General features: G+C 50.7%; 2 protein-coding genes across 2 annotated transcripts; one reads left to right on the top strand and one right to left on the bottom strand.

Annotated features, from left to right (window-relative positions):
* Positions 1–35,236: 35,236 nt before the first annotated feature.
* On the bottom strand, positions 35,237–40,525 carry MBLAC1 (metallo-beta-lactamase domain containing 1). Its single transcript, XM_075346674.1, has 2 exons — positions 40,465–40,525; positions 35,237–36,521 (listed from the first exon to the last, which is right to left on the bottom strand). The coding sequence occupies exons 1-2, from the start codon at positions 40,468–40,470 to the stop codon at positions 35,760–35,762; spliced, it is 768 nt and encodes a 255-aa protein (XP_075202789.1). The 5' UTR covers positions 40,471–40,525; the 3' UTR covers positions 35,237–35,759.
* Positions 40,526–40,976: 451 nt separating this feature from the next.
* On the top strand, positions 40,977–63,421 carry TAF6 (TATA-box binding protein associated factor 6). The gene is given in 16 exon segments (XM_075346673.1): positions 40,977–41,098; positions 42,623–42,783; positions 43,746–43,832; positions 43,942–44,058; positions 44,060–44,096; positions 44,698–44,754; positions 44,834–44,953; positions 47,212–47,354; positions 47,439–47,516; positions 47,785–47,886; positions 47,964–48,146; positions 53,055–53,129; positions 53,219–53,344; positions 53,449–53,622; positions 53,758–53,973; positions 63,054–63,421. Coding segments are annotated over 15 exon segments (1,887 nt in total). The 5' UTR covers positions 40,977–41,098; positions 42,623–42,633; the 3' UTR covers positions 63,276–63,421.
* Positions 63,422–72,089: the final 8,668 nt, after the last annotated feature.

The following is a 72,089-nucleotide window of genomic DNA, read 5'->3' as shown; positions in this document are numbered from 1 at the left end:
TCAGGAGGATAAGATAGCCGTCAACCGATACGGAAAACTCTCTCCAGAGACGCAAGAAGACAATGGCGTAGGAGTTCTCGGTAGATTATGACATCTACTGTATCTTTAGTATAGGCCATCCATAATTGATTGGTGGGATCTTCAAGTAAATGGTACAACAACTCGTATGAAGAGGGCCTGTGCCTATGTAAGCCGTGAAGGAGACTAGGTATTCTGCTGATTGGTTAAGAGTTGTAATGAGCAATCTTCTGGACTCTCCACTAGTGATAAGCGAGCACTACCAGGCTCGAGGGCTTGATACTCAAAACGAGCAGGTTGGATGATTGGATGGGCATGACTCAAATACCAAGCATTATGAAAACTAATGGGCAACTCAAGCATTTTTCCAGAAGATCTTCCATTGATTGACTTCCATTAAGCTCAGTACTTGAGTCGAGCCTATCTGAGCATCCAACCTGCTCGTTTTGAGTAGCAAGCACCCAAGCATGGAAGTGATCGGTCATCACTAGTGAAGAGTCCAGACGTCAGACCACCAACAGTCAAATATTGATGGCCTTTCTTACAGATATGCCATCAACGGTATGGGCCCATGGAAGTCATCTTCCACTCTTCACCATGTTCTGTCCAGTTTGTGGTGCCTCCTCAAGAACAAAGCTGCCTGGTTTGTGGTTAAAAATGGTGGAAATCAGACCAGACGTGTCCTTTCAGCCCTATGGATTTTTATTTTATATTTGGCTTGAGGGACTCTGTTAATGTCCTTCTTCTCATAATCATTTTCCAAAATGGCAGCTGATATTGGGCAAATTAGGCTAACAGAAATAACTATTTTAGCAGCCTAAATAGCTCATGGAGGAACCTTTACCCATCTAGGACTTCTTCCTTCATGGGTGGTGTTACTAGGTTGTCTAAGGCTAAGTTCACATGAGGTTTTTTGAGAAAGAGAAAAATTAGGTTTTTTTTCAAGTAGAAACAGCTTCAAGCATTGCTCCTTTCTTAGGGAGTCTTTCTTTTCTTGAAAAAAGTTTTTGCAGCCTTCTGACGGGGCAGTTCCTACTGTAGATTCAATCAGGAGCTGCTCCAAAGAATTTTTTTTTTCATTTTTCGACCTTGCATTTTTCAAAACTTCATGAAAAAAAATGTGAACATTAAACTGGATTTTCCATAGAAATATATAAGAAACCTTTTCAGTAGTTTTTAAGAAGGATCTGCTCCAAAAACTCCTCAAGAAACTCTACTTAAACATAGCTTTATAAAATGTTGACAGCGCCTTTACCTAGTGTTTTTTTGTGTGGAAAACACTGGAAAAGTGTTGTTATGCGATGTTCGGCTCTACACACACCTGCTGGCATGGCGTCAGACTCTGTTCACACTGCTGAGTCTGACAAGCAAACTGAGGGTTTTTGATTGTTCAGGCAGAGCCGGATGTCGGCTGTTTAGGTTGAGTGGTCTTCAGCTCTGCAGGAGTTAATTCCTGCAGACTGGTGAACAGGACCTAACTGCTCAGGTTGATAATTGCCTCGTGCAGCTATCTCCTCCCTATTTAAGGCACTGCCTCCTTCCAGGAAGTACTGATGATAGCTTCAGGTTTAGTTCCAGTGGTCTTGGTGCTTTTGCTGTGTATGGTGATCCATTCTGCGCTTCTGAGTGATGTGAGCGTTCCCTGTTGTGCGTTACTTCCTTCCCTTTTTGCTTTGCCCCCCCCCAGTACACATATTGTCTCTCCTGTGTGTTTTGAGTGCTGTGTGTACGAGTTTCCGTTCTCCCTTGCCCTTATCATTTTGTGGGGTTTTGTCACTGTGTTTTCCAACCCGCCCGAGGGTGGATCAGGGCTTGGACAGGAGTTAAGCAGGCTTTACATGCTACAACATCACTAGCAATTGCTAGCGATACCGAGCGTGTAAGCACCTGCCCCCGTCGTGTGTGCAATATCGTGTGTTCGCTGCCGTAGCGAACATTATCGCTACGGCAGCGACACATGCACTTACCTGGTCGTCATCGTCACTGTGACTGCCGAACAATCCCTCCCTCAAGGGGGAGGGACGTTCGGCACCACAGCGATGTCACCGCGACGTCACTAAGCGGCCGGCCAATCAAAGCGAAGGGGCGGAGATGAGCGGGACGTAACATCCCGCCCACCTCCTTCCTTCCGCATTGCGGCCAGCGGTAGGTAAGGAGACGTTCCTCGCTCCTGCGGTGTCACACATAGCTTGCTTCCGCAGGAGCAACGAACAACATCGATAATAAACCATTACCGATTTTTGGTTTTGGGACGACCTCTGAACGATTTTCACCATTTTTGCAGTCGCTTAAGGTCGCTGGTAAGTGTCACACGCTGCGATACCGTTAATGACGCCGGATGTGCATCACTAACAACGTGACCCCGACGATAAAACATTAACGATATCGTAGCGTGTAAAACCCCCTTTAGGGTCACGCTGAGGGCTCAAACCTGGTTACCATAAAACCTGCTTTCAAGATAAAGGATAGTGCAGGGTCACAAGTCTTAGAGCCAGCCTAAGGGCCCCTTTCCTGTCTCCACATACTATACTCCATGATAAGTGTTGAGAAAATGCTCAAAAGAAGGTACTAATTTGGGAAATGTTCCTTGAGAACATGATATTTTCCTCTTTGAAACCCCTCTGGATGGTTTTGGTCATAGAATGGCTTGCACTGGGCTGATTTGATAAAGGCTTATGCCCCCAAAAAGTTATGGAGAGGGGATAAATCACTGCTGGTCCCATGACCCTGTAAACTGGGCAACCCAGTGCAGGATGAAGCAGCCTTGTTTCCACCATTCCCATTGACAGTAAATGATGCGTGAGTCGTGCATGTGTAGCGCCCCATGGGGCAGGTGGTTAACCTACTCGTTGCCGGGCCATTACGGGTCGAGTCAGGCAATGTCACGGGTGGCCTTGCCTGGTTCCATTGCCCCGAGGCGTACAGTAAATGGTGGGGAAAGTGGGGTGATGGGGAAAGTTTGCTGTGACGCCACCTGTGGTATGCGACCAGGGAGTAGCCGCCGATGCAGAATTCCTCGCCAGGGCAGGTGTTATGGCAGTCAGGATGGTGATGCTCCCCACAGGCGGAACCATCCCCGGGTGGCTAATGGGGAAATGACAGTCTCCTGGTAGCACCGGAGCGTGGGGCGATGGAGTCGCTAAACAGAGTCTGAGTCGGCAACTGCAGTTCCAGGTTCTTTTACTCACTGATTTAAAAGCTGCACCCAGGTGCTGGTCTCTGCTGTCGTGGGCTCCGGTCAATCCCAAGCAAGCAAGAGGCCACCACCGGTGTTTGAAGAGAGAAAGACAGAGACTGTCCTTTTCCAAGGTTGTTCCTCTCAGCAGTTAGGTACCTTGGCCAAGCTCCCACTCCAAGCCCCGGGCTTAGTGTCGGGGGCGGGGGACAGCTTCCCCGTCGCGGGGTCTGCTTGGGGAGGTCGCGCTCGGATCCGGTGCCTTCTCCTCGGTGGCTCGAGCGGGCCGGACCCGGGGCTCAAGCAGTGCTCCTCGCCCACGAGTGAAAAGGGGAATTGGATTTGTTTTCTTTTTGGGATAGATAGAGTTCGTGACGCCACCCACGAGTTGTGGTGATGGTGGGCACCACCGCTGCTGGTGACAGGGTTCCCGGGAGCGATGGCGGGGAGCAGCTAGGTGTTGACCCCTCCGTTGGTAGGGGCTGTTGGTCCCGGGGCCCGGTAGGAGGGAGGATTCCGCAGGATGGATTTTGGCAAGGTGCAGGGTTGCGGTGCAGCGCAGCGTGGTGCCGGATGGCACAGGTGTACTCACTCAGACACAGATGGACAGAGTCTCTGGTAAACCAAACGGCTGGATGGATAGGGCCCACAGCTGGCTGCAGTGTTCTCCCTGAATGGGTTGATGGTGGCTGTCGTTTTCTGAACCTGTGTTGTGTATCTTGACTCCAATGCCTGGGCACCGGTAGTCCGCTCCACGTCGTATATGTGTCGGAGGAGCCCGTTTGCCCGCAGACGCTGGCCCTGTGATTCTCTGACCCTTGGCGGTGGCGCTTATCCGGAATGGTTGGGCTGTTGCCTTCAATCGGGACTTTGGTGGGAATGAACCCCTGAGGTCCAGACCGCAATCAGTAAATTTGACTAAAGGATGGCTTCAAGCCTAATCGGTCTGAGTAACCTGCCTGGTGCTTGGCTCCAGTCGGCTCCCCGGTTCGGTACTGGCGGGCCACCGCCCGACCCCGGTCCTACGGTTCCGCTGACCGTCACCAACTCCTGCAGACGGCCACCACCATCTGCCGACCTTGCTGGAAGTGCTTGGGCTCTCACCCAGACACAAACAGTTTCACTCCTCACTCTCCACTGACCACAACTCGACTCACTACTGTGTTTTCCCGCCTCCAGGTCTGTGAACTCCTCGGTGGGTGGGGCCAACCACCTGGCTCCGCCCCACCTGGTGTGGACATCAACCCTGGAGGGTGACAGCAAGGATTTAATGTTTGACTGGTGTAACCTGTCCAGGGAAGGGGGGGTGTATGATGTTGTGTAGTGACCTGTGACCCCTGGGGTCCAGGGCGTGACACTAGCAAAGTCCAAGAGTTCCAGAGATGTCTTGTCAAAACTATGCTCCCGACTTGTCAGTCTTGTGTGAGTGTGTTGTGCCTCCTTCTACCCCAAGTGGACCTCCTCCCCAGGTGGCTGGTTTCAGTGACCGGGGAAGTCCCATGGATCGTGATGGCCACTCCCCTGCCTACCCTGAGCCATCCCACCCTGTGTGAAGGTTCCTAAACTGTATGTAGAGTGTTAATGTGGAACACCGGTGATTAACCTCTCCTTACCTGAGATGGATACCGCACCTTAACTGAGGTGCAGTACTCTGTGGTGACCAGAGCCTCAGGGGTGCCACACATGCGCACCTCTGATTCATTCTGGATAGATTCTCAAGGCTCCAGAGCCCCAATATCTGAATTGCTTGGGGTCCCAGCAATTAGCACATCTTGTGATTTAAGTAAGGAGCTTATACCTCTTCTGGAAACAGCGTAGAGGTCCTGAGTAGAGATGAGCGGACCCATGGAAGTTCGGTTTTGCAGGGTCAGCCGGACTTTAGCTAAAGTTTGGTTTGGAACCCGAACTTGACCTGAACCCCAATGGAAGTCACTAATTGGGAGGTTCGGGTCTCCGCCCACATGTACCCCACCATAAACACTTCCAGGGGCGGGTTGGCAGGATTTTTACATTTTTGTTTTCGGGTGTGTGACGCCCTGGCAAAACCAGGTAGTCACAAATAGGCCCCTGCATAACACCTTCCCTCATTAGGAAACACACAGCCAACCAAGAAAACCCTAGTCATCCCCCTTAGGGACAGACAGACACACCAGTGGGCGTGACCAGGCAATGAAGTTCAAGTTGAACGGTACCAGGGTAGGAGCCCTGGTGCCTTGGCTAGTAGGCAGACGGTGATCTCCGTCAGCAGGAGACGGGAAGACGGCTCGGCAGAACCGAGGTGGACCGGGCCAGGGTTGTAGCCCGCCGGTACCGACACGGGGAACCGACCTGGAAACCGTAGCATAAAGGGGGGTACTTGGACCCTGAAGCCAGGACCAGAACCAACTGGAGCTGGTTAATTAACCGATTGAGGCCAGGACTAGAGGTCCTGTCCCACCCAAAGTCCCTCATAGAAGACAACAGCCCACCGATTAGGGATCAGAGGTTACCGCCAGGGCCCATAGATCCCACGGGCCAGAGTCTGCGGGCACGGCTCCTAGGGCCACATCCAGCCGGGAGCGGACTCCTGAGTTTCACACTAGGAAAGTCCACCTTACATACCGCAGTGCAGGAAAAGGATAGAGACCACCAGCTGGGTGGGGGACCAGAATGCAACCGGCCGTGGCACCGGCCACCATCACCTTGGTTTACCAGAGACTTGTGTGTTTTACTAACTGTGAGTACACCCGCACCCCCTGCGGTCGCCATCCCCTGCACGCACCAACCGAGTCCCGGGGCCATCATCCCTGCCCACGGAGGGGTTAACAACTTGCTGCACAACATCTCCCCCGGGTGCTCTGTAACAGCAGCGGTGGTGTCCCACCTCACCACACACCGTGAGTGGCGTCACGAACTTAATACGGCCCAGCCCGTACATATACGTCCCCCCATTTATTCGGCGTGTCTGCAAGACCCCCGGGTCTGGAGACCCTCGAGCAACCACCCCTGAAGGCCCGGATCCGAGCAGCGCCGGCTGTTGGCACGGGGGCGGCACAGGTGCACACTGCGTCCAATCACGCTGTTGTTACCTCCATTGCAAGCCATTCAAACACTGCAAGTGGCTCGCACTGGGCTCCGAGCGTACCCGAGCACCGGGCATACCTGATCACAGCGATGCTCACAGGAGTGGTCAGCATACGTAAAGCACCCGAACTTTGTTTTTTTGTAAAGTCTGTGTTTGCTATGAACACCGAACCTCGGATTCACTTGTCTCTACTCCTGAGTAGCCTGCACTGCACCCGTGGGAATATTGGAAGGTGAGTATACATCCGGTTATTATTTTTCAAAAAATTCATGTAAAAAAAAATAATTCTTTCATTGTTGGACAACCCCTTTAAGAACACCATGCCACCGTAAGAGCTGTCCAACTGACCCTTTAGGAGAGTGCCTCAATGACGACTGTCAGAGCACTGGATCAACCTCTTGCGACATCATGTATTCTTGAACTGTGAACCACAATTGCTGTTGGCCTTTGTCTCGTTATGTCACGGTATGAGAGTTGCACCATGTGACGCCACACTGTATGTATGTGCTATTTATACATTTTATTGCAGGCACGCTGCCTTTATGGCTGTAGTGTGTAGTAGTGGGCATATATGCTGGCCGGGTCCGAGGTCACACGTTGGTGCGCAGTACCATTCTATCACACTGACTCTGTTCTACGTAGATCACCTTGTCGCGGTGGTATAGCTTATGATTTTTAGATAAAAAAGTGTTTACTAAGTACCCTATGTTTATTTATATGCATTATTGCTTTTTACTTATTTACAACAGGGTATACTGTATGTCCATAAATATTTTTATCCTAGGTTTTATTAGAGCAAGTATGGGATTAGATTGGGCAGAGCGTTGGAAGTTAGTAGCGAGCGTTGTAACCGTCACGGCCGGTATAGTGGCAGCAAGTGGGATTAGTTGACCCACTGGACCACAGGGGGGGACCCGGGCTTATCCTTTAGTAGGAGGAGCTTGACTAAGTGCCCACCGCAAGGTGGACGCCAGGTATCACAACTAGGACAGGAACCGGGACTGTGGCAGCTGACTCCTACGACAGGGATGGACTCAGGGTAGACACAGGTACAGGCTTGGTGACTGAGGCTGGCTGGACAGGCGGGTTTGGACGGAAATGGTGGGAATTACAGGGACAGACAGGTTCCGCAAGGCAGGTTCTGGAGACGGATACAGATAACAGGACAGGAGCTCAGGATCTAACAACTAGCTAGGTAGCAGACTGGAACACTGACTAACTAGAAGTGTTGCGCAGGCACCTCCCCTAATGGGAGAGTGTCTTCTTAAATACACAGTGCCTCTCAGTCATAGGCTGAGAGGTATTTCCTCGAAATAGCGTGCCAGACCTTTAAGAGGAGGGCTGGTGTGCGCTCCAGTGCGAGCCTTAAGTGCACTCCTGGGAACCCTGTGCAGCATGCGCAGGGCCCGGGAGAGAAAGGAGACAGCAGTACACGTGTATGGCCAGGGAAGTGCTTGGGGAGGACGCAACCTGGCCAGGGTGGTGAGTAAGTCGGCGTCTCTGCAGAAACGTTGGTGCTACAAGAAGCATTCTCGCCACTGCTCATTACTTGATAGAATATCACAGGTGCTTGACCCCGCCCCACGTTTCGCGGCTGGTACACAGCCAATTAATGTGCAGTGATTGCCTGCCATACATAGTAATGCCATAGCCATGATGGCTACTAACATCACTGTGATTGGTCAGCCACATCGGGCCTTATATGATACCTGAACCCCAATGCTCGGCACACTGCGCTCTGGAAACAGTTCAGGTAGATCTGACCTAGGAGGGAGAGCTTAGATTAGAGTAGGCATATAACCAGTGTTTAACTCTTCGAGCCTGTTTTCACCTTCCTGACTGGGCTTTTTTTTTTCAATTCTGGCTAGTGTCATTTTATGAGGTTATAACTCTGGAGCTTCAACAAATGTCTGTGATTCTGAGACTTTGTTTTCATGACATATTGTACTTTATGATAGTTGCAAAAATTAGGACAATATTTTTTGCGTTTATTAGTGAAAATATCAGAAATTTTACAAAAAATTGGGGAAATTTTGCAAATATCAGAAATTTTTGAAAATGTTTGAACTTTTATTTTTTATGCTTTTCAACCAGAGTTACATTACAGAAAATAGTTAATAAATAACATTTCCCACATCTCTACTTTACATCAGCGCAGTTTTTGAAACATCATGTTTTTTTGTTAGGAAGTTAGTCAGCAATTTTTCATTTTTCCAACAAAAATTACAAAACTATTTTTGTTTATGGACCACATCACATTTGAAGTGACTTTGGCAGGTCTAGGTGACAGAAAATACCCAAAAGTGACCATTCTAAAAACTGCACCTCTCACGTTGCTCAAAACCACATCCAAAAAGTTTATTAACCCTTTATGTGCTTCACAGAAACTGAAGAGACATGGAATGAAAAAATTAACATTTTACTTTTTTCCCACAAAAATTTTACTTTAGACCCAAATTTTTCATTTTCACAAGAGTATCAGGAGAAAATGCACTGTACACTTTGTTGTGTAATTTCTCCTGAGTACATCGATACCCCATATGTGGTAGAAATCTACTGTTTGGGCGCACGGCAGGGCTCAAAAGGGAAAGAGCACCATTTGGATTTTGTAACCCAAAATTGTCTGGAAAAGATAGCGGACGCCATGTCACATTTGCAGAGTCCCTGATGTCCCTAAACAGTAAAAACCTCCACAAGTGACCACATTTTGGAAACAAAACCCCTCAAGGAATTTATATAGATGCGCGGTGAGCACCTTGAACCTCTAAGTGCTTCATAGAATTTTATGACGTTGAGCTGTGAAAGTAAAAAAAAACAACTTTTTCAAACAAAAATCTTGTTTTAGCCCCAAATTTTGCATTTTCTTAAGGGCAACTGGAAAAGATGCACTCTACAATTTGTTGTGCAATTTCTTCTGAATACGACAATACCCCATGTGTGGTGGAAAACTACTGTTTGGGTGCATGGCAGGGCTTGGAAGGAAATGAGCGCCATTTTTGCTGGAATAGATTGAGGACACCATATCACGTTTGAAAAGCCCTTGACATGCCGTAACCCCCACAAGTGACCTCATTTAGGAAGCAACCCCTCTCAATTAATTTGTCTAGGGGTGTAGTGAGCATTTTTAACCCTTGAACAATTCACATAATTGTATAACATTGGGCAGAGTAAATGAAAATTACCATTTTATTCCACTAAAATGTTGCTTTGGCCCCAAGTTTTCAATTTTCAAAGGGGTAATAGGGGAAAACAAATGATACAATTTGTTGTGCAATTTTTCCTATGTACATTGATACCCCATATGTGGTTGAAAACAACTCTTGAGACACAGAGCAAGGCTCAGAAGGGACAGAGTGCCATATTAGAGTGCAAATTTACTTGGAAAGGCTGGTGGGTGCCATATCACAATGGCAGAGCCCCTGTGATGCCAGAGTATCAAAACTCCCCCACAAGTGACCTAATTTTACAAACTGCACCTATCAATGAATATATATTTTAGGGTGTAGGGGTCATATTGACACCACAGCTGTGTCAAAGAATGTTATACTATTGGGCATTGAAGAAAACATAATTACATTTTTACCACAAAAATTTTGATTTAGCCCTAGATTTTACATTTTCCCTCAGGAAAATGGGTAAAAATAAAATTGTTACGCAATTTCTGCTGAAACTGGCAATAACCCAGATGTGGTTCTACTTTATTGCTTAGCCATATGGCAACAGTCAGGAGGAAAGGAGCACTATTTGACTATTGGACAACACATTTTAATACAATAGTTTGCATAGGCAGAGCCCCTAAGTTGCCAGAATAGCAGAAACCCCCCAAAAGTGACCTCATTTTGGAAATTACACCCCTCTGGAAATTTATCTGTAGGTGTAGTCATGATTTTGACTCCATGGGTGTTTTCCAGAAACAAACAGCAAGGGATGTTGCTGAGTGAAAATCTAAATCTGCCATTGTAGTGCCCAGTACATTGTAGTGCCCATACATTGTGCCTAGCTCGTGCTTCTGGAGACACGGACCTCGTAAATTAGGCACAGAAATGTCAAACATGTGGATGCTAAATGTGGTTTAGGCACATTGTGGGGCTCAGAAGAGAGGTGAACATTTGGATTAGGGAGGGCAGATTTTTGCTGGTTATCTTTTTTTCAGGAGGGTAAGCCGTAGCGTTTTTCTAGACCCTTTGTGCTAACAGTAACATGACCCCCCCCCTCTATATTTCAGTTAAATGAGACTTGAGTGGGGACTTGTGTTTTTGTGGGTTGAGTTGAATGCTATTTTGTGGCAATTTGGGTACAGAACATTTTGGCTCATATTTATCCTGTGCTCTATGCTGATGGCTTACATCAGGGTTTCCATCAATATCTCCGAAATACGTGATTCAGGTGAAACCACCAATGGATCCAGTCACTATAATGAGGCAGCAGAGTTAAGGGGGTGTTATATGCAGCGATATCGCTTGCGATATCGCTAGTGAGCGTACCCGCCCCCGTCGGTTGTGCGTCACGGGCAAATCGCTGCCCGTGGCGCACAATATCATTCGGAGCCGTCACACGTACTTACCTGCCTAGCGACGTTGCTGTTGCCGGGGAACTGCCTCCTTTCTAAGGGGGCGGTTCGTGCGGCATCACTAAGTGGCCGACCAATAGAAGTGGAGGGGCGGAGATGAGCGACTGTAACATCCTGCCCACCTCCTTCCTTCCGCATTGCCGGCGTAGCTGTAGGTCGTCGTTCCCGAGGTGTCACGCGTAGCCATGTGTGCTGCCTCGGGAACGACGAACAACCTGCGTCCTCTACAATCAACGATTTTATGAAAATGAACGACGTGTCAACGATGGACGATTTGGGGAGTACTTTCCATCGTTAATGGTCGTTCATGCGTGTCACATACAACGACGTCACTAACGATGCCGGATGTGCATCACGGAATCTGTGACCCCGGCGATATATCGTTAGATCCGTCGTTGTGTGTGACGGGGCCTTTACTCCGGACTCTGTTCGGCCTCAGTTCAGCAGGTGTCCAGCTTTGCAAAGGAGCACAAAACTATTGATGACCGCACTTTTGTGCACACCTTTGTTTGCATCTGACTTTTTCAGAGGGTCATCAGTCAACCCTCGATCCAAATTTTAAGAAGGTAAACTGGTGGTCCTCACTCTTAATTTTTCCATGGTGTATATGATGCCCTCATTCATATATTTTTCTGTGTGTGTATGAGGCCTACCTCTACAAATCTCTTACATATATAAATGTATATCCCCTCAGGGGAAAATGTTTTTCAGCCATTGCAATTAGTGCATAGGCTTTACCAGGCTAGGAATTGTACTACTTAAAAATGTTCAATAAATGTAGTCTGTGGCCTTTCTTTTTGTGTCATCCAGCGGGTATTGCAGTTCCTCCTTCTCACTTTTGGCAGTTCTTAGTGCATAGGTTTTATTAGTGTAACAGTCCCGCTACCTAGGAATTTTAACAGAATGCGCATTAGTCCCTAATTTATGTCTAATACAGGGTGTAGTGGAGTCCTTCCTTTATGTCTAATACTGGGTGTATCGGAGTCCCTCCCTTATGTCTAATACTGGGTGTATCGGAGTCCCTCCTTTATGTCTAATACTGGGTGTATCGGAGTCCCTCCCTTATGTCTAATACTGGGTGTATCGGAGTCCCTCCTTTATGTCTAATACTGGGTGTATCGGAGTCCCTCCTTTATGTATAATACTGGGTGTATCGGAGTCCCTCCTTTATGTCTAGTACAGGGTGTATCGGAGTCCCTCCTTTATGTCTAATACTGGGTGTATCGGAGTCCCTCCTTTATGTCTAATACTGGGTGTATCAGAGTCCCTCCTTTATGTCTAATACTGGGTGTATCGGAGTCCCTCCTTTATGTCTAATACTGGGTGTATCGGAGTCCCTCCTTTATGTCTAATACTGGGTGTATCAGAGTCCCTCCTTTATGTCTAATACTGGGTGTATCGGAGTCCCTCCTTTATGTCTAGTACAGGGTGTATCAGAGTCCCTTCTTTATGTCTAGTACAGGGTGTATCAGACTCCCTCCTTTATGTCTAATACTGGCTGTATCGGAGTCCCTCCTTTATGTCTAGTACAGGGTGTATCAGAGTCCCTCCTTTATGTCTAGTACAGGGTGTATCAGAGTCCCTCCTTTATGTCTAGTACAGGGTGTATCAGACTCCCTCCTTTATGTCTAATACTGGGTGTATCGGAGTCCCTCCTTTATGTCTAGTACAGGGTGTATCAGAGTCCCTTCTTTATGTCTAGTACAGGGTGTATCAGACTCCCTCCTTTATGTCTAATACTGGCTGTATCGGAGTCCCTCCTTTATATCTAGTACAGGGTGTATTGGAGTCCCTCCTTTATGTCTAGTACAGGGTGTATCGGAGTCCCTCCTTTATGTCTAGTACAGGGTGTATCAGAGTCCCTCCTTTATGTCTAGTACAGGGTGTATCGGAGTCCCTCCTTTATGTCTAATACTGGGTGTATCGGAGTCCCTCCTTTATGTCTAATACAGGGTGTATCAGAGTTCCTCCTTTATGTCTAGTACAGGGTGTATCAGAGTCCCTCCTTTATGTCTAGTACAGGGTGTATCGGAGTCCTTCTTCCTTTTATTTTTTGGCAGTTGTTGCATTGTCCGCATAGGCTTTGTGATGTTCAGGGTCTCTCCTTCATAAATTACACAGGATGTGTCTGACCAATATGTCATTATACAGGAAAGAATAATGGAGTAAGGAAGGAATGTTTCCTCTAATAAGGAGCAATTTACATCTATCTCATGGGGATTTGCCTTCCTCTATATACCCACGGCAGACTATAGGTTGAACTCAATGGACTTTGCTACTTTCAATTTTAAAAATACGAAACTATGAAACTTTTATGCAGATCTTAATGGAAAATTAGGCAACAGCAAAAGCCAACGTATATATGTCAGAAGAAATTCCCACAGATCCCGGTGTGGGGACAGGGGGTGAGCCCCGGCCGGGGGATATATCCTACACTTACTGCCTTTATGGGACGCAGATGATGTTGGTGCCTGTCACTGACTGCTGCTGATACTGCGTTATCTCAGCCATAAACACATCAAACAAGCAATAAACCGTGAACTCCTCCACTACAGGGGTCATACACTGCAATACTCACACTGCAGCCTGTACACTACACCATGGGTCATACACTGTAATACTCACACTCTGGCCTGTACAGTACACCATGGGTCATACACTGCAATACTCACACTGCGGCCTGTACACTACACCATGGGTCATACACTGTAATACTCACACTCTGGCCTGTACACTACACCATGGGTCATACACTGTAATACTCACACTCCGGCCTGTACACTACACCATGGGTCATACACTGTAATACTCACACTCCGGCCTGTACACTACACCATGGGTCATACACTGTAATACTCACACTCCGGCCTGTACACTACACCATGGGTCATACACTGTAATACTCACACTCCAGCCTGTACACTACACCATGGGTCATACACTGTAATACTCACACTCTGGCCTGTACAGTACACCATGGGTCATACACTGTAATACTCACACTCTGGCCTGTACACTACACCATGGGTCATACACTGTAATACTCACACTGCGGCCTGTACACTACACCATGGGTCATACACTGTAATACTCACACTCTGGCCTGTACAGTACACCATGGGTCATACACTGTAATACTCACACTCTGGCCTGTACACTACACCATGGGTCATACACTGTAATACTCACACTCCGGCCTGTACACTACACCATGGGTCATACACTGTAATACTCACACACCGGCCTGTACACTACACCATGGGTCATACACTGCAATACTCACACTCCGGCCTGTACACTACACCATGGGTCATACACTGTAATACTCACACTCTGGCCTGTACACTACACCATGGGTCATACACTGTAATACTCACACTCCGGCCTGTACACTACACCATGGGTCATACACTGCAATACTCACACTCCGGCCTGTACACTACACCATGGGGCATACACTGTAATACTCACACTCCGGCCTGTACACTACACCATGGGGCATACACTGTAATACTCACACTCCGGCCTGTACACTACACCATGGGTCATACACTGTAATACTCACACTCTGGCCTGTACAGTACACCATGGGTCATACACTGTAATACTCACACTCCGGCCTGTACACTACACCATGGGGCATACACTGTAATACTCACACTGCGGCCTGTACACTACACCATGGGTCATACACTGTATAATACTCACACTCCGGCCTGTACACTACACCATGGGTCATACACTGTAATACTCACACTCCGGCCTGTACACTACACCATGGGTCATACACTGCAATACTCACACTCCGGTCTGTACACTGCACCATGGGTCATACACTGTAATACTCACACTCTGGCCTGTACACTACACCATGGGTCATACACTGTAATACTCACACTCCGGCCTGTACACTACACCATGGGTCATACACTGTAATACTCACACTGCGGCCTGTACACTACACCATGGGTCATACACTGTAATACTCACACACCGGCCTGTACACTACACCATGGGTCATACACTGCAATACTCACACTACAGCCTGTACACTACACCATGGGTCATACACTGTAATACTCACACTCCGGCCTGTACACTACACCATGGGTCATACACTGCAATACTCACACTCCGGCCTGTACACTACACCATGGGTCATACACTGCAATACTCACACTCTGGCCTGTACACTACACCATGGGTCATACACTGTAATACTCACACTCCGGCCTGTACACTACACCATGGGTCATACACTGCAATACTCACACTCCGGCCTGTACACTACACCATGGGTCATACACTGTAATACTCACACTCCGGCCTGTACACTACACCATGGGTCATACACTGTAATACTCACACTCCGGCCTGTACACTACACCATGGGTCATACACTGTAATACTCACACTCCGGTCTGTACACTACACCATGGGTCATACACTGTAATACTCACACTCCGGCCTGTACACTACACCATTGGTCATACACTGTAATACTCACACTGCAGCCTGTACACTACACCATGGGTCATACACTGTAATACTCACACTCCGGCCTGTACACTACACCATGGGTCATACAGTGTAATACTCACACTCCGGCCTGTACACTACACCATGGGTCATACACTGCAATACTCACACTCTGGCCTGTACACTACACCATGGGTCATACACTGTAATACTCACACTCCGGCCTGTACACTACACCATGGGTCATACACTGTAATACTCACACTGCGGCCTGTACACTACACCATGGGTCATACACTGCAATACTCACACTCTGGCCTGTACACTACACCATGGGTCATACAGTGTAATACTCACACTGCGGCCTGTACACTACACCATGGGTCATACAGTGTAATACTCACACTGCGGCCTGTACACTACACCATGGGTCATACACTGTAATACTCACACTCCGGCCTGTACACTACACCATGGGTCATACACTGTAAAACTCACACTCCGGCCTGTACACTACACCATGGGTCATACACTGTAATACTCACACTGCGGCCTGTACACTACACCATGGGTCATACAGTGTAATACTCACACTTCGGCCTGTACACTACACCATGGGTCATACACTGTAATACTCACACTCTGGCCTGTACACTACACCATGGGTCATACAGTGTAATACTCACACTGCGGCCTGTACACTACACCATGGGTCATACACTGCAATACTCACACTGCGGCCTGTACACTACACCATGGGTCATACAGTGTAATACTCACACTCCGGCCTGTACACTACACCATGGGTCATACACTGTAATACTCACACTCCGGCCTGTACACTACACCATGGGTCATACAGTGTAAAATACTCACACTGCGGCCTGTACACTACACCATGGGTCATACAGTGTAATACTCACACTCCGGCCTGTACCCTACACCATGGGTCATACAGTGTAATACTCACACTGCGGCCTGTACACTACACCATGGGTCATACACTGCAATACTCACACTCCGGCCTGTACACTACACCATTGGTCATACACTGTAATACTCACACTCCGGCCTGTACACTACACCATGGGTCATACACTGTAATACTCACACTGCGGCCTGTACACTACACCATGGGTCATACACTGCAATACTCACACTCTGGCCTGTATACTACACCATGGGTCATACACTGTAATACTCACACTCCGGCCTGTACACTACACCATGGGTCATACACTGCAATACTCACACTCCAGCCTGTACACTACACCATGGGTCATACACTGCAATACTCACACTCCGGCCTGTACACTACACCATGGGTCATACACTGCAATACTCACACTCTGGCCTGTACACTACACCATGGGTCATATGTCGCGGGCGGAGAGGAGGGTGTCAGCACACCGCGCTCACCCCTTCTGCTCGGGTCCGGCGGCCGCCGCTGCTCAGTGGTGGCTCGAGCTGTGGGCCGGATCCCGGGGGTTTCTCGAGCGGCACTCCTCGCCCGTGAGTGAAAAGGGGGGTTGTTGGGTGTGGGGATTGTTTATTGTCCGTGACGCCACCCACGGTTGTGGTGATTTCACCACCGCTGCTCAATACGGGGACCCCGGGGATGGTGATGCGGAGCAGCTAGGTGTTGTGTTGCCCCTCCGTGGGTAGGGGTTGGTGATCCCGGGGCCCGGTGATGGCTTGAGAGGTGCAGGGCCCGGTGGGCGCAGGGACGCGGGGGCAGCGCTGTGCCTTGCGGCACTGTGGTACTCACTCAGCCTGAGACGTTGACACAGTTTGTACGGTAAACCAAACGGCTGGTAAGACGGTCCCACGGACGGCTGCGATTGCTCTCCCAGTAGGTGACGGTGATGTCCCTCTTCCTTGCACCTTGGTGTACTTGTTGGTTGCGATGGGTCCCCACCGGTAACCCGCTCCCCGGCTTCAAGCTGGGCCGGAGGAGCTCTACTCTTTGCCCGCAGGCGCTGGCCCTCAGAAACTGGTGCCCTGGCGGTGGCGGTGTCTCTGTTGTACAGGTTGGGCTGTTGCCTTTACTCGGGACTTGGTTGTTGGGGGATCTGCGTCCCCTTCACTGACGGATTCGGCAATTTATGGCGACTCCAAGCCTTGCCGGGGTCCGAGAGGCCCCTGCCCTGGTGCTGACTGTCCTTCGGAACACTGCTCCAGACCACCGGGCACACAGCCTACGGGGTCCTTCCAGGAACTTCCAAATGGTCCCCCTCCAGACAGTCACCGCCGTTGCTGACCTTGCTGACCTGTCCTGCACACAGCTGGACTACTTCAGGCTTTTCTCTCTGTCACCACTCTTGCTTTCCTTCTTTACTACTTTTCTTTCCTCACTTTCACTTGGCTGTTTACTTTAGCCCTGGCTGGGCTACTCCTCCACTCCTTCCACTTCCTCCTCCAAACTCTATCTGCCTGGTTCTTCCCGCCTCCAGAGCTGTGATCTCCTCGGTGGGCGGAGCCAACCACCTGGCCCACCCCCTGGTGTGAATCATCAGCCTCTGGAGGAAGGCAACAAGGATTTTTGGTTCAGCTTTGGTGTTCCTAACTGGGATGTAGGGTGTGATGGTGTGTGACCTGTGTCCCCTGGCTTGCCCAGGGCGACACATTCCCCCTTAGCAAAACGCAGACCGTCCGCGGGCTGCCGTCCAACACCGGTTTTATTTTTTGTAAAAGATAACATGGTAATTCAACATATGTACATTTTTTAATAACTCTTCCCAAAACGGGAGGCACATTTCACTTTAACGTTGCATAACGGTTTACGGTTACGGTTTCCGCTCTCTCCCTTCCAAGTAACCTGGCCCTGATGCTGCCCCTAAAGCCCAGGCAGCACCCCTTGACCCACAGTCCAGCACACGGTACCCGAGCGGGATCTGTCCTTTCCCTCCAGAGGGTAGCCACCGGTTCCTTTGGTGGCTGGGCCCTAGCCTGCTCTGCTCAGGGCCCTCCCTCCAATCTGCCTCTCCGGAGGCGGCCTGCGGAAAACGGTAACGGTAAACAACATATTTACAAGCCACTAACGTCTGTGGTTGCCCTGCAAGTTCACGGGCTTGTCCATGGATAGTCCTCCATGCAAAACTTTGTAAACGGTCCCCACGGGGACAACGGTGCCGGCTCCAGCCGGTTCAATCACAAAAGCAATCAGGTAACTTCTTCGGTAATCATTTTCTTCATTGGCAGAACTTTCAAACTTTTCAAACAAACAAGCACTCTTTGCATTCCCTGACCCCTTTTACTCACAGAACGGTCTCCCTGTACCTAAGTGGAGGTCTACCTAGGTTGGAACGGGTGGACCTTCGGGGCCCGGTGTCAGTGGTGCTAGACAGTGGGGTAGAGGGAACAATCGGTTCCTCCTCCCGGCTATAGTGTGGAGCAGGCGGGGGCGTAGGGGAGCTGGATGCAGGTTCATCCCTGGGCACTGGCACTGGTTCTGGCTCACGGTTAACCGCTTCCACTACTTCTTCATCCACGGGTTGTGGGAACAGTATCACTGGAAGAATCACCGCGCCGTTCTGTGTAGGCCAGTTTGCTGGGAAGTCACCCATTACCGTGTGGATTACCTCTGCTGCCTTCTCCGCTGGTGGAGAAACCGGTACTTCAGCCTCTGCCTTCAACGCTGGAGGGCACCTTTTTAGATGGTCCCGGGAAACTGTGGCCAGGGTGCCCCCTTGGTCACGACTGATCTGGTAGGCCTTCCCATCTTCCCATTCTGTGGGTTGTATGACGTAAGGGACTTGCTCCCACTGATCATCCAGCTTGTGGGTTTTCCTCTTCCGTTTCAGCACTACATCTCCTGGCTGGAAAGGACCCGCGGACGCCTTCTGATTGAACCGGTGCTCCTGCTGTTCTCGACTTCGACTGAGGTTTTTCTCCACATACTCCTGGATTTGCCGGTATTGTGCTCTCCTCCGACTTTCCCACTCCACCGTCGAAGGGAGTGCTTCGGGGGCCTCCAACCCCATCTCCAGATCCACCGGCAGGCGGCCAGGCCGAGCCCTCATCAGATACGCTGGGGTGCACTTCGTCGAGCTAGAGGGGATATTATTGTACATGTCGACCAGGTCGGGTAACTTTTCCGGCCACAGGTTCCGTTCTTCCAGTGGTAGCGTCTTGAGAAGCCCCAGGACCAAGTGGTTCATTTTCTCGCACATGCCATTGGTTTGGGCGTGGTACGGAGTGGTCCGGATTTTCTTGCAGCCATACAACTGGCAGAATTCGTGGAACACCTCTGCTTCAAAGGCCGGGCCCTGGTCAGTCAGCACCTTTTCAGGGTACCCATGGGGTCGGCAAAAATAAGCCTGGAACGCTCGAGCAGCGGTTCGACCAGTCAGGTCCTTAACGGGGACTACCACCATAAATCTTGAGTAGTGGTCTACAATGGTCAATGCATAGGTGTACCCACTTCGGCTAGGGGTGAGCTTGACATGGTCTAGGGCGACCAATTCCAGCGGCTGATGGGTGACTATTGGATGTAAGGGTGCCCTCTGGCTAGTCTCGTCCTTTCTCCTTAGCGTACAAGGACCGCACTCTCGGAACCAGGCTTCCACCGATTCACGCATCCCACTCCAATAGCACCGCTCCCTCAACAGCATCTCCAGCTTCTTCCACCCGAAGTGGCCAGTACCATCATGGTATGCCCGCAGGACAGTGGCGACGTCAGCTTGAGGAATGACCAACTGGCATATTTTCTCATGGGTCTTCGGGTTGATCAGCTCACGGTACAGCCTCCCCTGGTGTAGGTAAAGCCGTTTCCGTTCCTTCCACAAGCGTTGGGCTTCGGCTGGAGCGGCAGGGTCTATTCCCATAGCACCTTGTTCCACCAGAGTCTTGACAAGGTGAACAGCCGGCGCTTGGTCCTGAGCTTCCTGCCACTCTTGACTGGGCCGTGGGTCCAGATCCACTCGTTGCTGATGTACTTGTACCCTCTCAGTAGGCGGCTGGTGAAACGCAGGCAACTCAATCTCCTCGAGGTCGTCATCCTCGCACCCCTCTTCTGACAAATGGGGGATTCGGGAGAGTGCATCCGCATTGATGTTGACGCGACCGGCTCGGTACTTTATGGTGAAGTCATAGTTGGCTAGCCGGGCTACCCACCGCTGCTCCAGCGCGCCCAACTTGGCCGTGTTCAGGTGAGTCAGCGGATTGTTGTCCGTAAACGCGGTGAATGTTGCTGCCGCCAAGTAGTGGCGGAACTGCTCCGTGATGGCCCACACCAACGCCAATAGCTCGAGCTTGAAGGAGCTGTAGTTCTCAGGGTTCCTTTCGGTCGGCCGGAGTTTTCGGCTAGCATAGGCAATCACCTTCTCCTTTCCATCCTGGACCTGGGATAGGACCGCTCCTAGCCCCACGTTACTGGCGTCCGTGTGAAGGATGAACGGGCGCCCATAATCAGGGTACGCCAGGACCTCTTCTCCGGTCAAGGCCGCCTTCAATTGGCAAAAGGACTCTTCATGCTTGTCCTCCCACGACAGTGGGGCTCCAATGGGTCTACCACCTTTGGTCTGTCCCACGAGGAGGTCTTGCATGGGGGCAGCCATCTTCGTGTACCCCTTTATAAAGCGCCGATAGTACCCCACCAGACCCAGAAACTGCCTTACTTCCCTCACTGTAGTTGGTCTCGGCCAGCTCTGGATGGCAGTAATCTTCTCAGGGTCGGGGGCGACACCATCCGCACTCACCACATGCCCTAGATACTGCACCCGGGGTTTCAGCAGGTGGCATTTAGAGGGCTTCAACTTCATCCCGTACTTGGCAAGGGACGCGAACACCTCGGCCAGGTGCTCCAGATGGGCCTCATACGTCTGGGAATAAACAATCACATCATCCAAGTACAACAGGACGGTCTCGAAGTTTAGATGTCCCAGACAGCACTCCATCAGCCGTTGAAAGGTTCCGGGGGCATTGCACAGCCCAAACGGCATGCTATTGAATTCGCAGAGCCCCATCGGGGTGGTGAAGGCGGTCTTCTCCCGGTCCTCTGGGGCCACGGCCACTTGCCAGTATCCGCTGGTGAGGTCAAGGGTCGAGAAGTAGTTTGCAGTTCTCAGTGCGGCCAAAGACTCTTCAATACGAGGTAATGGATAGGCGTCTTTATGGGTTATCTGGTTGATCTTCCGGTAGTCCACACACATCCGCATGGTACCATCCTTCTTCTTGACCAGTACCAACGGAGCGGCCCAGGGACTACAGCTGTCCCGAATAACCCCTGCCTCCTTCATATTCCTCAACATATCCTTGGCACACTGGTAATGTGCAGGGGGAATAGGTCTATACCTCTCTTTGATAGGGGGATGTTCACCGGTGGGGATGTGATGTTGGACCCCCTTAATCTGCCCAAAGTCTAGGGGGTGCTTACTAAAAACCTGTTCATACTCCTGCACCACCCTGTATACCCCTGCCCTGTGATGTGTAGGGGTATTATCAGTGCCTACATGTAGCTGTTGATGCCACTCCTTTGTCTCCCCCTGGGGTGGGGAAGTGTTGGTGGTAGGTGGGAGTGTGGATGGACTAGCTTCATGGATAGTGTGAGGGTCCAGGGTGAGCAGCTTGGCAATGGTGGCATACCGGGGAAGCCTGACCTCTTCCTCTCCACAGTTCAGCACTCTCACAGGCACTCTCCCTTTCTTCACATCCACCACCCCTCGGGCGGCCATTACAGTGGGCCAGTGCTCGGAAGGCATGGGCTCCATCATCGCAGGGTAGTCACGCCCCTGAGGCCCTACTGCTGCCCTACACCAGATCATCATCTCACTCCTAGGGGGCACAGTCAATGGAAGTCCATTAGCGGCAATCAGCATTATACTATTGTCTGGGGGCGCCAGCTCGTCTACGGCCCAATACCGCTGGTACAACGTGTACGGTATGGTAGTTACCTGTGATCCAGTGTCCAAGAGAGCCATCACTGGTATGCCGTCCACAGCCACGGGGATGATAGTGCGGGCCCCGATATATCGGTCCCGCCAGTCCGGGGGGCCACGATGTTCTACTCCTGAGGATTGGCCCGGGGCCCCAGGGGTTGCTCGTTTAACGGGCACTGTCGGAAGTAATCACCCGGCTTACGGCACTTGTAGCAGATTGGGGGTCTGCTTCGCGGGTTGTTAACACTTTTCCGCTGCATCCAGGGAACATCCTCGGGACTGTCAGCAAGCTGTATCTGTGCTGGAGGCTGAGGTCTGGTCAGAGGTTGTAGTGCAGCCAGGATTTTGGCAAGGTCTCCGTCCATGCGACGGACCTGGGCTGCCAGTTCTTCCACTGTGCTGCTCGGGGCTGCAGATGTTGGAGATGTTGGTTTGGCTGAGGCTGCCACAAAGGGAGCCGTCTCGACGGGCCACGGGGCGGGTTCCAGAACTTCGGCTGCTGGGGGCTGTAGTGCTTTAATGGCCCGCTCTTTTAACACAGCAAAGTCCACATCAGGGTGTTCCAGGGCCCACAGCCGGAGTTGTTTACGATCCTCAGGGGACCTCATCCCCTGCGCAAATTGCTCCACTAACATCTTGTTGCTATCCGCCTCATTAATAGGGTTCTCCCGCTTCAGCGTGCGGAGGGCGGTCTGCAGACATAGAGCATAGTCCCGAATGCTATCCCCAGCTCGTTGCCGGCACTGGTAAAACTGCATCCTCAGCTCAGCTTCAGTCCGGGTCTCGAAGGCAGTCTGTAGCTTCTCAAAGATGGTGGCTACAGAGAGCCGGTCCCCCTCGGCCCAGGTCTCCGCTTCCTGCTCCGCCGCACCGGTTAACTGGCCTAGCACTATCGCTGCACGTTGCTTATCCGTCAGGGGGTACAGCTCTAGCAACGGGTTAAGCTTTTTCCGGAAGGCCTGTAGGGCATCCGGTTTCCTGTCATACTGCGGTAGCCAGGCAGCTCCGGGCGCATAGGGCAAGGAGAACGGCATGACCTGAGCGAGCGCGGGGGCCGCGGCACCTCCCGCCGGTACGGCCGGGACCTGGGCAGGTCCATTCCCATCCGCGGGTGCCGCTGCGGCTGCGACCACCGCTCCTCCAGCGGCTCCGTCGGGCGCAGACATCTTGTTTCCGTCCCCCTTAGCTCTTTCCGGCCCCTCCTTTCCCGGGGCGGGGTTTTGGCCTTCGCGCCTCTACTACTCGAGAAGACGCTCGAGCGGGAACTTTTCGCGCCAAAGATGGCGGCTTCTGAAATTTTCCTGCCGGATATCTCCGGCGGTAACAAGGCGCACCTCTACCTGACGGCAGAGCGGTAAGATCCTGTTCGTGACGCCAAGTTGTCGCGGGCGGGGAGGAGGGTGTCAGCACACTACGCTCACCCCTTCTGCTCGGGTCCGGCAGCTGCTGCTCAGTGGTGGCTCGAGCGGTAGGCCGGATCCCGGGGGGGTTTCTCGAGCGGCACTCCTCGCCCGTGAGTGAAAGGGGGTTGTTCGGTGTGGGGATTGTTTATTGTCCGTGACGCCACCCACGGTTGTGGTGATTTCACCACCGCTGCTCGGTGCGGGGATCCCGGGGATGGTGATGCGGAGCAGCCAGGTGTTGTGTTGCCCCTCCGTGGGTAGGGGTTGGTGATCCCAGGGCCCGGTGATGGCTTGGGAGGTGCAGGGCCTGGTGGGCGCATGGACGCGGGGGCAGCGCTGTGCCTTGCGGCACTGTGGTACTCACTCAGCCTGAGACGTTGACACAGTTTGTACGGTAAACCAAACGGCTGGCAAGACGGTCCCACGGACGGCTGCGATTGCTCTCCCAGTAGGTGACGGTGATGTCCCTCTTCCTTGCACCTTTGTGTACTTGTTGGTTGCGATGGGTCCCCACCGGTAACCCGCTCCTCGGCTTCAAGCTGGGCCGAAGGAGCTCTACACTTTGCCCGCAGGCGCTGGCCCTCAGAAACTGGTGCCCTGGCGGTGGCGGTGTCTCTGTTGTACAGGTTGGGCTGTTGCCTTTACTCGGGACTTGGTTGATGGGGGATCTACGTCCCCTTCACTGACGGATTCGGCAATTTATGGCGACTCCAAGCCTTGCCGGGGTCCGAGAGGGCCCTGCCCTGGTGCTGACTGTCCTTCGGAACACTGCTCCAGACCACCGGGCACACAGCCTACGGGGTCCTTCCAGGAACTTCCAAACGGTCCCCCTCCAGACAGTCACCGCCGTTGCTGACCTTGCTGACCTGTCCTGCACACAGCTGGACTACTTCAGGCTTTTCTCTCTGTCACCACTCTTGCTTTCCTTCTTTACTACTTTTCTTTCCTCACTTTCACTTGGCTGTTTACTTTAGCCCTGGCTGGGCTACTCCTCCACTCCTTCCACTTCCTCCTCCAAACTCTATCTGCCTGGTTCTTCCCGCCTCCAGAGCTGTGATCTCCTCGGCGGGCGGAGCCAACCGCCTGGCCCACCCCCTGGTGTGAATCATCAGCCTCTGGAGGAAGGCAACAAGGATTTTTGGTTCAGCTTTGGTGTTCCTAACTGGGATGTAGGGTGTGATGGTGTGTGACCTGTGTCCCCTGGCTTGCCCAGGGCGACACACATACACTGCAATACTCACACTCCGGCCTGTACACTACACCATGGGTCATACACTGTAATACTCACACTGCGGCCTGTACACTACACCATGGGTCATACACTGTAATACTCACACTCCAGCCTGTACACTACACCATGGGTCATACACTGCAATACTCACACTCCGGCCTGTACACTACACCATGGGTCATACACTGTAATACTCACACTCCGGCCTGTACACTACACCATGGGTCATACACTGTAATACTCATACTCCGGCCTGTACACTACACCATGGGTCATACACTGTAATACTCACACTGCGGCCTGTACACTACACCATGGGTCATACACTGCAATACTCACACTCTGGCCTGTACACTACACCATGGGTCATACACTGCAATACTCACACTCTGGCCTGTACACTACACCATGGGTCATACAGTGTAATACTCACACTCTGGCCTGTACACTACACCATGGGTCATACACTGCAATACTCACATTCCGGCCTGTACACTACACCATGGGTCATACACTGCAATACTCACACTCTGGCCTGTACACTACACCATGGGTCATACACTGCAATACTCACACTCCGGCCTGTACACTACACCATGGGTCATACACTGCAATACTCACATTCCGGCCTGTACACTACACCATGGGTCATACACTGCAATACTCACACTCTGGCCTGTACACTACACCATGGGTCATACACTGCAATACTCACACTCCGGCCTGTACACTACACCATGGGTCATACACTGCAATACTCACACTCCGGCCTGTACACTACACCATGCGTCATACACTGCAATACTCACACTCTGGCCTGTACAGTACACCATGGGTCATACACTGCAATACTCACACTCTGGCCTGTACACTACACCATGGCTCATACACTGTAATACTCACACTGCGGCCTGTACACTACACCATGGGTCATACACTGCAATACTCACACTCTGGCCTGTACACTACACCATGGGTCATACACTGCAATACTCACACTCCGGCCTGTACACTACACCATGGGTCATACACTGCAATACTCACACTGCGGCCTGTACACTACACCATGGGTCATACACTGTAATACTCACACTCCGGCCTGTACACTACACCATGGGTCATACACTGTAATACTCACACTCCGGCCTGTACACTACACCATGGGTCATACACTGTAATACTCACACTGCGGCCTGTACACTACACCATGGGTCATACACTGCAATACTCACACTCCGGCCTGTACACTACACCATGGGTCATACACTGCAATACTCACACTCTGGCCTGTACACTACACCATGGGTCATACACTGCAATACTCACACTCTGGCCTGTACACTACACCATGGGTCATACAGTGTAATACTCACACTGCGGCCTGTACACTACACCATGGGTCATACACTGTAATACTCACACTCCGGCCTGTACACTACACCATGGGTCATACACTGTAATACTCACACTCCGGCCTGTACACTACACCATGGGTCATACGCTGTAATACTCACACTGCGGCCTGTACACTACACCATGAGTCATACACTGCAATACTCACACTCCGGCCTGTACACTACACCATGGGTCATACACTGCAATACTCACACTCCGGCCTGTACACTACACCATGGGTCATACACTGCAATACTCACACTCTGGCCTGTACACTACACCATGGGTCATACAGTGTAATACTCACACTGCGGCCTGTACACTACACCATGGGTCATACACTGTAATACTCACACTCCGGCCTGTAAACTACACCATGGGTCATACACTGTAATACTCACACTCCGGCCTGTACACTACACCATGGGTCATACACTGTAATACTCACACTCCGGCCTGTACACTACACCATGGGTCATACACTGTAATACCCACACTGCGGCCTGTACACTACACCATTGGTCATACACTGTAATACCCACACTCCGGCCTGTACACTACACCATGGGTCATACACTGTAATACCCACACTGCGGCCTGTACACTACACCATGGGTCATACACTGTAATACCCACACTGCGGCCTGTACACTACACCATTGGTCATACAGTGTAATACTCACACTCTGGCCTGTACACTACACCATGGGTCATACACTGCAATACCCACACTGCGGCCTGTACACTACACCATGGGTCACACACTGTAATACTCACACTCCGGCCTGTACACTACACCATGGGTCATACACTGCAATACTCACACTCCGGCCTGTACACTACACCATGGGTCATACACTGCAATACTCACACTCTGGCCTGTACACTACACCATGGGTCATACAGTGTAATACTCACACTGCGGCCTGTACACTACACCATTGGTCATACACTGTAATACTCACACTCCGGCCTGTACACTACACCATGGGTCATACACTGTAATACTCACACTCCGGCCTGTACACTACACCATGGGTCATACACTGTAATACTCACACTGCGGCCTGTACACTACACCATGAGTCATACACTGCAATACTCACACTCCGGCCTGTACACTACACCATGGGTCATACACTGCAATACTCACACTCCGGCCTGTACACTACACCATGGGTCATACACTGCAATACTCACACTCTGGCCTGTACACTACACCATGGGTCATACAGTGTAATACTCACACTGCGGCCTGTACACTACACCATTGGTCATACACTGTAATACTCACACTCCGGCCTGTACACTACACCATGGGTCATACACTGTAATACTCACACTCCAGCCTGTACACTACACCATGGGTCATACACTGTAATACTCACACTCCGGCCTGTACACTACACCATTGGTCATACACTGTAATACTCACACTCCAGCCTGTACACTACATCATGGGTCATACACTGCAATACTCACACTCCGGCCTGTATACTACACCATTGGTCATACACTGTAATACTCACACTCCGGCCTGTACACTACACCATTGGTCATACACTGTAATACTCACACTCCGGCCTGTACACTACACCATTGGTCATACACTGTAATACTCACACTCCGGCCTGTACACTACACCATGGGTCATACAGTGTAATACTCACACTGCGGCCTGTACACTACACCATGGGTCATACACTGTAATACTCACACTCCGGCCTGTACACTACACCATGGGTCATACAGTGTAATACTCACACTTCGGCCTGTACACTACACCATGGGTCATACACTGCAATACTCACACTCCGGCCTGTACACTACACCATGGGTCATACACTGTAATACTCACACTCCGGCCTGTACACTACACCATGGGTCATACAGTGTAATACTCACACTCCGGCCTGTACACTACACCATGGGTCATACACTGTAATACTCACACTCCGGCCTGTACACTACACCATGGGTCATACACTGTAATACTCACAGTCCGGCCTGTACACAACACCATGGGTCATACACTGTAATACTCACAGTCCGGCCTGTACACTACACCATGGGTCATACACTGTAACACTCACACTCCGGCCTGTACACTACACCATTGGTCATACACTGTAATACTCACACTCCGGCCTGTACACTACACCATGGGTCATACACTGTAATACTCACACTCCGGCCTGTACACTACACCATGGGTCATACACTATAATACTCACACTCCGGCCTGTACACTACACCATGGGTCATACACTGTAATACCCACACTCCGGCCTGTACACTACACCATGGGTCATACACTGTAATACTCACACTCCGGCCTGTACACTACACCATGGGTCATACACTGTATAATACTCACACTCCGGCCTGTACACTACACCATGGGTCATACACTGTTGGTGATTCGAGGTCAGATATTTGCACAGAGCGGTTGTCAGCTCCCCTCCCCCGCTCCTGGCCTGTCAATGAGTAATGTATAACTCCATGTGTCTGTGCGGAGGTCACACACCTGCTATAGCAGGAAGCGGCTGCCATATTTATACAGCTGATAAGATGCTCTGATGATATCGGTGACAGATAAGTTGAGGGCACCCTCTGATAGCGGCACCCATCCCCCTCTGTACTCTGCCCGTGAAGACATGCACAGGAGGACGGCATAGTAAGAGGAAGCGTCTCCAGCCCGGATCTATAACCATGATGTCACAGATTCCAACAGACGCGGATTATTGGTTTATTGATTCCTCACAAAAGATAAAACATGGACAGAATTTTCCATGATGCTCATCACCAAGAGATACATCCAACAATGCACAAAGTAATAAAATCGGCCGTCCAGTTTAGTCCAACCCCCCCCCCCCCCCTTCCTTCACTTCAAGAATGAGTCTTGTACAGAAAGTCCTTCAATACACTGACCATTCTCAATCAGTGGATTCCATCATAGTGTATATACCGGATCGAGCTGCATTGCAGAGATCAAGAGCAGCACGAGAGAAGTCTGGGAGTTTCGGATTCTTGAGGATGTTAGTCTTGGGTCACAAATGGCACAGATAGGTTGATAGACAGAGATGAGGGAAGAGAATTAGGGAGGTGCAAAATTGTGGAGAGTTTTGTAGGTGAGATTGATCATTTATATTGTATCCTATTGTGAATGGGCAACCAGTGCAATGACTGGCACAGGGTGGAGGCACTGGTGTAATAGCTGGACACAAATATGATCCTGGCTGCTGCATTCAGGTTTGTGGGTGAGAGTGATTGATAAGTTTATATTGTATTCTGTAGCTGATGGGCAACCAGTGCAATGAATGACACAGGATGGAGGTATCAGTGTAGCAGCTGGACACAAATATGATCCTTGCTGCTGCATTCAAGCTTGTGGGCAAGAGTGATAAGTTTATATTGTACTCTATAGTGGATGAGCAACCAATGCAATGACTGGCACAGAGTAGAGGCATTGATGTAACAGCCGGACAGAGTTATGATCCTTGTTGCTGTATCGAAGTTTGTGCCTGAGAGTGATAAGTTTATATTGTAATCTATAGCAGATGGGTTACCAGTGCAATGACTGGCACAGAAGAATAGAGGCATCAATGTAACAGCTGGACAGAGATATGATCCTTGTTGCTGCATTCAGGTTTTTGGGTGAGAGTGATAAGTTAATTTTGTACTCTGTAGTGGATGGGTAACCTAACCAGTGCAATGACTGGCACACAGTAGAGGCATTGTTGTAGCAGGTGGACAGAGTTATGATCCTTGTTGCTGTATTAAAGTTTGTGAGTAAGAGTGATAAGTTTATATTGTAACTCTATAGCAGATGGGTAACCAGTTAAATGACTGGCACAGAATAGAGGCATCAATGTAACAGCTGGACAGAGATATGATCCTTGTTGCTGCTTTCAGGTTTTTGGGTGAGAGTGATAAGTTAATTTTGTACTCTGTAGTGGATGGGTAACCAGTGCAATGACTGGCACAGAGTAGAGGCATCGATGTAGTGGCTGGACAGAGATATGATCCTTGCTGCTGCATTCAGGTTTGTGGGTGAGAGTGATACATTTGTATTGTTATAGCGGATGGGCAATCAGTGCAATCACTGGGACAGGATGGAGGCACTGGTGTAGTAGCTGGACAGAAATATGATTCTGGCTGCTGCATTCAGGTTTGTGGGTGAGAGTGATAAGTTTATATTGTACTCTATAGCAGATGGGTAACCAGTGAAATGACTGGAACAAGGTGGAGGCATCAATGTAGCTGCTAGACAAAAATGGATGGGCAACCAGTGCAATGGCTGGCACAAGTTGGAGGCATCAGTGTAGTGGCTGGACAGAAATATGATCCTGGCAGCTGCATTCAGGATGGATTGGAGAGGAGAGAGTTTAGCAAGAAGGAAACCTATTAGTAGAGTGTATTGCAGGTGCTTGGACACCAGGTTCGAGACCCCACCCTGCAGGTTTTGTGGCATATAAGCAGCCAATCAACATGCAGGAATTGCCTTCCCCATGTTGGCTACTGACATTATTGTGATTGGCCAGCCGCATTGTGTCATTGGGTCTATACAAGACCCGAGGCCGCAATTCTCAGCACACTGTCCTCTGGTAGCAATTGTGGGAGAGTTTATATAGGAAGGTGGGCATAGATTACAGCACAAATATAGGCAGGGTTTATTGCCTTATAGTCCTTCTATAAGTATACTGCTGCTGTAAGCTAATAACAAAAAAAGTCCTTTTTTCGGGATAATTATTGTCCTTTCTATAGTAAAACCATTGTTACCTGCATCCAGTGTAGAGATAGCAGGAATACATTTGGATTAGAGGCATGTAGGCAGGGTTGATTGCCTTACAGTCTTTCTATAGGTATACTGCTGTAACCTAAAAACAAAAAAAAGTCCTTTTCCAGGATAATTACTGTCCTTTCTCTAGTAAAACCGATGTTACCTCCACCCAGTGTAAGGATAGCAGGGATAGTTTTGGATTAGAGGCATGTAGGCAGGGTTTATTGCCTTACAGTCCTTCTATAGGTATACTGCTGCTGCGACCTAAAAACAAAAACAAAAAAAGTCCTTTTCCAGGATAATTACTGTCCTGTCTTTAGTAAAACTGCTGTTACCCACAGTCAGTGTAGGGATAGGTGCTGGAGCAGGGACTGTTTTGGATTAAAGGCATATAGGAAGGGTTTATTGTTTTATTCCACTTTACTTACTTTAAAAAGTTAAACATTCTTTCTTGTATAATGACTTGTATGTAGGTTAAATTATAAAGAGTGGAAAAAAAGCCTCTTCCACCCCTTAATATCTAGGCCATCTCTCACCATATTTCCCCATCATGTATGACTATGCAGGAGGTGGCAGAGTCTCTGCAATGTGAAGTGTAGGTCTATGGAAAGTGTGTCATGCTTCATGACGAAAATTGTGCTAAGGTAATGTGAGCAATGTAAGAGCAGAGTGTAATAGCTGGGCAGGTGTTAGATTAGACATAGGTTTTTAGCACAGAGCAGAGTGAAGATATGTTTTATTATAAGTATGGTGACATCTAGTGGCCGGTTAACGTACTACAGCTGCTTAATTTAGCTATGGAAGGGATATGAGTGGGCCTGAGGAAGGCGTAAAAGGGTAGGGTGGTGGCCATTTTGTAGAGTAAAAGATATGGGGGGGAAGGTTTGACGAGGAGAGAAGGATGCTGGCCTAGGTGCAAGGGCCTCCTAACCCCCAAAACCACGAAGCCTCAGGGTCCAAACGGACGGGGGACCTAGATGAGTGGGACCACTCTGAAGGAACCGCAGACTAAAATTAGAAGGACTGGAGAAAGGGAAGCTGCCGCAGCAGATATGGCGGGAACTGGAATAGGAAGTGGAGGAAACCCTGATGAAACTAGGGCCCGCAATTCATTCCTGGGTCCGACTTGGTCCCAGTCTCCAGAAGGTTCAACCAATGTGAAGGGAAATGTAGCGTCAGTGGCCACATGTACTTGTCCACATGTTCGTGGTTAAATGGACCTTCCTAGAAACTGCATCGGTTAGGGCACGGGTGATGTTATGGGACGTGTTTGTGTAAGTCCGGGACGGCACACCGAGAAAAATTGTGGCGGCTGGGGACCGAGTACCAAGGGATGGCCACCGGCACGAGATTGCAGACAGCCCCAGTGTCCACAAGCCTAAAATGCAACATATCCAAGACAAGTAGTCTGGAAATGTGCCCGTTTATTGTTTGGGCCTATGGATGGGTGGCTGCGTATTTCAACTGGCATTCCAAGGCCTGGAATAGAGACAACTGAACGCTGCACGGGGACAGGGAAGTGGACAAGGTTGCTGGTGGTGGTTGTGAATGGGCAATGACAGGTTCAGGGTGGGAGGCATCCGCGCCTGCATCCTTGACAAGGGTTTGACCTGCATTTAGCACGAGAAGAGGCAGTTGGGTGACCCGCAGACAATGATTGTGGACCTAATTGTTTGGCCCACCTAGCTGGGTGCTTGGATGACATGTGCCTGTGCTTGCTGTGCTGGTGGTGCTCAGACTGGCAGTGGTCTGGCCCCTGCTGACTTTTGTACGGCACAGGTTGAAAATGACCATTCTTTTATCGTCTTCACTTTCACGAAAAAAGCGTGCCAGACTAGGGAACACCTAATCATTTTCCTGGCAACTTGCTGCATGTGGATGCTCTGGGGAACATGTGTCTGCCTTATCTTTCTGGTCACCGCATTGCCTCTTGTTGCCTGTTGCAGTGCTGTGAATCCCTCCCCTCTGCATTGCTGTCCTTGCTTTACAGGCCACCTTCCAAGGTTGGGTCACTGACTTCATCGTCCACCACGTCTTCCACTTCCACACTCTGATCCTCCTCCTGACTTGTAGACTCAATATGACTTGTTGGCAACTGTGTCTCATCATCATCCACCTCTTGAAACACTAATTGTCGTTCGCCACCTTCGACGTCTTCTGGCTGTGGCTGCTCAAATATTTGGGCATCACCACACACAATCTCTTCTTGAAACATGCACGGTAAAATGCCAGAATCAATAAATGTAAAGAGCTCCTTGGAGTGTCTGAGTGTGGGATCACTTGTCTTCTGGTCAAAGGAAGGAGGGGCAGGGAGAGGATTATGTGATCCAGACTCTTGGCCAGTAAGACTGGACAGTGTGGAAGATAGGGTGGTGGTGGGAAACAGACTGGAAGAATTACCTGCTATCCAAACAACCACCTATTTGCACTGTCATGGCTGAAAGATTGGTGTCCCATGCCCCCTGCACACTGGCATAGGAAGCCAGGTCTCTTGGATGAGGATGTTTCTTGTGCTCCCGCAGCAGGCGCAGTTTCACCGGGCCCACGCCTTCGACCTCTGCATGTACCATCAGCAGCATGTCCACTTCTCGTCCCTTACCGCACACCTTGCACATATTAAATTAGGTATATGATATACAGTGACTTTTTACCTTTTGACTTTCAGGCTCCATATCTCACCATCCTCTACATCTTTGAGCCTGAGACGACTATTTTATAGTCAATCATCTTGGCTATCTCCTACATAAATGTGACTTGGAGCTATGCAGTATATGATTAGTTATGGAGATTCTTGTCAGGTCATTGCATTACTATTTTGCTCCTGCTGTTTGAAACATTTTTTTTCTCATATACTACAAATTACAACCCGTTCTCACATGCCCTAGTAACTCAGTGTATTATTAGGTTGATTCCCAAGTGAAAGGTCACAGGTTTTAATCAAGGAGCCACCATGAAGAAGATTTCCCTCAAAAAGAGAAGCATCATCATCCAGCTCATCAATAGTGGTCTCTCGGCCAAGAAAATTGCCAAACTGCATCATCTGAGGCCATGACAGGTGGAAGAATATGAAAAGAAGTCCGCCCATTCACCCAAAAACCAAGAAGTGACGTCCAGGCAAAATATCGGAGTCAACAAGTCAGCTAATCACAAGGTCTATCAGTTCTGGAGACACCCGGCAGAGGAGGCGGGTCGTATGCTTCATAATAGTGAGATCACAGATGCCCATGAAGCCCCGAGTGACGCACATTACACAAGTCTGGAATGGTGGCCCGAAAAAAGGTGAAGAAGCCTTAACTTCAATATCATCATTAGAAGAGTCAGCTCAACTTTGCAGAAAAGTACAAAAAGTAGAAGATTTGGAAACGGGTGATTTGGAGCGATGAGACGAAAGTCAATAGACGGCTCTGAGGGGCCAAATGGCTCTGGAAGAAACAAGGGAAGAAGGAGCTAACTGATCTGGTGGACAGGGAGAGTGGACAGTGCATCCCTGGTGGTCAGGGAGAGTGGACAGTGCATCTCTGGTGGTCAGGGAGAGTGGACAGTGCATCTCTGGTGGTCAGGGAGAGTGGACAGTGCATCCCTGGTGGTCAGGCAGAGTGGACAGTGCATCTCTGGTGGTCAGGGAGAGTGGACAGTGCATCTCTGGTGGTCAGGGAGAGTGGACAGGGACTCTCTGGTGGTCAGGGAGAGTGGACAGGGCATCTCTGGTGGTCAGGGAGAGTGGACAGGGCATCTCTGGTGGTCAGGGAGAGTGGACAGGGCATCTTTGGTGGTCAGGGAAAGTGGACAGGGCATCTCTGGTGGTCAGGGAGCGTGGACAGTGCATCTCTGGTGGAGGGGGAGAGTGGACAGTGCATCTCTGGTGGAGGGGGAGAGTGGACAGTGCATCTCTGGTGGTCAGGGAGAGTGGGCAGTGCATCTCTGGTGGTCAGGGAGAGTGGACAGTGCATCTCTGGTGGTCAGGGAGAGTGGACAGTGCATCTCTGGTGGTCAGGGAAAGTGGACAGTGTATCTTTGGTGGTCTAGAATTTGGCAGAGGTTTTTATTCAAGCTTCTCTGGGAATCTAGAGTAGTGGAGGTTTTCCTTCCAGCTATCACAGTGGTCTGTGGTAGTGGAGAATTTCATTGCAGCATCTCCTATGGTAGCGGAGATGTTAATTTCAACTTCCCTGGTGGGCTAGGTAATGGAGGTGCAACAGTCAAGCCTCACCATCATTAATAAGAATATAGAACTAACGAAGCCACATAACACGTCACTTTATTTACACAGCGTTAGTAATATTCAGCAAAAATGGAAAACAACAATGAAGAAATGAAAAACAGTACAAAAAATTCACAACAGAATCACAGGAACGAAGAATAACGGAACCTGCAACTCCATACAACCATGGAGATAGTCCAGTACACAGGCATTACAGCAGCTCCCACGATGAGACCACCGGCTTCAGGCCATGGAGGTCACCAGATCTGGGACATGGAGGACACTCTTGATGATGTCACTGGTGCCTGTGTATGAGGTCACCTTTGATGAGGTTACTAGCTCCTGGGTATGAGGTCACCATTGAGGTCAATTTATCCTGTGTGAGATCATCCTTGATGAGGTCACTGACTCCGGGGTATGAGGTCACCCTTGATGATGTCACTGGTTCCATGTGTAATGGGTGACATCCCACAATCCCGGCACCTTATTTTTGTGTAAACTGAATGACTGTTGTGAATGTGATGTTGAGAAGATTTCTAACCACCACCACAAATGTGTCCACCTAGCTGAGGTCTGAACGGTCGCTGTTATCCCTTCGGACACAATCCCGTAAATCTGGCGTGGGTAGAACCTGCAGTTTCCCCGCTCTCTGCTCCTTCTTGTAGACCAGACTTCTTGATATAGTGGGCTCTTGTCCGGCACGTATGATTCTAAATGGAGGCCCATGTCCAGGCACAATGACGTCGGCCAAGCCCAGAAGGTTCCTCCGACTTTTCTCCTGAATTTCTGGGTTTTCGCTGAGTTCCCTCCAGGTGTCTTCATCTCCTTCTCTTTCGAACACATCCCCGGCGACTGCCACTGTGCCCAGCGACGTCCCCGGGACCAGCAGGGTGATGTCGCTCCCTGTGTGCCCCGGGGTGGCCACAACTTTTAGGCCTTCCCCTCCCGGTAAGAGGTAAGGTTCTCCACCGCGGAAGTTGTGGGAGACGTAGGAGCCGTCGCGCCACAGATCATACGACACCAAGATCTCGGCCTTGGGGAACAGGTTCAGGTTGCCCACGTGATCGGAATGTCCATGCGTGCAAATCACGTGTGTCACATCCTCGGGGGGCACCCCGCAGCCCCTCAGAGAGTCCAGGATGAAGTCTCGAGACCAAGGACCAGCAGTGTCCACCAGTACAGTCAGAGGACCGCGGACCAGGGTGACCGAACCATCGGCCTGAAAACGATCAGCGCCCACGTCCCTGCAGTAACCTTCCAGCAGGATGTGCACAGAGTGAGGAGTGCCAGGGATGTGGTGGGTGGAGAGAGGAGACGTCACGTACTGCGGAGAGGGAGGAAAGAGGAGACGTCACATACTGCAGAGAGGAAGGAGAGAGGAGACGTCGCATACGGTTGAAACCCTCAGTTTCCCTCCGCTCTCCCTCACAGCTGCAGGTTTTCCCTCCGCTCTCTATACAGACACATCTGCAGGTTTTTCCCTCCACTCCCTATAAAGACACATCTGTAGGTTTTTCCCTCCCTCTCTATACAGACACATCTGCAAGTTTTTCCCTCCTCTCTCTATAAAGAAATTTTCAATAGGATTGAGATCAGGGCTTTGTGATGGCCACTCCAAAACATTGACTTTGTTCTCCTTGGGCCACTTTGTAACCAATTTGGCAGTATGCGTCAGGTCCATTTGGAAGACCCATTTCTGCCCAAGCTTTAAGTTCCTGGCTGATGTCTTGAGACGTTGCTTCAGTATTGCCACATAATCTTCTTTCCTCATGATGCCAACTATTTTGTGAAGTGCACCAGTCCCTCCTGCAGTAAAACAACCCTACTTGATGCTGCCGCCCCCATCACAGTTGGGATGATGTTTCTTAGGCTTCAAAGTTTCTCCCTTTTCCTCCATACATAACAATGGTCATTATGGCCAAACAGTTCATTTTTACTTTTGGCAGACCACAGGACATGTCACCAAAAATTAAGGTCTTTGTTTCTGTGTGCATGTGCAAATATTATTCTGGCTTTTTTCTGTTTCTTTTGGAGTAATGGCTTCTTCCTGGCAGAGTGGTTTTTCAGCCCATGTTAATACAGGACTCGTATCACTGTGGATAATGACACAATCTTACCAGCTTCCGCCAGCATCTTCACAAGGTCTTTTTCTTTTGTTCTTGGGTTGATCTGCACATGTCTGACCAAAGCACGCTCATCTCTGGTACACAGAACCAGTTTCCTTCCTGAGCGGTATGATGGCTGGACATTCCCATCTTGTTTGTACTTGAGTATAATTGTTTGTACAGATGAACGAGGCTCCTTCAGGTATCTGGAAATTGCACCCAAGGATGAACCAGACTTATGCAAGTCCACAATTCTCTTCCTGAGATCTTGGCTGGTTTCTTTTGACTTTCCCATGATGCTACACAAAGAAGCCGTGTATCAGGTCAGGTGTGCATTACAATACATCCACATGTGTGTCTCTAATTAACTCAGATGTTGCCAATAAACTTATCAGAAGCTTCCAAAGACATGACCTCATCATATGGGCGGTCCCATATTGTTTAAAGGCATAGTACTGCTAGTGTTTGGGAACTTTTGACTTTTCAGAAAGTAATAAAAATGCCTGAACACATTCTCTCTCTCATTATTCTGGTATTTGGCAAATAGAAATAATTTTGGTTCCTATTTGACCTAAAACGGGAAAGGTTTATTCTGATTTCATGTTAGTGAGAAAAACCTGCAGATGTGTCTTTATAGAGAGCGGAGGGAAAAACCTGCAGATGTGTCTTTATAGAGGGCGGAGGGAAACGAATGGTTTAACTGTAGATACAGAGAGGGAGGAGACGTCCCAGTAAACTGCATGAGTAATCACTGCCCCCGCACTGTAACTTATAATTCTAGTATTTATGAAAAATCTGAATAAAACTGCAGAGAACCAGAGACGGCGCACACCCCGCACACCAGTCTGTTACATAGGTTGTCAGGCGGCATGTTGCCATTGCCACCCAGTCCCTTCCATCCCTGTAGGTCTTCCATCTTTTCCCGGTCTCCATCTAACCCCCGGTTCCTCCCTCCCCATCAGGCTTCTATACCCCGCTGGTCTCCCTTTGGTCCCTCCTCCTCCTCAGGCCTCTTTACCCCGCCGGTCTCCATCTCCCCCTGGTCCCTCCTCCTCCTTCTCAGGCCTCTTTGCCCCGCTTGTCTCCCCCTGGTCCCTCCTCCTCCTTTGGCCTCTTTGCCCCGCCGGTCTCCATCTCCCCCTGGTCCCTCCTCCTCTGGCTACTTTGCCCCTCCGGTCTCCATCTCCCCCTGGTCCCTCCTCCTCTGGCCTCTTTTCCCCGCCGGTCTCCATTTCCCTCTGGTCCCTCCTCCTCCTCAGGCCTCTTTGCCCCGCCGGTCTCCATCTCCCCCTGGTCCCTCCTCCTCCTCCTCAGGCCTCTTTGCCCCGCCGGTCTCCATCTCCCCCTGGTCCCTCCTCCTCAGGCCTCTTTGCCCCGCTTGTCTCCCCCTGGTCCCTCCTCTGGCCTCTTTGCCCCGCCGGTCTCCATCTTCCCCTGGTCCCTCCTCCTCAGGCCTCTTTGCCCCTCCGGTCTCCATCTTCCCCTGGTCCCTCCTCCTCTGGCCTCTTTCCCCCGCCGGTTTCCATCTCCACCTGGTCCCTCTTCCTCCTCAGGCCTCTTTGCCCCGCTGATCTCCATCTCCCCCTGGTCCCTCTTCCTCCTCTGGCCTCTTTGCCCCGCCGGCCTCCATCTCTCCCTGGTCCCTCCTCCTCAGGTCTCTTTGCCCCACCGGTCTCCATCTCCTTCTGGTCCCTCCTCCTCCTCAGGCCTCTTTGCCCCGCCAGTCTCCATCCCCCCTGGTCCCTCCTCCTCAGGCCTCTTTGCCCCGCCGGTCTCCATCTCCCCCTGGTCCCTCCTCTGGCCTCTTTGCCCCGCCAGTCTCCATCTCCCCCTGGTCCCTCCTCCTCTGGCCTCTTTGCCCCGCCAGTCTCCATCTCCCCCTGGTCCCTCCTCCTCTGGCCTCTTTGCCCCGCCAGTCTCCATCTCCCCCTGGTCTCTCCTCCTCTGGCCTCTTTGCCCCACCGGTCTCCATCCCCCCCTGGTCCCTCCTCTGGCCTCTTTGCCCCGCCAGTCTCCATCTCCCCCTGGTCCCTCCTCCTCTGGCCTCTTTGCCCCGCCGGTCTCCATCTCCCCCTGGTCCCTCCTCCTCTGGCCTCTTTGCCCCGCCGGTCTCAATCCCCCCCTGGTCCCTCCTCCTCCTCAGGTCTCTTTGCCCCACCGGTCTCCATCTCCTTCTGGTCCCTCCTCCTCCTCAGGCCTCTTTGCCCCGCCAGTCTCCATCCCCCCTGGTCCCTCCTCCTCAGGCCTCTTCGCCCCGCCAGTCTCCATCCCCCCTGGTCCCTCCTCCTCAGGCCTCTTTGCCCCGCCAGTCTCCATCCCCCCTGGTCCCTCCTCCTCAGGCCTCTTTGCCCCGCCGGTCTCCATCCCCCCCTGGTCCCTCCTCCTCAGGCCTCTTTGCCCCGCCAGTCTCCATCCCCCCTGGTCCCTCCTCCTCAGGCCTCTTTGCCCCGCCAGTCTCCATCCCCCCCTGGTCCCTCCTCCTCAGGCCTCTTTGCCCCGCCGGTCTCCATCTCCCCCTGGTCCCTCCTCCTCCGGCCTCTTTGCCCCGCCGGTCTCCATCCCCCCCTGGTCCCTCCTCCTCAGGCCTCTTTGCCCCGCCAGTCTCCATCCCCCCTGGTCCCTCCTCCTCAGGCCTCTTTGCCCCGCCAGTCTCCATCCCCCCTGGTCCCTCCTCCTCAGGCCTCTTTGCCCCGCCGGTCTCCATCCCCCCCTGGTCCCTCCTCCTCCTCAGGCCTCTTTGCCCCGCCAGTCTCCATCTCCCCCTGGTCCCTCCTCCTCCGGCCTCTTTGCCCCGCCGGTCTCCATCCCCCCCTGGTCCCTCCTCCTCAGGCCTCTTTGCCCCGCCAGTCTCCATCCCCCCTGGTCCCTCCTCCTCAGGCCTCTTTGCCCCGCCGGTCTCCATCCCCCCCTGGTCCCTCCTCCTCCTCAGGCCTCTTTGCCCCGCCAGTCTCCATCTCCCCCTGGTCCCTCCTCCTCCGGCCTCTTTGCCCCGCCGGTCTCCATCTCCCCCTGGTCCCTCCTCCTCCGGCCTCTTTGCCCCGCCGGTCTCCATCTCCCCCTGGTCCCTCCTCCTCCGGCCTCTTTGCCCCGCCGGTCTCCATCTCCCCCTGGTGACGGTCCCTCCTCCTCCTCAGGCCTTTTTTTAACCCGCACGTTTCCCACCTGCATTCTGAGGCTGGTATCTTTGAGCCGGGAGCGCTGCCATCTGGAAGATCCTGATTGGTTCCCGCACCCATCCATCACACCCCAGTCATCCTCTCAGCCAATAAGAATCCGGAGAGGCGTGTCCAATCAACCTAGAACCACAACTCCCACACTCCTCCTTGGTAGTTACTTATTGAAAAACAATGAATTATACAGATTGGATTGGTCGGCCGATCTTCTGTGTAAACTTCCTTGTCAGTTATGTACATATGATTTTAATATTTGACGTATAAGAGAGTGGCAGCACAGGCATTTAGAGTAATATTCTGCGCATGCGTCAAATCCATCCTTCCATCGCCGTTTTACTGCGCATGCGGAAAGCTGCCGACGCCTTTCCCAGGTCCTGGAAGGTGAGTACAGGGCTGGTGATTATTTGGGGGGAGAGCACGAGTCGCGGAGTTATCAGCGGGAAATTTTCAGAGCCTTTTACCCTCAGATGTGAGGAGACATTTTATTTTTCGTCTATTTAGCACCGTCGTCACCCGCGCTGGTGAGACCCGCACCGTCCTGCCAGGATGTCATTGATATGGCGACTGCCGGAAGTTTACGTGGGAACCGGAAGTAGTTGTGCGGACCGTACAGGAGAGCGGCGGTGAGTACCGGAGGGCCGGGTGTGGCGCGGCGTCACCGGGGTGTATAATAATGTGCGGATTATAATGGGGAGGAAGGGAGGCTGATCCGGGGTCACTCAGTGATAATGGCGGCGCTGTGCGCTACTGCAGGCATTCGCCACAGCTGCTGCACAACCTCTTTTTACAAACCAGTTAAACCTTTATATGTCTTGGATTTGACAGTATTCCTTGAAATAAAAAGCCGCTGAGCAGCAACCGCAGTGAGACTGTGTGTGTGTCTGTGTGCGTGTGTGACTGTGTGCGTGTGTGACTGTGTGTGTGACTGTGTGTGTGTGTGACTGTGTGTGTGTGTGACTGTGTGTGTGTGTGACTGTGTGTGTGTGTGACTGTGTGTGTGTGTGTGTGTGTGTGTGTCTGTGTGCGTGTGTGACTGTGTGTGTGACTGTGTGCGTGTGCGACTGTGTGTGCGACTGTGTGTGCGACTGTGTGTGCGACTGTGTGTGTGACTGTGCGTGTGTGACTGTTCGTGAGACACTGTGTGTGTGTGTGTGTGTGACTGTGTGTGACTGTGTGTGCGCAAGACTGTGTGTGTGTGTAAGACTGGGTGTGTGTGTGTGAGTGACTGTGTGAGTGAGTGACTGTGTGTGTGAGTGAGTGACTGTGTGTGTGAGTGAGTGACTGTGTGTGTGAGTGAGTGACTGTGTGTGTGAGTGAGTGACTGTGTGTGTGAGTGAGTGACTGTGTGTGTGAGTGACTGTGTGTGTGTGTGAGTGACTGTGTGTGTGTGTGAGTGACTGTGTGTGTGAGTGAGTGACTGTGTGTGTGAGTGAGTGACTGTGTGAGTGAGTGACTGTGTGTGTGTGTGAGTGACTGTGTGTGTGTGTGTGTGTGTGTGACTGTGTGTGTGTGTGACTGTTCGTGAGACACTGTGTGTGCGTGCGAGAGACTGTGTATGCATGTGTGTGTGTGTGCGCGCACGTGACATCCACTGTGTGGATGACGATGCATGTGTGTGACGATGTGAGTGTGTGTGTACACCATGTTTTGTGACAATGCATGTGTGTGATGCATGTTGTGTGTGTGCCTGCGCTGCAGGGTGTGTGTGTGACGGAGTGTATAAATATCAAATTCTGTGTTATACTGAGCCTGATGAAGACCTGCGCAGTCTCCACAGCTGCTATTATTACCATCTTTCAGTTCGCCATTAAAAGGCATCAACCTCTGAGGACTTTCAGTTCTTTTAAATATTTTTTTTTCTATCTCCTGGCTGTCACGGTACAAAGATATATTTTACCTATGACAGGATGTGCGCCGCAGTGTGTGACGGGGTGTGCGCCGCGGTGTGTGATGATGCACGTGTGTGTGCCTGCGCCGCGGTGTGTGATGATGCATGTGTGTGGGCCTGCGCCGCGGTGTGTGATGATGCATGTGTGTGGGCCTGCGCCGCGGTGTGTGATGATGCATGTGTGTGTGCCTGTGCCGCGGTGTGTGACAAGGTGTGTGATGGATGTGTCCTGACGTCTGTCCTCCTGCTTCTTCCTCAGGCTCTCCTGTCATGGCGGAGGGGAAGAAGGTTGGCAACGCCGTCCTCCCCAGCGACTCCATGAAAGTGATTGCAGAGTCTATCGGAGTCTCCCAGATATCGGAGGAGACCTGCCAGCTGCTGGCTCAGGAGGTCAGCTTCAGGATCAAGGAGGTGTTCCAGGTCAGAGGTCGTCCAGAGCCGATGGATCCCCTTATTACTGGAGAGTGGCGTGCTGGCATTGGAGGCGCTGCAGAGTGATGCTGGGCATAAGTGTTCTTGGCATTGGCGGTGCTAGAAGGCGATACTGGGCAATGGCGGCGCGTTTAGCTATTGCAACACGCTTGGTAGTGGTAGCGCTGGAGGGCGGTGTGCTAGCATGGGTGATGCGTTGAACATTAGCAACTTGCTGGGCATTGGTGGTGCTGTAGGGCGGCACACTGGACATTGGCACTGCTGGAGGGCGGCACTGGGCATAAGCATTTTTGGCGCGGTAGGGCGGCATGCTAGCATTCACAGCGCTGGTGGTTGGCTTGCTAGGTATTGGCAATGGTGGTGAGCGGCACGCTTGTTGCACGCTGGATTGGCAGTGCACTGGGCAGTGGCGGTGTTGGAGGGCAGCAGTGGCGGTGCACTGGGCAGTGGCGGTGTTGGAGGGCAGCAGTGGCGGTGCACTGGGCAGTGGCGGTGTTGGAGGGCAGCAGTGGCGGTGCACTGGGCAGTGGCGGTGTTGGAGGGCGGCAGTGGCGGTGCACTGGGCAGTGGCAGCACTGGAGGGCGGTATTGGCGGTGCACTGGGCAGTGGCGGTGTTGGAGGGCGGCAGTGGCAGTGCACTGGGCAGTGGCAGCTCTGGAGGGCAGTATTGGCGGTGCACTGGGCAGTGGCAGCTCTGGAGGGCGGCAGTGGCGGTGTACTGGGCAGTGGCAGCTCTGGAGGGCGGCAGTGGCGGTGTTGGAGGGCAGCAGTGGCGGTGCACTGGGCAGTGGCGGTGTTGGGGGGCAGCAGTGGCGGTGCACTGGGCAGTGGCGGTGTTGGAGGGCGGCAGTGGCGGTGCACTGGGCAGTGGCAGCTCTGGAGGGTGACACACTTTCTCTTTGCAGTCCCATTCCTGCATTGATTTCCCTTCTTCTTCCCTCTCCTCCAGGACTCCATGAAGTTCATGCACGTCGGGAAGAGGCAGAAGCTGAACCCCAGCGACATCGATGCGGCTCTGAAACTGAAGAACGTGGAGGTGCGGAGCAGGGGCGGGTTTTGGCGCTGGCGCCCCTGTGCTGGCGTCCTCCATGTTCCGGACACCCCAGCATCCTATTCTTACCCCTGTTTCTCCCCTCCCCCCACAGCCGATCTATGGATTCCACGCCAAGGAGTTCCTGCCCTTCCGCTACGCCAGCGGGGGAGGACGCGAGCTGCACTTCTATGAGGAGAAGGAGGTAGACCTGTGTGATATAATCAGCACCCCCGCTGCCCCGCGTGCCCCTCGACGTCTCCTTGAAAGGTTGGTGATGTCGCCATTTTGGATTTTTATGTGGGTGGAATTTATTAATTAGTGTCGACCTGCCGTCCCCGGGTCCTATTTCCTCCTAGTGGCAGGCTACATGCAGGATTTCAGTCACAGACTTTATCATATGACCCTTTTCAGAGATGCAGATTGGTTCTTGAGCACCATGTGATACCCCAGAAATAGAAAGGTCTCACATTTCAGCTCCCAGTCACTTAGAGGGAGTACAGTTGTACCCACCAATGTTTTTGTTAACCCCTTCCGGACATGTGATGAGCACGCTTCGTACACGGCCATCGTCTTCATCAGACAGAAGTGATCAGGGCAAGCTCCGATCGCTGCTGTTTAATCTCTTGACATACAAGCATTTAAGGGTTGCAATCAGGCCTGGGGTCAATCCTGCCTCACTGACTTCCCCCAAAGCCCAACATCAGGCTGATATCATCTTAATCTCGTCGACCTATAGAGTCTCGTTGTTGGGGCATTTTTACAGCACAAAGAAAACAAAAAAAAACATTGTGTGAATTGAATAACAGCCAGTCAGGAAGGGGTTAGTACATATCCGCTGTGTGCCTGATCCCCTGCTTTTATCCCACAGCTCACTGGCTGAGTATAGAGGGCGTGCAGCCGGCCATCCCGGAGAACCCCCCGCCAGGTGACGTCCTCCTCGTACATCACACATTACATCGCACCGTCTCCTTTCTTGTTTTTATTACATATATATTCTCCTTCAGTTCCTAAAGAGCAGCAGAAGATCGAGGCCACCGAACCGCTGAAGGTGGTGAAGCCGGGCCAAGAGGAAGCCAGGGGGCTCAAAGGGAAAGGCCAAGGGGCCAACGCCGTGGATGGGAAAGGTGAGTGTCCGGCCGACGAATGTGCTCCTCCATACTCCTCTCCCTTCTGCATTCTCCTTACCTCCCCCGCCCTCTTCCTCCTCCGCCACGCTCTTCCGTTGCGCTTTTTATTCTCCTTCTCCCCACCACCTCCTCCTCTTGCCTTCTCTCTCCTCCCTCTCCTCTGTGCTCCCCCTGCCTCCTCCTCTGCGCTCCTCTCCTCCCACATTCTCCTCCTTCCCGCACTCTCCCTCCTCCCTCCTTCTCCCTCCTCTGTGCTCCCCCCACCACCGCCTCTGCGCTCTTCTCCTCCCGCCTTCTCCTCCTCCATCCTCTTTCCCGCACTCTCTCTCCCTCCTCCCCCTCTTGCCTTCTCCTCTGTGCTCCCCCTCACCACCTCCTCTGCACTCTTCCCCCCCCCTGCGCCTCCTCCTCTGCGCTCCCACCTCCTTTGCGCTCTTCTCCCCCCCCTCCTCCTCCTTCTCCTCTGTGCTCCTCCCACCTCCTCCTGCACTCTTCCGCACCCCCCTCCTCCCCAGCCTCCTCCTCCATGCACCTGCCTCCTCCTTCCCGCACTCTCCTTCCTCCTCCCTCCTCCTTCCTCTCTCCTCCTTCCTCCTCCCTCCTCTATGCTCTCCCCACCTCCTCCCCTGCGCTCTTCTCTTCTCCTCCCGCCTCCTCCCCTGCGCTCTTCTCTTCTCCTCCCGCCTCCTCCCCTGCGCTCTTCTCTTCTCCTCCCGCCTCCTCCCCTGCGCTCTTCTCTTCTGCCCCCCACCTCCTCCTCTGCTCTCTTCTCCCCCCACCTCCTCCTCTGTGCTCTTCTCTTCTCCCCCCACCTCCTCCCCTGCGCTCTTCTCCTCTGTGCTCCCCCCGCCTCCTCCCCTGCGCTCTTCTCTTCTCCCCCCGCCTCCTCCCCTGCGCTCTTCTCTTCTCCCCCCGCCTCCTCCCCTGCGCTCTTCTCTTCTCCTCCCCTGCGCTCTTCTCCCCCCACCTCCTCCCCTGCGCTCTTCTCTTCTCCTCCCGCCTCCTCCCCTGCGCTCTTCTCTTCTCCTCCCGCCTCCTCCCCTGCGCTCTTCTCTTCTCCTCCCGCCTCCTCCCCTGCGCTCTTCTCTTCTCCTCCCGCATCCTCCCCTGCGCTCTTCTCTTCTCCTCCCGCCTCTTCCCCTGCGCTCTTCTCTTCTCCTCCCGCCTCTTCCCCTGCGCTCTTCTCTTCTCCTCCCGCCTCCTCCCCTGCGCTCTTCTCTTCTCCTCCCGCCTCCTCCCCTGCGCTCTTCTCTTCTCCTCCCGCCTCCTCCCCTGCGCTCTTCTCTTCTCCTCCCCTGCGCTCTTCTCTTCTCCTCCCGCCTCCTCCCCTGCGCTCTTCTCTTCTCCTCCCGCCTCCTCCCCTGCGCTCTTCTCTTCTCCTCCCGCCTCCTCCCCTGCGCTCTTCTCTTCTCCTCCCGCCTCCTCCCCTGCGCTCTTCTCTTCTCCTCCCGCATCCTCCCCTGCGCTCTTCTCTTCTCCTCCCGCCTCTTCCCCTGCGCTCTTCTCTTCTCCTCCCGCCTCTTCCCCTGCGCTCTTCTCTTCTCCTCCCGCATCCTCCCCTGCGCTCTTCTCTTCTCCTCCCGCATCCTCCCCTGCGCTCTTCTCTTCTCCTCCCGCATCCTCCCCTGCGCTCTTCTTTTCTCCTCCCGCCTCTTCCCCTGCGCTCTTCTCTTCTCCTCCCGCCTCTTCCCCTGCGCTCTTCTCTTCTCCTCCCGCCTCTTCCCCTGCGCTCTTCTCTTCTCCTCCCGCATTCTACCCTGCGCTCTTCTCTTCTCCTCCCGCCTCTTCCCCTGCGCTCTTCTCTTCTCCTCCCGCCTCCTCCCCTGCGCTCTTCTCTTCTCCTCCCGCCTCCTCCCCTGCGCTCTTCTCTTCTCCTCCCGCCTCCTCCCCTGCGCTCTTTTCTTCTCCTCCCGCCTCCTCCCCTGCGCTCTTCTCTTCTCCTCCCGCCTCCTCCCCTGCGCTCTTCTCTTCTCCTCCCGCCTCCTCCCCTGCGCTCTTCTCTTCTCCTCCCGCCTCCTCCCCTGCGCTCTTCTCTTCTCCTCCCGCCTCCTCCCCTGCGCTCTTCTCTTCTCCTCCCGCCTCCTCCCCTGCGCTCTTCTCTTCTCCTCCCGCCTCCTCCCCTGCGCTCTTCTCTTCTCCCCCCGCCTCCTCCCCTGCGCTCTTCTCTTCTCCCCCCGCCTCCTCTTCTCCCCCCGCCTCCTCCTCTGTGCACATCCCTGGTCGTTGATCTGGCCTCTTGTCTCTGTTCTCTCCAGGGAAGGAGAAGAAGTCGTCCATCCTGGAGGGCGCTCCCCTGAAGCTGAAGCCGCGCAGTATCCACGAGCTGTCGGTGGAGCAGCAGCTGTACTACAAGGAGATCACGGAGGCTTGTGTCGGCTCCTGCGAGGCCAAGCGAGCGGTGCGTGTGCGCACAGAGACGCGTCCTCTCCGGGGGGCATACACGGTGCCTCCGTACATTGCCTCACGTCTGCTTCTTCTGTAGGAAGCCCTGCAGAGCATCGCCACCGACCCCGGCCTGTATCAGATGCTGCCGCGGTTTAGCACTTTTATATCGGAGGGGGTGAGTATTAGGGGGTATTTCCCCGGGGTCTCGAGGGGTCTGCAGGGTTCTGCGCCGGCTGCTGACATCTCATGAAGCTTTATTGAAGACCTTTTACATTTCTGGTTTTATCCAGAGGCAAACCTCACTGCTGAGGGTTTGTTACAGTTGGAGCCGGTCTACACTGTACTTAAAGGGGACCTCCACCTCATTGTACCTTATTCTTCACTTCTTCCTATCATTAATGTCATTTTGTGAGATTTTACACCCATTTCTGTTTCCCGCTCAGGTCCGTGTCAATGTGGTCCAGAATAACCTGGCCCTGCTCATCTATCTGATGAGGATGGTGAAGGCTCTGATGGACAACCCCACCCTCTACCTGGAGAAATATGTAAGTATGGGGGGTCCCCCACATCCAGCACCATCCATCCTGGGCTCCAGCTTGTAACACATTGTCCCCCACTGTAGCTTCATGAGCTGATCCCCGCAGTGATGACCTGCATCGTCAGTCGCCAGCTCTGCCTACGCCCGGATGTGGACAATCACTGGGCGCTGAGAGACTTCGCTGCCCGACTCATAGCGCAGATCTGCAAGAACTTCAGCACCACTACCAACAACATCCAGTCCCGGATCACCAAGACCTTCACCAAGGTGAGGAACGCAGGCAGGAGAGACAGGCGGATGTGTGTCACCGCTATAATACTGCTCCTATGTACAGAAATATAACTACTATAATACTGTCCCCTATATACAAGAATATAACTACTATACTACTGCCCCTATGTACAAGAATATAACTACTATAATACTGCCCCCTATGTACAAGAATATAACTACTATAATACTGCCCCTATGTACAAGAATATAACTACTATAATACTGCCCCCTATATACAAGAATATAACTACTATACTACTGCCCCTATGTACAAGAGTATAACTGCTATAATACTGCCCCTATATACAAGAATATAACTACTATATTACTGCCCCTATATACAAGAATATAACTACTATAATACTGCCCCCTATGTACAAGAATATAACTACTATAATACTGGCCCTATATACAAGAATATAACTACTATAATACTGCCCCTATATACAAGAATATAACTACTATATTACTGCTCCTATGTACAAGAATATAACTACTATAATACTGGCCCTATATACAAGAATATAACTACTATAATACTGCCCCTATATACAAGAATATAACTACTATAATACTGCCCCTATGTACAAGAGTATAACTGCTATAATACTGCCCCTATATACAAGAATATAACTACTATAATACTGCCCCTATATACAAGAATATAACTACTATAATACTGCCCCCTATGTACAAGAATATAACTACTATAATACTGGCCCTATATACAAGAATATAACTACTATAATACTGCTCCTATATACAAGAATATAACTACTATAATACTGCTCCTATGTACAAGAATATAACTACTATAATACTGCTCCTATGTACAAGAATATAACTACTATAATACCGCCCCTATATACAAGAATATAACTACTATAATACTGCCCCTATATACAAGAATATAACTACTATAATACTGCCCCTATATACAAGAATATAACTACTATAATACTGCTCCTATATACAAGAATATAACTACTATAATACTGCCCCTTTGTACAAGAATATAACTACTATAATACTGCCCCCTATGTACAAGAATATAACTACTATAATACTGCCCCCTATGTACAAGAATATAACTACTATAATACTGCCCCCTATGTACAAGAATATAACTACTATAATACTGCCCCTTATGTACAAGAATATAAGTACTATAATACTGCCCCCTATGTACAAGAATATAACTACTATAATACTGCCCCCCTATGTACAAGAATATAACTACTATAATACTGCCCCCTATGTACAAGAATATAACTACTATAATACTGCTCCCTATGTATAAGAATATAACTACTATAATACTGCCCCCTATGTACAAGAATATACCTACTATAATACTGCCCCCTATGTACAAGAATATAACTACTATAATACTGCCCCCTATGTGCAAGAATATAACTACTATAATACTGCCCCTATGTACAAGAATATAACTACTATAATACTGTCCCCTATGTACAAGAATATAACTACTGATAATACTGCCCCCTATGTACAAGAATATAACTACTATAATACTGCCCCCTATGTACAAGAATATAACTACTATAATACTGCTCCTATGTACAAGAATATAACTACTATAATACTGCCCCCTATGTACAAGAATATAACTACTATAATACTGCCCCTATGTACAAGAATATAACTACTATAATACTGCCCCCTATGTACAAGAATATAACTACTATAATACTGCTCCCTATGTACAAGAATATAACTACTATAATACTGCCCCCTATGTACAAGAATATAACTACTATAATACTGCCCCCCTATGTACAAGAATATAACTACTATAATACTGCCCCCTATGTACAAGAATATACCTACTATAATACTGCCCCCTATGTACAAGAATATAACTACTATAATACTGCCCCCTATGTGCAAGAATATAACTACTATAATACTGCCCCTATGTACAAGAATATAACTACTATAATACTGTCCCCTATGTACAAGAATATAACTACTATAATACTGCCCCCTATGTACAAGAATATAACTACTATAATACTGCCCCCTATGTACAAGAATATAACTACTATAATACTGCTCCCTATGTACAAGAATATAACTACTATAATACTGCCCCTATGTACAAGAATATATCTACTATAATACTGCCCCCCTATGTACAAGAATATAACTACTATAATACTGCTCCTATGTACAAGAATATAAGTACTATAATACTGCCCCCTATGTACAAGAATATAAGTACTATAATACTGCCCCCTATGTACAAGAATATAAGTACTATAATACTGCCCCCTATGTACAAGAATATAACTACTATAATACTGCCCCCCTATGTACAAGAATATAACTACTATAATACTGCCCCCTATGTACAAGAATATAACTACTATAATACTGCTCCCTATGTACAAGAATATAACTACTATAATACTGCCCCCTATGTACAAGAATATACCTACTATAATACTGCCCCCTATGTACAAGAATATAACTACTATAATACTGCCCCCTATGTGCAAGAATATAACTACTATAATACTGCCCCTATGTACAAGAATATAACTACTATAATACTGTCCCCTATGTACAAGAATATAACTACTATAATACTGCCCCCTATGTACAAGAATATAACTACTATAATACTGCCCCCTATGTACAAGAATATAACTACTATAATACTGCTCCTATGTACAAGAATATAACTACTATAATACTGCCCCCTATGTACAAGAATATAACTACTATAATACTGCCCCTATGTACAAGAATATAACTACTATAATACTGCCCCCTATGTACAAGAATATAACTACTATAATACTGCTCCCTATGTACAAGAATATAACTACTATAATACTGCCCCCTATGTACAAGAATATAACTACTATAATACTGCCCCCCTATGTACAAGAATATAACTACTATAATACTGCCCCCTATGTACAAGAATATACCTACTATAATACTGCCCCCTATGTACAAGAATATAACTACTATAATACTGCCCCCTATGTGCAAGAATATAACTACTATAATACTGCCCCTATGTACAAGAATATAACTACTATAATACTGTCCCCTATGTACAAGAATATAACTACTATAATACTGCCCCCTATGTACAAGAATATAACTACTATAATACTGCCCCCTATGTACAAGAATATAACTACTATAATACTGCTCCTATGTACAAGAATATAACTACTATAATACTGCCCCCTATGTACAAGAATATACCTACTATAATACTGCCCCCTATGTACAAGAATATAACTACTATAATACTGCCCCCTATGTGCAAGAATATAACTACTATAATACTGCCCCCTATGTGCAAGAATATAACTACTATAATACTGCCCCTATGTACAAGAATATAACTACTATAATACTGTCCCCTATGTACAAGAATATAACTACTATAATACTGCCCCCTATGTACAAGAATATAACTACTATAATACTGCCCCCTATGTACAAGAATATAACTACTATAATACTGCTCCTATGTACAAGAATATAACTACTATAATACTGCCCCTATGTACAAGAATATAACTACTATAATACTGCCCCCTATGTACAAGAATATAACTACTATAATACTGCCCCCTATGTACAAGAATATAACTACTATAATACTGCCCCCTATGTACAAGAATATAACTACTATAATACTGCCCCCTATGTACAAGAATATAACTACTATAATACTGCCCCTTATGTACAAGAATATAACTACTATAATACTGCCCCCTATGTACAAGAATATAACTACTATAATACTGCCCCCTATGTACAAGAATATAACTACTATAATACTGCTCCCTATGTACAAGAATATAACTACTATAATACTGCCCCCTATGTACAAGAATATACCTACTATAATACTGCCCCCTATGTGCAAGAATATAACTACTATAATACTGCCCCTATGTACAAGAATTTAACTACTATAATACTGTCCCCTATGTACAAGAATATAACTACTATAATACTGCCCCCTATGTACAAGAATATAACTACTATAATACTGCCCCCTATGTACAAGAATATAACTACTATAATACTGCTCCTATGTACAAGAATATAACTACTATAATACTGCCCCCTATGTACAAGAATATAACTACTATAATACTGCCCCTATGTACAAGAATATAACTACTATAATACTGCCCCCTATGTACAAGAATATAACTACTATAATACTGCTCCCTATGTACAAGAATATAACTACTATAATACTGCCCCCTATGTACAAGAATATAACTACTATAATACTGCCCCCCTATGTACAAGAATATAACTACTATAATACTGCCCCCTATGTACAAGAATATACCTACTATAATACTGCCCCCTATGTACAAGAATATAACTACTATAATACTGCCCCCTATGTGCAAGAATATAACTACTATAATACTGCCCCTATGTACAAGAATATAACTACTATAATACTGTCCCCTATGTACAAGAATATAACTACTATAATACTGCCCCCTATGTACAAGAATATAACTACTATAATACTGCCCCCTATGTACAAGAATATAACTACTATAATACTGCTCCTATGTACAAGAATATAACTACTATAATACTGCCCCCTATGTACAAGAATATAACTACTATAATACTGCCCCTATGTACAAGAATATAACTACTATAATACTGCTCCTATGTACAAGAATATAACTACTATAATACTGCCCCCTATGTACAGGAATATAACTACTATAATACTGCTCCTATGTACAAGAATATAACTACTATAATACTGCCCCCTATGTACAGGAATATTACTGCTATAATGCTGCCTCTGTGTATTCGGTGTATCGGTCTCTATACGCACATTATGACCCCGTTTTCTTCTCTCGCCCTCAGAGCTGGGTTGATGACCGCACTCCCTGGACCACCCGTTACGGGTCTATAGCGGGTCTGGCGGAGCTCGGTGCTGACGTGAGTTGGGGTCATTGGTTGCTGGGGGATATAAATGGGATTTCTCGGTAACTTCGCTCTTTTTTCCTTTTTGTTTGTTTTTTTTTAAGGTGATTAAAACGTTGATTGTTCCCCGTCTGCAAATAGAAGGGGAGCGTCTGCGGAACGTGCTGGAGGGGCAGGTGCTGTCCAACATCGATAAGATCGGAGCGGACCACGTGCAGAGCCTGCTGCTGGTAATGGGACCTGTATACGGGTGTTGGTGGTATCCAGGCTCTCGCTGAGGAGCGCCCCCTGGCTCCGGGCACGGTATTACCTCGGGTCTTGTGTCTTCCTGTAGAAACACTCCGCCCCGGTTCTGGTGAAGCTTCGCTCCCCTCCTGATGTACCTGATGCGTATCGTGCAGATTACGGGTTTTTGGGCCCTACGCTCTGCTCTCACGTGTTGAAGGCCAGAGCACAGAGCGCATTACAAGGGCCGCAGGTGAACCGGACGACGCTGACTGTGACCCAGGTACCCGTAAGCATTATGTCCCGTAGAGTCGCCCCCTGAGGGTAGGGCTTGTCCTGGGGAAGCTGCACGATGGAGCGGACCTCTAATGACGTGTTTCTCTCGTCCCCATCTTCCTCTCTTTGTGTCCTCTCTCAGCCGCGTCCCACTCTCACGCTATCGCAGCCGTCCTCTGGCTCCATCACGCCATCCCCTCGTCCTCCAGGAATTCTAAAGATGCCTGGGTCCTTGACCGGGTCCTTAACTTTGCCAGTGCAGACGTTAGTGAGTGCCCGCTCTGCAACTCCCACCCAGCCGTCACCACCACCCACCAAGTACATTGTGGTGTCTTCAGCCGGGAGCAGCGGGACCCAGGTAAGTCCATATTGTGAAATCTGTCTCCGCCTGTCCGTCCTGCGCGCGCGCCCCCTCGCCTGTCCGTCCTGCGCGCGCGCCCCCTCGCCTGTCCGTCCTGCGCGCGCGCCCCCTCGCCTGTCCGTCCTGCGCGCGCGCCCCCTCGCCTGTCCGTCCTGCGCGCGCGCCCCCCTCGCCTGTCCGTCCTGCGCGCGCGCCCCCTCGCCTGTCCGTCCTGCGCGCGCGCCCCCTCGCCTGTCCGTCCTGCGCGCGCGCCCCCCCTCGCCTGTCCGTCCTGCGCGCGCGCCCCCCCCTCGCCTGTCCGTCCTGCGCGCGCGCCCCCCCCTCGCCTGTCCGTCCTGCGCGCGCGCCCCCCCTCGCCTGTCCGTCCTGCGCGCGCGCCCCCCCCTCGCCTGTCCGTCCTGCGCGCGCGCCCCCCCTCGCCTGTCCGTCCTGCGCGCGCGCCCCCCCTCGCCTGTCCGTCCTGCGCGCGCGCCCCCCCTCGCCTGTCCGTCCTGCGCGCGCGCCCCCCCTCGCCTGTCCGTCCTGCGCGCGCGCCCCCCCCTCGCCTGTCCGTCCTGCGCGCGCGCCCCCCCCTCGCCTGTCCGTCCTGCGCGCGCCCCCTCGCCTGTCCGTCCTGCGCGCGCGCCCCCTCGCCTGTCCGTCCTGCGCGCGCGCCCCCCTCGCCTGTCCGTCCTGCGCGCGCGCCCCCTCGCCTGTCCGTCCTGCGCGCGCGCCCCCCTCGCCTGTCCGTCCTGCGCGCGCGCCCCCCCTCGCCTGTCCGTCCTGCGCGCGCGCCCCCCCCTCGCCTGTCCGTCCTGCGCGCGCGCCCCCCCTCGCCTGTCCGTCCTGCGCGCGCGCCCCCCCTCGCCTGTCCGTCCTGCGCGCGCGCCCCCCCTCGCCTGTCCGTCCTGCGCGCGCGCCCCCCCTCGCCTGTCCGTCCTGCACGCGCGCGCCCCCTCGCCTGTCCGTCCGTCTCTTTTGTAATTTATCTTTCTTTGTCGCTCCTAATTGGGAGACCCAAACAATTGGGTGTATAGCTACTGCCTCCGGAGGCCACACAAAGTATTACACTTAAAAGTGTAAGGCCCCTCCCCTTCTGGCTATACACCCCCCGTGGGATCACGGGCTCACCAGTTTTGTGCTTTGTGCGAAGGAGGTCAGACATCCACGCATAGCTCCACTGTTTAGTCAGCAGCAGCTGCTGACTATGTCGGTTGGAAGAAAAGAGGGCCCATACTAGGGCCCCCAGCATGCTCCCTTCTCACCCCACTCTTGTCGGAGGTGTTTGTTAAGGTTGAGGTACCCATTGCGGGTACGGAGGCTGGAGCCCACATGCTGCTTTCCTTCCCCATCCCCTTAGGGCTCTGGGTGAAGTGGGATCCTATCGGTCTCCAGGCACTGAGGCCGTGCTCCATCCACAGCTCCTGGGAATCTGCTGGACATGGAGCGGAGTATCCTCAGGGACATGGCCCTGCTACGATGAGGTACTCTGTGTCCCTGTGGGGACCGCGCACGGACACACGGCAGCACTGCTGGGTGTGTTAGTGCGCCAGGGACGGCGGCGCTGCCCGCACTAGTGCCATCGCACAATTCAGCTTAGCTGGGTGTGTTAGTGTATTACGGGACTACCGCGCTAACCGCCGCCGCCATTTTTATTTCAGGCGCGGCTGGAACTTGTGGTGCGCCGGGGACTTCCGCGCCGACCAAGGCTTATATGCCGGCCGCGCTTATCACTCGAGTCCCCGGCTTGCGCGGCCTAGTCTCACTTCGTTTCCGCCCACAGACCTGCCAGTCAGGGTAGGGGCGTAACGCTGCACAGCACGGCAGCGCTGAGAGCTGGAGTATGCTTTGCATACTCCACCCCTCTCACTGTGTGCACTGTGAAACCGGATTCCCGCACTTTCTCAGGCACGCCCACGGCTTCCTCCTTTACACAGGACGCCGGCAGCCATGCTTGTCAGTGTTTTCTGTAGCGACAGAAGAGACAAGTTTAGGAATCCCTGGCAGGGATTCGGATAGTCACACAACCGCTGTGACCAGGCGTTAAGCAGCACCTGTGGGGCTGACTCCACTAGTGCCGAAGTGCACATATACATATATGTTTATTCACTATGCATTGCACTGTTTAGCTGCATTTTTGTATATACCCTCCTTGATTGTGCGGAGGACATAACAGCATATTGTCTGTGTAAAACAGAGGTGCAGAAGCACATGTTTTCTATGCAGCCGGTACAGCATGTATGGCTATATGGCCGGCAGGGTACATAGACCCCCATTGTATGCAACGGAGTCTCTGCTAATCGTCCAGGACATGGGGACGGAGTCTGCAGTATTTACTGACAGATTTTCTAAGACTATGGCTATGATACTAGAAGCCTTGCAGTCCAGACAGGTCTCTCAAATCAATGGCCACTGTTCATTCATTATCCATGGTCCCCCTCAGTGTGAACAACTTTGAGCTCCGAGGGGTCACGTGCTTCCCAGGACACGGACGACAGTCCCAGACAGCCTGAGAGGCTCACTATGAGCGGCCCTCGACTTCATCACACTAGTCAAGGTCCCAGCAAGAGGACTCTCTGTGTGATGTGGCGGAGGTAGCTGCTCAAGATCTAATCCTGAGACCGCTCTCAATCTGGATACACCTGATGGTAACGCCATAGTCAATAATCTCATAGCGTCCATCAATAGAATGTTAGTCATTTCTCCCCCAGCTCCTCCAGTGGAGGAGTCAGCTTCACAGCAAGAGAAATTCCATTTCACGTATCCCAAGCGTAAATTAAGTACTTTCCTGGACCACCCTGACTTTACACAGGCAGTCCAGGAACACCACGCTTATCCAGTTAAGCGCTTCTCCAAACGGCTTAGGATACACGTTATCCATACCCCCTGACGTGGGCAATGGCTGGACCCAGTGTCCCAACGGGCATCCTCCAACTCCAGGCTTGCAGCTAGATCCATAGTTGCAGGGGAAGATGGGGCTGCACTTAAAGATGCCACTGACAGACAGAGGGATCTCTGGTCGAAATCCATCTATGAGGCTATCGGCGCGCTGTTGGCTCCAGCATTCGCAACCGTAGGGGCACTCCAAGCTACTTCAGCTTGTCTTACACAGATGGACACGGTCACACGTACATCTGTTCCGCAAGTGTCATCCTTAACCGCTCAAATGTCGGCATTTCCGTCTTATGCGATTAATGCTGTCCTAGACTCTACGACCCGTACGGCAGTGGCGTCCGCTAACTCCGTGTTTTTGCGCAGAGCCTGGTTGTTAACTGAATGGAAGACAGATTCTGCTTCCAAAAAAGGGCTCCCAAGAACCAGTTTGCCTTGTTCTGCTGACCGCCTGTTTAGTGTGCGTTAGATGAAATCATTAAACAGTTCCAGAGTAAGGATTCATCCTTACCTCAGCCCAGACAAAGCAAACCCCAACAGACCAAGTCGGGGTTTCGGTCTTTTCAAGGCTCGGGCAGGTCCCATTTCTCCTCGTCCAAAGAGGACTCTGAAGGCTCAGAGGAGCTCAGTTTCTTGGCGGGCTCAGTCACGCCCAAAAAAGACAGACTGAAAACCCGCTTCCAAGAGGCTTCCTTATGACTTGCGGCTTCCTCTCTTCGCATCCTCGGTCAGTAGCAGGCTCTCCCGCCTTGGCGATATTTAGCTGCCACAGGTCTAAGACCGTTCGGTGAGAAACATTCTGTCTCACGGGTACAGGATAGAGTTCAGTTCTCGTCCTCCAACTCGATTCTTCAGAACTTCTCCACCTCCCGACCGAGCCGATGCTCTTCTGCAAGCAGTGTCCACTCTAAAGGCAGAACGAGGGTTGACCCCCGTTCCTCTTCAGGAACAAGGTCACGGTTTTTACTCCGAATTATTTGTCGTGCCAAAAAAGGACGGGTCTTTCCGTTCCGTTCTGGATCTAACACGGCTCAACCAGCTCGTGAACACCAGGCGGTTCCGGATGGAATCCCCCCGCTCCGTCATCGCCTCAATGTCTCAAGGAAATTTCCTAACATCGATAGACGTCAAGGATGCTTATCCCCACGTGACGATTGATCCAGAGCTCCAGCGTTTCTACGCTTTGTTATAAGAGACGAACACCTTCAGTTCGTAACTCTGCCTTCCAGCTGGCGACAGCCCCACGGGTCTTCGCTAAGGTCATGGCAGCAGTAGTAGCAGTCCTGCAATCTCAAGGTCACTCTGTGATCCCGTATTGGACGATCCACTTGTCAAGGCACCCTCTCAAGAGGCATGCCAACACAGCCTGAACGTTGAGCTGAAGACTCTCCAGAGTTTCGGGTGGATTATCAACTTTTCAAAGTCAGATCCGACCCCGGGCCAATCGCTAACATAGCTAGGCATGGAGTTTCATACTCTCTCAGCGATAGTGAAGCTTCCGCTAGACAAACAGCGTTCACTACAGACAAGGCTGCAATCTCTCCTTTAGGATCAGTCGCACACATTGAGACGCCTCATGCACTTCCCATGTAAGATGGTAGCAATGGCGGCAGTCCCTTTCGCGCAGTTTCATCTGCGTCCACTACAATAGGACATTCTCCGCCAATGAGACGGGAGGTCGACGTCCATCGACAGAGACGTCTTCCTTTCTCAGGCGGCCAAGGAATCTCTACGGTAGTGGCTTCTTCCCACCTCATGGTCAGAAGGAAGGTCCTTCCTACCCCCATCCTGGGCGGTAGTTACGACAGACACGAGTCTATCAGAGTGGGGAGCAGTTTTTCTCCACCACAGGGCTCAAAGTACGTGGACTCAGCAAGAGTCCACCCTTCAGATCAATGTTCTGGAAATCAGAGCAGTGTATCTTGTCCTACAAGCCTTCCAGCAGTGGCTGGAAAGCAAGCAGATCCGAATTCAGTCGGATATCTCCACAGCGGTGGCATACATCTACCACCACGGAAGAACACGCAGCCGGCAAGCCTTCCAGGAAGTCCGGCGGATTCTAACGTGGGTAGAAGACACGGCATCCACCATATCCGCAGTTCACATCCCTGGCGTGGTAAACTAAGAAGCAGACTTCCTCAGTCGCCAGGGTATGAACGCAGGGGATTGGTCTCTTCACCCGGACGGGTTTCAGGAGATCTGTCGCCGCTACGGGATGCCGGACGTCGACATAATGGCGTCACGACACAACAACATCGTCCCGGCTTCATGGCACAGTCTCACGATCATCGACCTCTGGCGGCAGACGCCTTAGTTCAACATTGGTCGCAGTCCCGGCTACCTTATGTGTCACACCTCTGGCATTGTTGCCCAGAGTGCTGCGCAAGATCAAGTCCGACTGTCGCCGCACCATCCTCGTCGTTCCAGATTGGCCGAGGAGGTCGTGGTACCCGGATCTATGGTACTTCACGGTAGGAACCGTGGGCACTACCAGACCGACCAGACTTGCTGTCTCAAGGGCCCTTTTTTCCATCTGAATTCTGCGGCCCTGAACATGACAGTGTAGCCATTGAGTCCTGGATCCTAGCGTCTTCAGGATTATCTCAGGAGTGGTTGTCACCATGAGGCAGGCTAAGAAGCCAACGTCCGCCAAGATCTACCATAGATCGTGGAAGATATTCTTATCTTGGTGCTCTGCTCAAGGAGTTTCTCCCTGGCCATTTGCATCGCCTATTTTTCCTTCCTACCTGCAATCTTGGTTGGAAAATGGTTTGTCGCTCAGCTCCCTTAAAGGACAAGTCTCAGCGCTATCTGTATTTTTTCAGAAACGCCTAGCACGACTTCCACGGGTACGCACGTTCCTGCAGGGAGTTTGTCTTCTCATCACTCCATACAAGCGGCCATTAGAGCTCTGGAGTCTGAACAAGGTTCTAATTGCTCTCTTGAAGCCGCCTTTCGAGCCTTTGAAAGATGTTTCCCTTTCCCGTCTTTCACAGAAAGTGGCCTTTCTAGTAGCGGTCACGTCTCTTCAGAGAGTGTCCGAGCTAGCAGCGCTGTCATGCAAATCTCCATTCCTGGTCTTTCACCAGGACAAGGGGGTTCGGCGTCCGATTCCGGACTTTCTCCCTAAGGTGGTATCCCACTTTCATCTCAATCAAGATATCACCTTACCTTCTTTGTGTCCTCATCCAGTCCATCAATTTGAAAAGGATTTGCATCTGTTGGATCTGGTGAGAGCACTCAAGATCTACATTCCCGCACGGCGCTCCTGCGCCGCCCGGATGCACTCTTTGTCCTTGTCGCTGGTCAGCGTAAAGGGTCACAAGTTTCCAAATCCACCCTGACTCGGTGGATCAAGGAACCAATTCTTGAAACCTACCGTTCTGCTAGGCTCCCGGTTCCCTCAGGGCTGAATGCCCATTCTACCAGAGCCGTGAGTGCGTCCTGGCATTACGGCACCAGGCTACGGCTCAGCAGGTGTACCAGGCACCTACCTGGTCGAGTCTGCACACTTTTACCAAGCATTATCAGGTGCATACCTACGCTTCGGCAGACGCCAGCCTAGGTAGACAAGTCCTTCAGGCGGCAGTTCCCCACCTGTAGGAAAGGGCTGTTTGACGGCCCTATCACGAGGTATTCTTTTACCCACCCAGGGACTGCTTTTGGACGTCCCAATTGTCTGGGTCTCCCAATTAGGAGCGACAAAGAAGAAGGGAATTTTGTTTACTTACCGTAAATTCCTTTTCTTCTAGCTCCAATTGGGAGACCCAGCACCCGCCCTGTTTTCTTTGGGTTTTTTTCGGTACACATGTTGTTCATGTGAATGGTTGCAGTTCTCCGATGTTTCTTCGGATTGAATTGGTCTTTAAACCAGTTATTGGCTTTCCTCCTTCTTGCTTTTGCACTAAACTGGTGAGCCCGTGATCCCACGGGGAGTGTATAGCCAGAAGGGGAGGGGCCTTACACTTTTAAGTGTAATACTTTGTGTGGCCTCCGGAGGCAGTAGCTATACACCCAATTGTCTGGGTCTCCCAATTGGAGCTAGAAGAAAAGGAATTTACGGTAAGTAAACAAAATTCCCTTCTTCCTCCGTTCTCCTCCGCTCTATGCCTTTTGCTTTGCTCCGCCACAGCTCTTGTCGTGGCCTCTTCTCCGCCCCAGCTCTTGTCGTGGCCTCTTCTCTGCCCCAGTTCTCGTCGTGGCCTCTTCTCCGCCCCAGCTCTCGTCGTGGCCTCTTCTCCGCCCCAGCTCTCGTCGTGGCCTCTTCTCCGCCCCAGCTCTCGTCGTGGCCTCTTCTCCGCCCCAGCTCTCGTCGTGGCCTCTTCTCCGCCCCAGCTCTCGTCGTGGCCTCTTCTCCGCCCCAGCTCTCGTCGTGGCCTCTTCTCCGCCCCAGCTCTCGTCGTGGCCTCTTCTCCGCCCCAGCTCTCGTCGTGGCCTCTTCTCCGCCCCAGCTCTCGTCGTGGCCTCTTCTCCGCCCCAGCTCTCGTCGTGGCCTCTTCTCCGCCCCAGCTCTCGTCGTGGCCTCTTCTCCGCCCCAGCTCTCGTCGTGGCCTCTTCTCCGCCCCAGCTCTCGTCGTGGCCTCTTCTCCGCCCCAGCTCTCGTCGTGGCCTCTTCTCCGCCCCAGCTCTCGTCGTGGCCTCTTCTCCGCCCCAGCTCTCGTCGTGGCCTCTTCTCCGCCCCAGCTCTCGTCGTGGCCTCTTCTCCGCCCCAGCTCTCGTCGTGGCCTCTTCTCCGCCCCAGCTCTCGTCGTGGCCTCTTCTCCGCCCCAGCTCTCGTCGTGGCCTCTTCTCCGCCCCAGCTCTCGTCGTGGCCTCTTCTCCGCCCCAGCTCTCGTCGTGGCCTCTTCTCCGCCCCAGCTCTCGTCGTGGCCTCTTCTCCGCCCCAGCTCTCGTCGTGGCCTCTTCTCCGCCCCAGCTCTCGTCGTGGCCTCTTCTCCGCCCCAGCTCTCGTCGTGGCCTCTTCTCCGCCCCAGCTCTCGTCGTGGCCTCTTCTCCGCCCCAGCTCTCGTCGTGGCCTCTTCTCCGCCCCAGCTCTCGTCGTGGCCTCTTCTCCGCCCCAGCTCTCGTCGTGGCCTCTTCTCCGCCCCAGCTCTCGTCGTGGCCTCTTCTCCGCCCCAGCTCTTGTCGTGGCCTCTTTGCTCTCCTCACCTTGCGCTCTACAGTTCCCCTTTGCCCGGTTCCTTTCGCTCCCTCTCATGTTTCCTCTCTGCCTCCGTGGCTCGCACGGCCACTTCCCTAAGAGCCTCTTTCAGCGCCACGTTGTCTTGCTCCAGTGCTCACTTTGCGCTTTCTCTCTGCACCTCCATTGGTTGCTTTGTAGTATTAGTTACTCCTCTCTTTGCAGCACCCCCCCCCCTCTCTCCTCCCCGGTCGTGTTCTGCCTCTTTTGCCCCACACCCGCTCTGCTTTTATTTTGCTCTTTCCACCCCTCACGGGCGCTCTTTCTCATTCCTCCACACACCCCATTGCACGCTCTGTTCTTCCTCCTCGCCCTACTGGCTTTGTCTACTTTTTGTGCGCCCCACATCCTCTAACCTACACCCCTCTCCTGGTGTACTCTGTTTTTTCGGCCTCCTACAAACCTTCAAGGTTTGCACTGCCTCCTTAATAGCCCCCTTCTTCTCAACTATTCCCCCCCCCCCCCTCTCTGACATTTTTTGCCCCTTACACCCCCCATGGCATGCTCTGCTTCTTTGGCCCCCTGCACCTTTCCATCATGGTGAGCTCTGCCTCTTTAGCCCCCTACACTCCCCCCATGGTGTGCTCTGCCTCTGCAGCCCCCTACACTCCCCCCCCCCCCCCCCCCCATGGTGTGCTCTGCCTCTGCAGCCCCCTACACTCCCCCCATGGTGCGCTCTGCCTCTGCAGCCACCTACACTCCCCCCATGGTGCGCTCTGCCTCTGCAGCCACCTACACCCCCCCCCATGGTGTGCTCTGCCTCTTTAGCCCCCTACACTCCCCCCCCCCATGGTGCGCTCTGCCTCTTTAGCCCTCTACACTCCCCCCATGGTGTGCTCTGCCTCTTTAGCCCCCTACACTCCCCCATGGTGCGCTCTCTCGCCCTCTCTTGTGATTACTGACTCCCGCCTGCCTTTCTTCCTTACCTTGCTCTATCCCTATCCCATTCTTTGCACTTGATGTTCCTTTGCCTTCATATCTCCATTGTTTGTTTTTTCCTTATTGATATATATATTTTTCTTTCCAGGTCCTCACATCTTCCAGCGGCCCCTCACCCTCCACCCCCTGCCCCCCGGGAGTCCAACCCATTGTGAAGCTGGTGTCCGGAGGTCAGAGCGGTGGCGTTGGTTCCACCACCGGGGGCAGTAGCGGAATGCAAAAGTACATTGTTGTGTCTCTCCCAACTGCTGGAGACAGCAAGACCCCTCAACCGTCCCCTCCCCCTTCTATAGAGACCCCCGGCTTGTGACACTGACTTTTTTTTGGGGGGGGCAGTTGTGCATGGTGTATGAATGCAGGGGAGTGTTCGTGTGAGTGTGGGGGTGTCCGCTGTGCCCGTGTACCACAGCTCAGTTATTTTGTGTAACATTTTCTTAATAAAATTGTAAAACCTTGTTTATTTTTTTCCATCTTAAGACCCAAAATAGTCAAAGTAGGTATCCATGGGTAACTGCGCTGGTGGTGGTCACTACAGGGTTGCTAGTGCCCCTTTATTGGAGGTGACCGCCAGGATGTCACCTGCAGGTAACGGGTTATACAGAAGCCGGTATTGCAAATGGCCTTCAATAATAGTTCTATATGCGTACAGCATGGGATGAGACAACAGAAATCCGAGGAGACAACGAGAACGAAGGACCTGGAGAAAGTCAGAGTTCAGACGCACGTCTGTAGGTCACGGTTTGTCCAAACGGGACTTTAAAAGGCCAAAGGAGATGATGTTGTGAAGGTCCGCCTGGCCACTTGTAAAAACCCCTTGTAGAGCACAGCAGAGGGAATTGGCCATAAGGGCAGGCAGTGGAACTGTGGCACCCCTGTGGCTTCAAGTGCCACAGGGTACTGCATCTGATTTTAGGTGCTATGCTCATCCTGGATTCTTGGGTGACACAACACCACAAACTACATAGCAGACTTCCTTCCCCAATGGGGACTGGGACCATGGTCGGGTCACAAAGAGGGTCACCACAGCAGTTTCGTCTATAGGATGCCACCGCACTTCGGGGACTCCCGATCCACTGGGTCAGGGAGGAGGAGTCACCAGGGACTCGGAGGAGCCATAGGAACCGTTAGTAACAGTTGGAGTAGAGAGGCTCCCCTGGTGGCGTCGGTGGGATACAGTGTCAGTCCCCTAAAGCCCCGCCCCCCCCAAGACCGGCGGATTTGGGGTTTAGAGCCCTGAGTTAGGGGACGCTTCAAGCTCTCCTAATAAATCTACCAGGAGAGAAGATTGCACGTTTCTTCACCCATCACAGTGTCCTATGCCTTCAGTTTGGAACAATTTGTGTGATTATGATCCTGTTTCCCACAATAAAAACAGCCCCCCCCCCCACCCCCCAGTAAGGCGACAGGATCTTTCCACTGCATGTTTCCTCTAAAATATCATTATATTAAGTGTGAACATGTTACAAACTCTTAAACTTGCCCCCATTCTGAGTGTCTTCTATTGACCAAGATGTCAATGTCAGGGCGGTCCATGCTTTACTTTGCACTGACATTATGAAATGTCACTGCAGAGTAAACAGATTGCACAGGTGTGACGGCAGGGAGTCGGCTGTCAGACACAGCCAGACTCCCAACAGAGAGCATAATCATGTTTACCTTCTTGATCTATGTATACACATCACTGAACCAGTGTTTGTGTCTACAGAATAAGGAGCACTGACAGTGCTTCCTCCTCTGGCCCCAGTGGAGCGTGGATCTAGGAAGGGCGTAGGAGCTACTGGGTCAGCCAGAATTCCGAATTTCTACTGTAACTGGGTCTAATAGGGCAGTCCTGGTTATGGTATATTTTGGAGGAAAAAAAAAGGGTGTATATATAAATATGTTAAAATGCCCCACAAAGGTCTTTTAAGATCTCAGTAGAGTGTGGAAAATAAATGAAAAAAAAACATAAAAAAAATACCTAAAACAAAACAAAGGGGCAACAATGTATTTGAATATCAAAAAAGAAAATATTAAAAACTGTTAAAAGCGCATGTATGATAAAACCCGAAAATGGCCCGGTCAAAAACTGCCGAATACCATGTCATGTAAGGAGGCAGCATGGCAAGAGATGACTGCCCCCTGCTGGGCACATAGAAAAGGGTCCCTGTGCAAGAACAGTACCTGGGCCCTCTGCAGCCCAACAGATATTATTATAGTAGTAGTTATAGTCTTGTACATAGGGGCAGTATTATAGTAGTTATATTCTTGTATATAGGGGGCAGTATTATAGTAGTTATATTCTTGTACATAAGGGGCAGTATTATAGTAGTTATATTCTTGTACATAGGGGCAGTATTATAGTAGTTATATTCTTGTATATAGGGGCAGTATTATAGTAGTTATATTCTTGTATATAGGGGGCAGTATTATAGTAGTTATAGTCTTGTACATAGGGGCAGTATTATAGTAGTTATATTCTTGTATATAGGGGGCAGTATAGTAGTTATTTTCTTGTACATAGGGGGCAGTATTATAGTAGTTATACTCTTGTACATAGGGGGCAGTATTATAGTAGTTATATTCTTGTACATAGGAGCAGTATTATAGTAGTTATATTCTTGTACATAGGGGCAGTATTATAGTAGTTATATTCCTCTGTACATAGGGGCAGTATTATAGTATTTATATTCTTGTACATAGAGGCAATATTATAGTAGTTATATTCTTGTACATAGGGGGCAATATTATAGTAGTTATATTCTTGTATATAGGAGCAGTATTATAGTAGTTATATTCTTGTACATAGGAGCAGTATTATAGTAGTTATATTCTTGTACATAGGAGCAGTATTATAGTAGTTATATTCTTGTACATAGGGGCAGTATTATAGTAGTTATATTCTTGTATATAGGGGGCAGTATTATAGTAGTTATATTCTTGTACATAGGAGCAGTATTATAGTAGTTATATTCTTGTAGATAGGGGCAGTATTATAGTAGTTTATATTCTTGTACATAGGGGGCAGTATTATAGTATTTATATTCTTGTACATAGAGGCAATATTATAGTAGTTATATTCTTGTACATAGGGGGCAATATTATAGTAGTTATATTCTTGTATATAGGAGCAGTATTATAGTAGTTATATTCAGCAGTATTATAGTAGTTATATTCTTGTACATAGGAGCAGTATTATAGTAGTTATATTCTTGTACATAGGGGCAGTATTATAGTAGTTATATTCTTGTATATAGGGGGCAGTATTATAGTAGTTATATTCTTGTACATAGGAGCAGTATTATAGTAGTTATATTCTTGTACATAGGCGGCAATATTATAGTAGTTATATTCTTGTACATAGCAGCAGTATTATAGCAGTTATATTCTTGTACATAGGGGGCAGTATTATAGTAGTTATATTCTTGTATATAGGAGCAGTATTATAGTAGTTATATTCTTGTACATAAGAGCAGTATTATAGTAGTTATATTCCTGTACATAGGGGCAGTATTATAGTAGATATATTCTTGTACATGGGGGCAGTATTATAGTAGTTATATTCTTGTACATAGGGGGCAGTATTATAGTAGTTATATTCTTGTACATAGGGGCAGTATTATAGTAGTTATATTCTTGTACATAGGGGGCAGTATTATAGTAGTTATATTCTTGTATATAGGAGCAGTATTATAGTAGTTATATTCTTGTACATAAGAGCAGTATTATAGTAGTTATATTCTTGTACATAGGGGCAGTATTATAGTAGTTATATTCCTGTACATAGGGGCAGTATTATAGTAGATATATTCTTGTACATGGGGGCAGTATTATAGTAGTTATATTCTTGTACATAGGGGGCAGTATTATAGTAGTTATATTCTTGTACATAGGGGGCAGTATTATAGTAGTTATATTCTTGTACATAGGGGCAGTATTATAGTAGTTATATTCTTGTACATAGGGGCAGTATTATAGTAGTTATATTCCTGTACATAGGGGCAGTATTATAGTAGATATATTCTTGTACATGGGGGCAGTATTATAGTAGTTATATTCTTGTACATAGGGGGCAGTATTATAGCAGTTATATTCTTGTACATAGGGGGCAGTATTATAGTAGTTATATTCTTGTACATAGGGGGCAGTATTATAGTAGTTATATTCTTGTACATAGTGTGATAACACGCTCCGGGATCGCCTTTGCTGGGTTGAAAGGGCACGTATTCACCTCAGGCAGACAGCCGAATTCAAGGTGGAACTGACGCTTGGTCAGGTTTATTGCAGTGAAGCATAAACAAAAGAAAAAAAACACCAACAAAATAAATCCTTGCCTGTCCGGCGCTAACTATACAGGATGATATCCTAACTACCAACTGGAGGGCTTCTCCCTTCCAGCTAAACCTTACAGACATCAGGCACTGCTCCAACTTACGAGTGTCTCCTACAAGTAAAATATATCTTTGTACCGTGTTAGCCAGTAGAGATAAAAAAAATGTTTAAAAGAACAGAGAGTCCTCAGTGGTTGATACCTTTTAATGGCTAACTGAAAAGATGGTAATAATAGCAAGCTTTCCAGACTACTCAGGTCTCTTCATCAGGCATGGTATAACACAGATAGGCTGAGTGTCTCCTACACAAACAGGCGTTCTGTGTTCCCAGCTGGAGCCGCCTCCCCCAACTTCCCAGATTCCTTTTACCTCCGTCCTTCACCTCCCATTAATCCATTAGTAGCCAGGTGATCCTGGCCAGGCTAAGTCACATAGGACCGATACCGGGGTGAGATATACCTGCCCTCATCCACTAATCCCACATGAGTCTCACATATCCCCCACCCTCTGCTCAGACCACTGCAGCTGAGCAACGGCACCCACAAAACAGTGCACACGAGACAGGGCGTCAGCGTTCCCCATCTGCACCCCAGGGCGGTGCTCCACCGTAAAACGGTAGGCCTGAAGTGCAAGGAACCACCGGGTCACTCGGCCATTCCGTTCCCTATTTAAGTGCATCCTCTTGAGAGGGGCATGGTCAGTGACCAGCCGGAACTTCCTTCCAATCAAGTAATATTTAAGGGACTCTAGAGCCCACTTAATGGCTAAGCATTCTTTTTCCACTAGGGCATAGTTGCGTTCATGCTTATTAAGTTTCCGACTAAAATAAAGGACTGGATGTTCCTCTCCGTCCTTCAGTTGGGACAAGACAGCCCCTATACCGGTGTCAGAAGCATCCGTTTGGACCACGAACTCGCTGCAGAAGTCAGGAGTCATTAGCACAGGTTGAGAGCAAAGAGCTAGTTTTAAGCTACGGAAGGCTTCTTCGGCTGCCGAGGTCCATTTGATCATGATAGAGTCTTTCCCTTTGGTAAGGTCCGCCAGGGGAACAGCGGTAGCCGCAAAATTGGGAATGAACCGTCAGTAATAGCCGGCTATTCCCAAAAAAGCTTTCACCTGCTTCTTGTTGACTGGTTGCGGCCAGTTCTGAATGGATTGTATCTTGTCAATCTGGGGTTTAACGATTCCCCTCCCAATTACGTATCCCAAATACCGGGCTTCTTCCAGCCGATATGACATTTCTTGGGGTTTGCTGTTAGACCCGCCTCCCACAGGTCCTCAATCACGGCCTGTAGTTTCTGGAGGTGCGTCTCCCAGTCCAGGCTGTATATGACTATGTCATCCAAATACGCCGAAGCATACTGCCTATGGGGCCTCAGGACTCGGTCCATCAACCTTTGAAAGGTTGCCGGCGCCCCGTGTAGTCCAAACGGCATATACACATACTTGTACAAACCTTCCGGCGTAGAAAAAGCAGTTTTCTCTTTAGCGGCCTCCGTTAGCGGGATCTGCCAATAGCCCTTCGTTAAGTCTAGGGTTGTGATATACTGGGCTTTTCCAAGCCGATCTATTAACTCATCGACCTGTGGCATAGGGTAGGCATCAAATTTGGAGACCGCATTTAATCTCCTGAAGTCATTGCAGAATCGAATAGAACCGTCTGGTTTCGGTATTAACACAATCGGACTCGACCAGGCACTATGCGATTCCTCGATTACACCTAACTCTAACATGGCCTTCACTTCTTGGGAGACAGCTTCCCGCCGAGCTTCCGGTATTCGGTAGGGCTTTACCTGAACTGTTACCTCGGGCTCTGTTATGATATCATGTTTAATGAGAGTGGTCTGCCCGGGCTTTTCTGAGAAAAACTCGTGATTGTTGATTACAAACTGCTTGACGTCTGTCTTTTGCCGCCCTGACAGCGTCTCCGCCGTCCCGACATCCGGTATGGTCTGCGTGCAGACCGGAAGGGCCAGACCTGCTGACAGAGCTGGATGGTCCTTCCAGGGTTTTATCAGATTCACGTGATAAATCTGTTCAGGCTTCCTTTTACCAGCCTGGTACACTTTGTAGTTTACCTCACCCACCCGTTCCATAATTGCAAAGGGGCCTTGCCAGTTTGACAGAAATTTGCTCTCTGCTGTGGGGACCCCAGTATCAACACCCTATCTCCGGGTACAAAAGTACGGATCTTGGCCCCCCTATCATAAATTCTTTTCTGTGCTCCTTGAGCCTGTATCATATGCTCTTTAACGATGGGCATCACCGCGGCAATACGGTCCTGCATTTGGGTTACATGGTCTATTACGCTTTTGAACGGGGTGACCTGTCCCTCCCAGGTTTCTTTAGCGACATCTAACAGTCCACGGGGACGTCGGGCATACAGAAGCTCGAAAGGAGAGAACCCGGTGGAAGACTGGGGCACCTCCCGGATGGCAAAAAGCAAATACGGGAGTAAGTAGTCCCAGTTCTTCCCGTCCTTGTTTATCGCCTTACGGAGCATCTGTTTCAAGGTTTTGTTAAACCGTTCGACCAGTCCGTCCGTTTGAGGGTGATACATGGAGGTGCGTAACTGTGCTATTTGTAACAGCCTGCAGAGCTCTTTCATTACTTTAGACATAAAGGGGGTTCCTTGGTCTGTGTGAGTATTTGTTTTGGGACACCGACCCGACTAAACACATGGACCAGCTCCTTGGCAATGGTCTTGGTGGCCGCGTTACGCAAAGGGATGGCCTCGGGGTAACGAGTGGCATAATCCAAGATGACAAGTATGTACTGGTGTCCTCGTGCAGACTTGGGGAGGAGTCCAACTAAATCCATCCCAATTCTCTCAAATGGGATCTTGATGATAGGCAGGGGTACTAAGGGGCTACAGAAACGGGGCCTAGGTGCAGACAATTGGCAGTCGGGACAAGACTCACAATCGGTGCGAATATCGTGATGCATGCCTGGCCAAACAAAACAGTGTAATATCCTTTCGGTAGTTTTCTGGACCCCCAGGTGTCCCCCCCATCATGTGTCCATGTGCCAGGTCCAGCACTCTCCGCCTGTAGGACCTCGGCACAACCAATCGTTGTACCGTGTCGTCCCCCTTCTTCTCTATCTGATAGAGAAAGTCATTCTCCAGGGCCATGTAGGGGTAAGACAGCCTAGTACCTGCATCCACCTGCACCCCGTTTATCACTTTAACATTTTTTATAGCCTGAGAAAGGGTAGGATCTCTCATTTGCTCACTTTGGAAGTCATCTTTCTGGACTTCCGATTTCAGCCAAGAGGAAGGGGGACAGCCACCCGTGTCCGCCTCTGCCCCGGGTTCCTCGGAATCACCCGCCAGAACTGAAAAGGGGAACTGGAGGTTGTTTTCAGCGGATTCTTCCTCTGAACCCTCTTGTGGGGCATCCTCTAGTGGCTCTGGGCCCACACAAGGTGTGGGAGAAGGACCATCTGTGCGGCTACCCTGGGGTACTAATTGGTTCTCCCACAACTGCCAAAAGTGGGGGAAAATCCCTGCCCAAAATGACATCATGTAATAACTCTGGGACTAGTCCCACCTTATGATGCACAGACCCATAGGGCGTAGTAATGCAGGAGACCGTTGTGAGGTACGAGCAGGTGTCTCCATGCACACATGTCACAGAAAATGTATCTGACGGTCCCATCGGGACTGTTACCAGACTGGCCTTTACCAGAGTCACCACACTCCCCGAGTCCAACAGCACAACAACAGTCTTGCCATCAATGGACACTTCACACAGGTGTTTTTTCATATCGCCTTGACATGCAGCAACACACACTACCCGTGCAACCATAGCCCTGCGTTTTTCAAAGTCCGTGACATCGCACTGCATCGGTTCTGTAGTTAGTGGGCAGTTCGCAGCAATGTGGCCCACCTCCTGGCAGTGGAAACACCTCACGGGCCCCTTGCTAAGACCATAGTTTGGCACCTTAGCCCTCACAGGGCCAGCAGTCCTGTTTTCCTCCTCCACTGCCTTAGGATATTTTCCTCCTCCCAATGACCCTGGAACAGTCTTACCAGATCCTCGGCGAGAAGGGGAAGAGCGAGGATGTGTAGCATCATCTATAAGTCCTTCTGCCAAGGAATAACGCTCCACTAGATCCACTAGCTGATCCGCTGTCGTGGGGTTTCCATGGCTTACCCACTTTCTCAGAGATGGCGGTAGAGCTCTTAGGTACTTCTCGAGGACAATTCTTTGTATCATCTCTGGCGCTGTTAAAACCTCGGGCTGTAGCCATTTCTTGGTCAAGTGAATAAGGTCGAACATCTGTGACCGCGGTGGTTTATCAGGCTGATAAGTCCATTGGTGAACTCTTTGTGCTCGCACGGCCGTCGTCACTCCCAGCCGGGCCAGGATCTCGGCTTTTAGTTTATCAAAGTCATGCGCTGCTTCAGGCTCGAGATCAAAGTAGGCCTTTTGGGCCTCACCTGCCAAAAACGGGGCAAGCAAGCCGGCCCATCGCTCCTTTGACCACTTTTCCCGCTCCGCCGTCCATTCAAACGTGGTCAGGTAAGCTTCCACATCGTCCTCTGTGGTTAATTTCTGCCAGCACCGACTCAGATGAATCACCCTCTGGTCAGCCTCCGCATTACCCTCAGATACGGTCGCCAGACGCTGCACCACCTGCTGCAAAAGTTGGCGGTCTCTAACCGTCGATTCCACCAGTTCCTTCAACTGTGCCGACATCAAGCGATTAGCTTCTTGCTGCACAGCTGTGGATTGTACCAGCGCTTTCACCACGTCATCCATTATGATGCGCTGTAACGTGCTGCCCGCATTCTCCACCACAATGTGATA

This window comes from Anomaloglossus baeobatrachus, chromosome 4, assembly GCF_048569485.1.
Source record: "Anomaloglossus baeobatrachus isolate aAnoBae1 chromosome 4, aAnoBae1.hap1, whole genome shotgun sequence".
In the NCBI taxonomy this organism is placed as follows: domain Eukaryota; kingdom Metazoa; phylum Chordata; class Amphibia; order Anura; family Aromobatidae; genus Anomaloglossus; species Anomaloglossus baeobatrachus.
The sequence above is the reverse complement of the archived record's forward strand: the minus strand, read 5'-3'. Positions and strand labels throughout refer to the sequence as shown.